This window comes from Amia ocellicauda, chromosome 13, assembly GCF_036373705.1.
Source record: "Amia ocellicauda isolate fAmiCal2 chromosome 13, fAmiCal2.hap1, whole genome shotgun sequence".
NCBI lineage: Eukaryota > Metazoa > Chordata > Actinopteri > Amiiformes > Amiidae > Amia > Amia ocellicauda.
This window is the reverse complement of record NC_089862.1, coordinates 35,068,185-35,140,273: the sequence shown is the minus strand read 5'-3', so window position 1 is coordinate 35,140,273 and position 72,089 is coordinate 35,068,185. Positions and strand designations below refer to the sequence as shown.

Sequence of the window (72,089 nt, the reverse complement as noted above, 5' to 3'; positions counted from 1 at the left end):
AAATAACTTCAATGAAAAAAACACAATCATGACTCTGGGCTTGACAGGGATACGAGACGGGGCAATGCCTGTAATGTGTGAAACTGATTCTAATTAATAGGATGTGAAGTTTTGTAAAGAATTGGAAACTTGAAGGACATCAACAGGGTGACTGTCCAAGCATTTCGCTCCAGAGCAAAACTTGCTTTCCATCTCTTTTAAAACAAAGGATTGAAGATCTAGTCTCTGACCTGACACTAATGGAAGTCTAGGTCTTCTTGTTAATTTAACCCTAACTCAAAGACTGTTTACCTTTTGCATTTGAGTTAGGCAGTACACCTAGACTTCCATGAGTCTGAAGGTTGAATACACTTTGATGTTACCAGCTCAGGGCAGTATGGATTTGACAAGGTATTTAAATCAAGTCTAATTAGAGATTCATGACTGTACAAACAATTTTGCTTTGTGGTTAAGTTGAATACTGACTATCCTTTAAAGCAAATGGCTCTGAATTGGTTCACGTTGACAAAAATAAAAATCTACTAATCTACAATTACTGTGAAGTGGGTAATGCCAAGTTTTTGGTAAACTACTCTTTTCCATCTCAAGCAGAGTGCAGCAATAATTAGTTTTGGATTTCAGATCTCTTTGGTCTGCGGTGCCAACTTAATTGAAATTCAACAGGCTTTTTGCACATTTCTTGTACAGAGCAAGTCTCAAGATCAAGTACCTGCTCAAATACCTGATCACATACTGCGTTTTATCAAGGAAAAATAAATATTGAAGCAGTGAAATCTCACAGTCAGACAGCAGGCTTTTCAAAAGCTGCCTGAACAAAACAACCTGTGCAAGAGTGACAGGTGGGGGACAGATTAGGTACAAAATAACTAGAACAGAAACTAATTGTGTCATAACATCCCTCTTTCTTTTTATAAAGAAAAAATAATTGTAACGGGAATAAGAAGTATAAGAAGAAGTCACTGCTTTCTTTACTAGCCAGTAGGCTTTATCCCAGCATCAGAGCAGTAATGTGTTAAGGCTACATTAGCAGCAGCCTCCTGTGTTAATTTGTGTTTGTTTTCCATTACTTGTCTGTAACGTAGCAAAGATAATGAGTGCAGAAATGCGTGCCATATGCTACTGAAAGTCTAAACGCAACAGGAGCTCTTCTCATGGATAATGTGCAAGGCTGTGTCATATTTGAGAAGGAGCAGCGATTTCCTAGCCACTGTGTAAACGCACATTTGAGAATAGGAGTGCGTCCTTCAACATCTTTGGCTCCTTGTGTCACCTCTCACCGCTGATCAAGACTTGGACCTGCAGATCTCAACATACAGACCCTATCACATGTCTGTGTACAAGTAGTGGAAAGTGGCTTCTGAAGATTAAATAAACCACAACTGGGTAGAAGTTTGTATTTTGTGATTCACCTGTAGATCAGGACTTGATTTGGACTGTGCTCCAATGTGTCTGACAACCATAACATTACCTTCTCTGCACAGCAGCAGAGGAATCACCCTGAAGACTAATCTATATATGTATGCCAAATATATAAAACATACATTCTATCTATTTGACTTTAGGAATGAAGCCATTCTTTTATAGATCCACTGCCAACAAACCAGAAGTACATTCCTTCAGTGTCCAAGCAGCACAATTAAACACTGTTGCCTGGACCTTCCCGAAGTAACAACATTACAGCTACCTTGGCGCCAAGTAATATCTGAGATGCTTAAATCTAATTTAAAGGCACCCAGCGAGACGATACTGTGGATGGATGATAATTAACATGCCATGCAAACAAAATGTTAGCAAGAGGCAATTAACCTTAACTTTAAGGCTTTAGAATCCAGTCTTCCAAAAAGACCAAATCCTGAAACTGTCCAGGCTTCAGGGAAATTAATAAATTCCTTGGAAAAATGCTTCTGTGCACCTGGTGGATGGGAAGTTTCAGAAACTCTTTGTTTTTGACATTTTCTTTTCAAAAACTGCTTACCGACATCTTGTTTGTGACCAACAGCTTCCTGGTGAGTCTTTTATTAGAAAGCCATTAACTAAATACAGACTAACACAACACTCAATATGCAATAATAGTTTAATAGTTTATACATCAAATTGATTGTAATTAATTAACCCTACGTAAATGGTGAGTCAGAATCCAAACCGAAAGGTGAGAAGGCCTGGAGGACCAGGTATTGAAAATTCAACCTCATTAGAGACCTTGACCCACACTTATTGATAAGATAAGCTTTTATATCAGTCATACAAGGTTACAACTATAGTCACCCTGTGGTGATTAGGAGTCAAATTGGTCAGGTGTTGCAAAGCGAATACAAAGTATAAAGCAATCAAGTGAAAAAATAAACCCTTGTGATCACAATAAATCAATACATTATAAATCAGTGAAAATATTATAATGAGAGTGGCTTAAATAAAGATACTATATTCTGGCTGGTTTGTCACCCGTGGCATATATGACACATTTAGTCATTTTTCATGTTGTAAAGTGCTGAATGTACACTTGCATTTTTCTTTTCGAAATCATCTTTCAGAACTGTATCAAATGTATGCATGAATATACCATAGATAGGTTATGGAGGAGTAAACCAGTGTGAAATTATATCGGATTTACATCTAATTCTAATTGAAGGAGTGTGAAGCAGCACAATGCAATCAAAAATTAGATTAGATTAATTCAGTCTTGGACAGTGGTTCCCCATAAATAAAATGCTTTTTCTCAACATTAACAGTTTTATTGGGAATTACTTAATTTATTTGTATTGTACAAACATGACTGAATTCAGAAAATCTAGTCAAATATAATAGTGTCACACTTTATGTTGGTCTAATACAAGTGATTTAAACTGTTCCACAACAATCAAATTTCATCTGAGAATTGTGTACTTTCATTTTGTTTCAGTTACATCTCAGCAAAGATTATGTGTGTGTACACATCAGATGTCTGGGGTACTGGGAGGTAACAGAAGACCGAAAAAGTAATTTGTATACGGAACAACAAAAGTTTTGCATCAATGGGTTTTCAAACAGCAAATTTTAAACAAGCAACACACCTCAACAGTTCTGTTTCTAAGTCACACGTGCGCAGCCCCACATCCCGGATCTGTAAACTGACTTCTTATTACAAACACACCCTCCTCTTCATGATGCATGGTATGCTAAGACTGTTCAAGACATCTGTTGCATTTATAAAATATAATCAGACCAAGACGTTACTCAGTTAACAAATCATTATTTCAGCTTTGCATTTCTCCAAACCCCAGTCTTTTAGCATGCACAACAGTGACACTGGACAGTGCCTTGGAATACGCAAAACAATATAACATGAGCGTGGTCCATTTGTACTATTCTAACACTGCGTTTTTCCCAAACCCAGCTATACAGCAAACATAACATTGTTAAAGACGTTTATTGCCATGGATCAATATTGAGTACTGATTTTTTAATATTTTAAAATGGGGGTCGTACAGATTAATGTAAAACAAAAGCATAGTGAGTTGTGACAACGTGAATCGAAATTAAGTTTGGTAGTCCACAAAAAGTATTTTAAAATGACGCAGGATATACGATGATGGGAAACATGAAAAGGGGGATGACATGGAGATATAGAATAGGTGTGGGAGGATATAAATTACTTTTTTACTTTACTAAAGAAAGTAGTGACAGTTAAGTCTACAAGTACTGTAGACTCAACCAGGGCCTGCAAGAACTGGAATCCAGGAACAGGACCTGATCAAAACTTTTTTTTATCATTACATATTTTATAGGAGGAGATAACAAAAGAATACAATGATCCAAGTCTTCAAAATCATGAAAGGCATCGACCACATCAAACCAGAGGAGCTTTTCCAGATCAGCAGGGACACACGCACCCGGGGACACAAATGGAAATTGGGCTTCAAGGCATTCGAGACAGAAAACAGGAGACACTTCTTCACACAGAGAGGCGTCACAATCTGAACAAACTCCCCAGCGATGTGGCTGAAGAGACAATGTGGGAACATTCAAAAACAGACTGGATAGGATCCTTGATCACTTAGTTATTAATGGACACCAAACGAGCACGATGGGGCAAATGGCCTCCTCTCGATTGGACACTTTCTTATGTTCTCATAAAAATAAAAAAAACGACCACCTTTTATATATTCACCCCCCACCCCCCATCCACCCATCTACCCCCCCAATCCTTGGGGGAAATCCCCCCCACCCCTAAAATGGCCCCCCAAAAAATAATTCCCAACAATTAAAAACAAAAAAATTGCTTGACCTGATCAAAACTTTGACCCGCCATTCACACTTTACAAAACACAATGTTATTGTTTTTTGTTGTTTTTTGTTTCTCTTCAGAAAAACAAAAAGTGATAACATTCCACCTGGTAAAGTGTGAATGGCGGGTCATCAAAGTTTTGATCAGGTCCCGGCCTTTTCAAAGTTTGGTGTTCATAGCTTTAAAGATGTAGGAGGCAATGCCTTTATGAATTTGTTCAAAAAAATTGTTTAAGCAAACTTAACAAAATAACACATTTGCTCCATATGGATGCAAATAAACATTCAAAAGTCATGTGCAGAGCTTGCGTCTCATCAACTATGAGTGAATTGGTACACTGAAAAGCTTGTTCTTGAGAGCCTGTGCTTTGGCAGAAAGCTTGTTAGCCTCTAGTTCCATTATGATTTTCTGCAGTACCTCAAAGCTGTATCCGAGCTCTGCAGGGTAGCTCAGATTCAAATTATACTATTTACTATTTATTAGGTGAAGTATTATACATTTACAAGTTAAAACATTCAAACAGATTCAAATAATAATCTACCCCTTCAAGCATAACTCCCACACCCCCACATCCACCAGCATCACCTTCAACCTTGACGAAGCAGACACCTAGCACTGCCTCCTCCGCCTCTCTGGCTGCTGTCTGTCTCAACATCCTACAGTTACAGCAAAAATGAGTTCTGCAGTCAAACAGCATTCTGACCAGCATTCACTCTGCGTCGATGTCCTTAATCTCACTGTTAAACCTCAGTTTTGTTATATCCGGTTACCATTAATACAATTAAATTACATTGTTTCAACATGAATAAAAACATTACACCTTAACTCTCACACATTTATGTATTTTCCACTTTATACAATCATGTTAGGACACAAAACATGAATTAATTGTGTAACCCTGTCTAAACTGTATCAAATTAAGCAGACAGCTAGGAAAAATCTTTTTTTTTAGTGTACCCCAGAGGTTTGTCTACATTAAAGATTACAACTATTTAAAATTGATATCTTATTTCTTGCCATGTTTTCTAGATACATTCACCTCCTTATTTGAACGATTAATTATTTAATGTTCCCATTTGTTGCCTTAAAATTCGTCAGGATTATGTTTAATGAATTACACAGGAAAAGTAACCTATTTTTATTTATTTATACATGACCAGACAATCTGTGTTTGGAAATTCAACAAAGAATCGAAGCATACAGCTGGTTGCATACTGCACTAAAGAAGGTCACTAAGCTTGTTCACAAATACAGGATTCTATTTCCATGCCAGGAATGCAATAAGTAGCCTATTCTAGATTAGTTTCGAAATTAATCATTTAAATAAAATAATTATGTTACATATGAGAATCCATGAGGCTGTTGTAGGCAAAGTAAACGAAATTGCAGACTTTTGTAAACAAATCCCAACAAATGGCAAGTTGCCACAATCCTGCTGGAACAAGAAATGTTGAAACGAGGAACTACGAAGATACAATTTGATTGTATTTTGGAAACTTCCCTTTCACTAATTAGTTAAATGTAACCAAAGCCTCTCCATAATCTATTGATCTAGTTCAAACGGATTTACAGGCGACTTGATGGAGTGGAGCTCTCAACTGAAGTGGTTCTTCAATTTTACACTTGCACACCATGAGACTTCAATATATTGGATTGCATCAGTCTGTATGTATTACACCCTGGAAAGAGTGCAATTGACTTTCCTGTTTAAAAAGAGAAAAGGCATTGACTCTGAACTTTTTAATTTTTGTACTTTCTTATACGAAATGTGTTTGATGTCCTCAGTTCTCAGACTGAAAATGACCGTGACAATAGATCCGTTTCCCTGCTGATTGTGACCAGTATCCAATCATCACACTCATTAGAGGACGGGACATCCCAGCAGGGAGGTACGCCAAGCAAGAGAACAGCTGCAAATACTGTCATTTAAAAAACACAGTTTGTTTTCTGAAAACAATTGCAACATAATTCTAAGCAGAAAATCATCATTTTCTTGTAAACATCTGCAGAAAGCAAAACATAAAAGATTAATCTGTCAATATGGAAACATTTTAAAGGAGACATTTGGAAATAATATAAATATCAATGTTGAAAGGGAAATTGGTGCGATGCTAACAAGAATTTGAAGTGCTAGTATTGCTATCATAACAGTAAAATATACAGATGTCCTATCTCTGGCCCAATCAAATGCAATTTGCGAGCCACAGTTTTTGTAAATTGGTTTTATCTTTTATGAACTGTATTCCTTACTGATTTAAGGATTAAAAGCATAACACACTAGATTATGGTTATGGTAATAAGTATTAACATTTCCCTATAGTGTATAAGTAAGATGTATAGCACTCTTCCAGATCAATTCAATCTTATAAGTAACTTCTAACTTAACAAATAATGTCTGTGAATATTTATGTGAATAACCATCAAGATTGTTCCAATCTTTCAAAATGTACTTTTTAACCAAAACACCCAGGAAATTCAGCTTTGGTCTGTGAGTAAGAAAGTCTATTTATCCAGATTGTAATACTTTTAATTATATTTCAATACTCATTAACTGCTTTTATAAATATACTTTCTCCTTACTCCAAGCAATGAGAAGTTCGTTAGCTTCTGGGGTGTTACTATACCTTCAGCCGAGTGATGTAAAAGTGCTTAATTTAAAAAGTTGATGAGGATAATTAATAATTCAACCGATACGTTAGATTCAAGGAGAAACACTCATTAAAACTAAAGTAAAAGTTTAGAAAAAAGGCTATCAATTTTCTTTTTAATAACTGAAGGATTCAAAAGAGCACTGTGAGCACAGTTTTTGTATGCATATTTAAGTGCTGCTTTTAATGAGAGCAGATGGTTTATTGAGCTTTATTGATTTCAGATGTAGACAGTTAGGTTTAACTGACGTAGAAGATGGATGACTTAATCTTTGAAATATTAACTCAGTGAGAGGCAAAGGCTTTTGAGAAAATGTATTAAAAATGCCACATTTGGTGTGATGGAGAATTTAGAAGGTGTGGGCCCATATAAAATTTTTCTCTAGAAACTGGATCTGTGTTTTATGGTGTAACATCTGTGTTATGTACTTTATACCTCAAAAAGTATCCTTCCTAATGGGGAATTATACAGAAATTCTGATTCCGCTCACACTTCCAAAAACAGCCCTGCAATAGGATCCGTGTTCTCACAATTATTTAAAAAATGTGACTCTTCAGTTATGTCAGCCCAGCAAATAATTATATATTCAATTATGCCCTAGAATTTGTTTTAAAATAAACGTTGTACTAAGAGACAAGACCCAGGTTGCTGTAACTGTTTAAAACATTTAAAAACAGACATCTTTTTACACCATCAATATTTCATGGTAATAAATGTTAACTTGCCTGCAGACAGATTATGACTAAAAACTGCATTCACTGTTCTCAGTTATTAACTTATTCAATTACACACCCTCAGATGTACGTCTCTAAACGGTTCCTTGACACCATGTCTTATATTCTTCATGCTTTTCTGGGAACTGAGAACGTCCAATCTTCTTCTCGATCTTTTGTCATTAACCATGTTAAATTACTGTCTAAATTACTGTGCCGCCCTGTAGGGGGAGGGGTACTGTCATGCCCACAAGTGTCATCCCCACGTCCACCACTAGATGCTGCCCCAGTCCCAGTTTTCCCTTCAGCTTCCCTTGCCTTTGTCCCAATTATTGAATCATTACTTTCACCTGTCTTACATTTCCCTGCCCATCAACTCTGTCTATTTAAACTTCTTCCAGCCACACCATTATCGGTCTTGTCTGCAGTCTGCAACATTTCCGAGCCAGTTTACTTTTTAGTGTTAACCTTTACTATTTACTGACCCTTGCCTGTTTTTTGAGACCACGCTTTCTGGATTCCCTTTATTATTCTGTCTTCCCGATCAACCAACCTTATGCCTGATACTTTGACCACACTCTCCTGTTTTGCCTACATCACCCAGTTAACCGGTATCCGACCCATGCCTGTTTTCGACCTGCCTTTTGCCCGCACCTGAGTCCTCCAGTCCCCCTCCGCGGCTCCTGTGACCTGAGTGCTTATAGAAGGCTTTGCCATGAAGAGATGGACTCAGCGGGACAATCCGATCTGCATGACGCCTTGGCTAATCAGGGTGCTATGCTGGGGACACAATGTTGAAGGACATTGAAACTGCTCTGAATCAAATAATGTAGAGGCTTCCTCCTACCCCTCCTCCGACTGTACCTCCTCCGTCTCCATCTCCGACCCCAGATCCATCTGCAGCAGAAACAACCCGTCCTGTCCGACTCGCCACTCCAGAAAAATATGATGGATCGCCGGATCGCTATGAAGGATTCCTGTTGCAGTGCTCACTATACTTTGCTCATCAACCCACTTCTTTTCCATCTGACAAAGCCAAGATTGCATTTGTTATCATCCTACTCACAGGGAAAGTGTTACAGTGGGCTTCGCAGAAGGGTGAAATCACTTGGTCCCTTGCTGCTCTTTCTTGATCACTTTCAGGATGTATTTAAATATCCTGCTGAGGGAAAACATGCTGGGGAGCTCCTGCTTATGCTTTGCCGCGGCATGTCATCCACCGCCGACTACGCACTCAGTTCCGCAGGCAGCGGGTGGAATGAGCACGCTCTCCTCACCGTGTTTCATCAGAGACTTCACTCTGATCTACAAACTGAATTAGCATGCAGGGATGAATCTCTCGGGTTGGAACAATTCATTCAGTTGGCTGTTAGACTGGATAATTTAATCAAAGCATGACGGAGGTACCCCACTCCTGACTTGACTCGTCTGACAGCCAGATCCGGCCTGTCTGCCCCCTCTATGTGCGACTAGATCTCACACGGCTATCAACAGAAGAGTGGCAGCGAAGAATACAGAATCATCTCTGCCTCTATTGCGGCCAGTCGGGTCTTTACAGTAACTCCTGCCCGATCCGTCCTACAGTTAACTTGGGAGCCACCAATCTGTCCATGAGTATTGGACAATGTCCTCTTGTTTGCTCTATACAGTGCAGCATCCAAGTGAAGATTCAAGTAGGTAGTAAAAAGGCATTTGTTAAGGTACAAACACTTCGCAGAGAAGTGAACCCTTCAAGTTCCCTGGACTAGGATAACCCAGCGCCGTCAGTGCAGGATGGTGCATCCTCCACAGGATACGAGCTCGGCAAGGAAAGTCACAGACACAAAGCCAGTTCGTTTCACTTCAGTTTATTGTAAGCGTAACACAGCCTTTTATACAGTTTAACAAACAACTTCTGTAAAGGTGTCGGGGCAGTCCGGATACTTAGTTACACAACATTATAGAGATGATTTATTGGCTACTGCTTTTGAACAAAAGATTTGGCAGTGTTCCAACAGGCAGATGCACATGTCATGCCTCGTGAGCATGTCATCAAAAGAGGATGCACAGCACATAGTATAGAAATAGTTCAGCACATAGTGTAAAACATTTCTGGGGGTAGCGTTGGATGTGAAGAGATATCAGCACATATTGCCACTTACAGCATGTTCTGTGGCTACCACTTCCTCAAAGAGTTACTGGCCTTTTAGCATGTACACAGTTGTTTTTCCATCCAACTTCTGACACATACATAGTTTCATTAGCAGTATGCATAGTATACAGATTACAAGCCAAAGAGGTTGGTAATACAAAGATCCAATACGCTATTACGCTCAAGAGTTTCGGTTGACATATCTGCACGGTTTGCGTAGCAGTAGATGACGTGAGACTCGATCTTACTTCTGGTTGGTCTGAAGAGCAGCGTGTATCTTGTTTATGTAGTCAGCTCTGAGTTGTTCCTCAAAATATAGGGAGATTTGGCCAAAGCCCTTGAAATATGTCTATTATCCACTGTGAAAGTCTACCGCTACACTTTCACTCCCCTGTAGCTGCTGCTCCAACACGTTTCCACGGATGTTACAGGTTTCAGTTCCTCCATGTCCAGAGGTGTGCTAACAAAGCAGTATCATAGACAGACATTCAACATTAGAGAGTTGTCTTCTTTTAACGACGTCCGTGATTCCCACTGAATATCTTGATTTAGCAGTGGTCTTCAATAAGTCTCAACCATCCCGTTTACCTCCACATAGACCGTGGGACTGTGCCATTGACCTTCTCCCCAGCGCTTCTCCTCCCAGAGGTCTGATTTATCCTCTATCACTCCCAAATCTCAGGCCATGGAGGACTACATTAAGGAAGCACTGGAATTAGGAATCCCTTCTACATCGCCTGCTGCTGCGAGTTTCTTTTTTGTCGCCAAAAAGGATGGAGCTCCCCGACCATGCATAGATTACAGAAGATTAAATTCAGTAACCATAAAATACTGCTATCCTCTTCCCCTTGTACCCGCTGCATTGGAACAAGTTCCAGGTTTTTTACCAAGCTGGATCTACGCTGCACTTACAACTTAATCAGATACGAGGCGGCGATGAATGGAAGACAGCCTTTATTACAAATAGTGGTCATTATGAATATCTCATCATTCCCTTGGATTGGCCAACATATGTCTTCCAGGCTTTTGTAAATGAGGTACTACGACCCTTCCTGAATAATTTTGTTATTATCTATATTGACGATTTCCTAATCTATTTCTCTGATCATGTTTCCCACATCCATCAGGTTCTCTAATGTCTGCTCCAGAACTAATTGTATTTTACGGCTGAAAAGTGCGAATTTCTTTGCCAGAGCATTAAATTCCTTGGATACATTGATGCCATCAGCGTACATATGGACAAGGTATCAGCTGTGTCGGAATGGCCCCAGCCACGGACTGTGAAGGAACTACAAAGATTTCTGGGCTTCGCTAATTTCTAAAACTTCAGCTCCGCTGCTTCACCTTTGTCCTCCCTGCTCAAGGGATCAGCTCGCACTTAATCCTGGAACACAGCAGCTACTGAAGCCTTTGTCCATCTCAAATCTCTGTTCACCATCGCACCTATATTAAAACACCCCGATCCTTTTCTTCCCTTTGTGGTGGAGGTAGACACCTCAGAATCTGGAGTAGAGGCAGTTCTCTCTCAACGACACGGCTCTCCAGCTAAACTGTATCCCTGCGCTTTCTTTTCCAGGAAACTATCTCCTGATTATGACATTGGAAACTGTGAGCTTTTAGCTACTAATCTGGCATTCGAAGAATGGCGACACTGGCTCAAGAGCACTACACATTCATTTCTGGTCCTCACGGATCATTGGAATTTGGAATACATCTCCTCTGCAATGTGCCAGGCGCGCTGGGCACTGTTCTTCACCAGGTTTAATTTCACATTCACTTACCGTCCCGGATCAAAGAACTCCAAAGCAGATGCCTTATCTCGACAATTCAACTGTCATTCTTGCCAGTCCAGTTCTGACCCCATACTTCCGTGAAATTCAGTGGACTCTTGCTACCGACCCATCTCCTCCCACTCATCCTCGTATTTTCGTTCCAGTGCCGGTTTTACAATGGCGCCATGCTACCCCTGCCATGGGACATCCTGGGATACAACGCTCTCTTGTCCGGAAAAGATTCTGGTGGCCTACTTTGCTTCAGGATGTCACTCATTTTGTCTCTGCCTTCATGTGCACAATCCAAATCACCTCATCAACTCCCTGTTGGTCTCCTGGAACCACTTCCCATTCCCCATCGACCTTGGTCCCACATTGCAATTGATTTCATCACAGATCTCCCCAATTCTTAGGGTTTCACCACTATTCTCGTCGGTATTGACTGTTTTTCGAAATCATGCAAACTAATCCCCCTTAAAGCTCTCCCCACAGCTCTCCACACAGCAGAATTCCTGTTCTACCATGTGTTTCGGGTCTTAGGTTTACCGGATCATATGATCTCTGACAGAGGCCCCCAATTCCTCCCGAGTCTGGTCCGCATTCTGTAAGTCTCAATCAGTCTTTCATCAGACTATCACCCGCAATCTAATGGTCAAATGGAGCAACTAAATCAAGAAATAGCACATTTCTTGCAAACTTATTGCAGACAGAATCAGAAGGATTGGAGCAGGTTTCTTCCTTGGGTAGAATATGCTCAAAATTCACTAACAAGCTCTTCTACAGGAATCACACCATTTCAATGCGTCCTAGGTTACCAGACTCCACTTTTTCCTTGGGCCGAGGAACTGACAGAGATTCCCACTGTAGATGACTGGTTTCGTCGCAGTGCAGCAGTCTGGCAGACAGCCCACACCCACCTTCAATGAGCCATACACCAGCAAGAGATGCAGTTGGACCAGCACCGCCATCCAGTTCCCCAATACCTACCTGGACAAGAGGAATGGCTGTCCACACGGGACATAATGCTTAAACTAAAAACTAAAAATAAATCGCTTAATACTCCCCTCTCATTATCGGATCTCCCCCACCTTTCATGTTTTTTTATTAAAACCTGCTGTAACTGACCCTGGGCAGTCCATTAGTTCTACAGATACCTCTCAGCTGGCCACTCCTCCTCCCTCAGATTTGGATGATCGTCCAGCCTATGCGGTGCGCTCCATGCTCCATTCTCGTCATTGTGGAGGCCGTCTCCAGTACCTTGTGGATTGGGAGGGGTACGGTCCAGAAGAACACTTCTGAGTTCCTGCTGCAGACATTCTGGATCCATCCCTGATAGCCACCTTCCACCGCGTGCACCCTGAAGACCCTGCATCCAGACCTCGAGGTCGTCCCCTTTGTCGGAGGTCTGGGCCGCCCAGAGTCGCCCCGTAGCGGGAGGGGTACTGTCATACCCACAAGTGTCATCCCCACGTCCACCACTAGATGCCGCCCCATTCCAGTTTTCCTTTTAGTTTCCCTTGCCTTTGTCCCCATTATTGAACCATTGCTCTGTCTATTTAAACCTCTTCCAGCCACACCATTATCGCGAAGTCTTGTCTGCTGTTTGCAACATTTCCGAGCCAGTTTACTGTTTAGTGTTAACCTTTAGTGTTTACTGACCCTTGCCTGTTTTTTGAGACCACGCTTTCTGGATTCCCTTGTTATTCTGTCTTCCCAATCGACCGACCTTACGCCTGATACTTCGACCACGCCCTCCTGTTTTGCTTACATTGCCCAGTTAACCGGTATCTGTCCCAAGCCTGTTTTCGACCTGCCTTTTGCCCGCATCTGAGTCCTCCAGTCCCCTCCGTGGCTCCTGTGACTTGAGTGCTTACAATCTGACTTATATCACTGAACTGGTCAAAACTAAACCTATCTTTAAGATAACATGAAAAATTAATTATTTCAGTTCATTGAACTGAGATAAGACAGGGGTATAAAGTTTTGCTTCGAAATGGAGATTTCAACAGATACCCAAATCAACAGACTGACTTGGGTGAACTACATGAATGTGACACCTGACAAATAGAGCACTGCTCACAACATGAACATCTGCGCAGATGTTTTCATCTATCGCACGACACTGATGGATTTGATACACTCAGTACAATGAGAAGAAAAAGGTACAGCAAAATGCCTTTCTACATGGACTGCCCAGGAAGACAGCTGAAAAAGGTGAGGAGTACGACAGCAGAAATTTGTATACTGGTATTTTTTTTTTTTTAGCTGATACCTTACAATTTGTTGATGGCTCAAAACATTGAACCCACAGAACATATTAGAGTCTGGAGAGATGTTAAACATAATAAATCAATCCAATTCATTGGTTAATTAGACCAATTAAAGAGCCAAAAGCTGGGCTGGAATGATACCCAGCAGACACTGCGACACTGCCTGAGTGACAGCGCACAGCAGCCTATAGGCAGCACTGTTGTTAGACAGTGTGTCATCCCACTGCATTGTGATATCCCACCTCCTTTTGGGTAGTATCCTCTTTCTCAGATTTAATGGGCAATCTATCAAGTGAATAATTATTTTGAGCACTAATCTTATTGCTGGTACTTCACTGAAGGCACCAGGCTGCTTGACTTGCTCAATTTTTCCATGCGTGGGTCTCAAACAGGAAGAGGACAGTTAAGAACAAAAATCTGCTTCAGGGTTTTTCTGTGCATGGTCTGGTGAAAAAGCTTAATTTCTACATCTATGATCTACATTCTATATCTCTGAATGTCTTTGCTGTGTATTTATTGGATGGATTTGGAGGTAGATGATTTGAAAAACATATCATGTCAACTGCTCAAACATGATAATATACAGAGTAATGAAAGTACCATTTATTTGTCATTCAAGGACAAACCTGCATCGCAGAATACTTCACTCAGAATTATTGTATTCTTGTTGATCCAGTGGCATTTAGTTTAATAGAAGGGAAATAACAACAGCCTGTAATAGATCTACCAGTTCCTGTGGGATTACCTTTCCCCTGTTCACATTTTGGACAGACAACACAGTAAATATTTTGAATGTAGTGATGGAATATAGATTAGGTATTCAACTTACTGCAGAGCTGGAGACCGTGGAAGGATAATACAAATGAAATGGGGTGTTCTCTTCGATGTGGCATAATTATATCATTGTGGCACAACGAGATTTACTGTTGTGCCTCAGTGAAAAGGACCTGCAGACATACTACAATAATAGTTCTCACAATCTTGCAAGTCAATTCCCATCGCCTTCATTTGCCTTTGCGTATTTTCCCTCTGGGTATTTACTAATCAGAATAAAGCAGTTAGACTAATTAATGAACTACTACTGCAGAACAATTTGTTGTCAAGTCAGGCCGTTATCAAGTTAGGTTACAGCAGAGCACCAATAAACCTGGATCATTATATCACTGGGAGCTGCTCACACACAACTTCAATAAGCTTAAACTCCCAAGAACATAGTGGGGTGGAAATTTGAATCGCTCCTATAAATACAATAAATGCCTTCAGTACTGGTTATTGTCAACACATTATCATGATTTCTTCTCACATCCTCTTCAAAGAACAAGAACTTATTTGTCCCTGTTTGAAGGTGTTTCACACATAATCAGAGTATTAGTTTGGCTATATTGTGTATTTATATGACATAAAACTACATTTAAATGCCCCATGCACAATTTTGTGAACCTCTTTTTCAATGTCTTGCAAAACTGTCCTCAGTCTAATCGGTAAAATGCATGTTCTTCTTTAGCTGACCGTGAGAAACTTAAAATCTTACAAAGTAAAATAAACACATGTGCATGTTATTGTAAATGTATCAACGGTGTGTATGTGTAAGTCATAACTCACACTTAAAACATGAACAGCTTTGGTAAATACATCAATTTTTGTTTGCAGAAGAGTAACTCAAACAGCTCAGAATAGAATACGACTAACAAGGCATACCTCTGACAGCTCCGGTGTGATAATATTACACAGTGCAATGTGAATCCTGGAAGGCCACCAACTGGACAATATCAACACAGGTGTATTCACATGCATACAAGCGGGAAACTCTTGTGAATTGTATGGATGGAGATTTCTCAGAGCTTTGACAGATCTGTGGACGTCTCATGAACATAAGTGTTTAACTATTTATGGACTTTTCAGAGGGGATGTGAGATGGAAGCATTCATTAACATTCAATGCCATGGGATGCTGTATTTCTGTTGGTACCTTCCTTTGGAGGAGGCGTTAAACACACTAATTCATTCAATATTTTTGTGCCGGAAAACCAATTGACATATGACTTTGTTGCACTGAAATGTGATATAAAGTTATTGTTCAATTAAAGACAGTTCAAATAAATCCATAAAGAAACAAGTGTTTCTGAATTGTTTACTGAACATCTTTGAAGAAGCTGACAAGGTGACAGGGTCTGCGAAAAGCACACTGTGCACCTAACAACACAAACTGTAACAAGAAACTGTGGCAACGTTACTAGAGATGCTTTACAGTTTTACAAAAATAAATGTAGTATGCTATTATATTATACATATCTTGCTTTCCAGTGTCAAATATATTATGAATATAAGATCATCTCCTTTGACACAACACTTTGAAACAACACTATGAACAAAAAATGATTTACTGACGTCAGTTTCAAAGACACATTTTAGGACAACTATGAACCTTTACATCATAGCAGTTACATTTATGAGTGGAAGAAAGTAGCTTTAGCTTTAAAAATAAAATGAAGCAGCCACTGACTACAGGCTTGTATTTTTTATGAGCAGATGGGTCAAAGTTTTGATTTAATCCCAGCCAAAAAATAAAATATGGATTTTCTACAGAATACATACGAACAATCTGGCCGTTAATTTGTACTTTTTTTAATACACGTTTAATCAAATCACAGTTGCTTTCTTATGATTGTATAAAACAACATTCAAAATAACGAAGTAACAGGCCACACAAAAACAATATTCACCACACTGCAATATTAAGTACCAATACTAGACATCGAGTAATCCCCCACGCTTTGCTTACATTCACCTTTCCAATGGACTTCCATGATGTTCTGGTGTTTATAGGAACATATTGACGATACACAGCAGCATTTCATATGTAATGAAAAAACAATGACAGCAATATCAAAAGAGCGACATATAAGGCTAGTTTTAGTGGTTTGTATACAGAGCATTTGCTTATACAGGAGAAATCTGTGAACATCCATGTAATACCATCTAGACCTTCTTGATAATGGAAAAACACTAGTGTAATGAAGAATAAATAGTATTTGTATGGCATGTCAAATTAAATGTAGCTTACCAAGAGTGAAATCTACAATTAATTCCATATTTAATCAGGAAACCAACTGAAATGTTGTTGCATGGCCCCACAGAACTTCAGATAAAAGTTAAAAGAAAAAGAAGCAACTCAGCGTTTTCCAGGGACAGACAGACATTCGCACAGACTAGTGATGGACAGCAGACATTTTATCCCTTGAGTTTATGGGTCACCCCTAGGAGATCCCTAGGTAGAAGATTTACTGGAGTGGGTTTTGTTAATCACCTGAACTGTCTTAGCCTGAATTGAAACATATCACGACTAGCATAACAGCTGTTACATTCTGTGCTCTTGCGTACATTTCCAAATTCTGCAGCGTGGCTTTTTAATCATTTACAGAGAAGCAGCTCAAAATGTATTTTCAGGGTCCCAGTTGTGGCCCTGATCCCAGTCTAACCCCCACCTTAACACTCCCACAGGCAATAGGTATTTTTAATACAACCCCTCCTCTGTGTTTAGTCATAACATGGATCGAAGACAGATGTGATAATAATAATAATAATAATAATAATAATAATAATAATAATAATAATAATAATAATGGAAAAGACATAGCACAGAAACCCTGTAATTAAACCTGTGCAGTTTATACTTTCATTAGGAAAACAGTTGACAACTGTGTATATAATTGAATGAAGTTTTAAGGATTCCTTTCTATCTCTGATCTTTTAATAATAATAAAAATAACAACAAACAATAATAATGAGTGACTAAAGCACCATAAATATCAATGTATGTACAAGATAATTATTCACCAATGAGTATACATGAAAGTACATTCTTTTCAGTAATTCTGAAATGCATCCAAAGGCAATAGAAATGATGTGCAGATTGAGGTTATGTTATAATGGAACTAAACAAATATTTTGTACATATTGATGTACTTTTTGTTTAAATCTGATCTTTTGGTACAATTTATGATCTGCAGAGGTTTTGTTTGAAGAGAACAAGAAAAACAAGAACAACGAAATTAAGGTGTTTGCTCTAGAGAAAATATGCTCCATGTGACACTTTTGATAATTACATACAACTAAGCGAAATGTAAACTACAGACATAACTCATGTACCTTTACACCTTGAAGGTTTTCTGTTTCTTAAACAAAGAGAGGAATTTTAGCTCCTCAGCAAATAGTTATTTTAATATCACTTTGTGTTTGCTTTTACATATAGTATCCTTAGTAATAAAAGAAAACACATTCCAATAGATGTGCATCTTGATAAACACTATATTATAGTGGCTCAGTCTCACTGTGCTTTGAAAGAAGGCGAATGTATGGTGAACATATTATTGAAATACCTGGCCCACATCCAACAGCTATAAATAAGAAATTGGTATAAAGTTAAGAACGCTTTCACTCATGTTTTAGTACTGCCTCCTTTCCAAGGAATATAAATAATTTCCTATTATTAATATTCTGATGTAGAGCTCTGTTTGTAACTGTCCCATATTTAATAACATATTCCATTTATTTCACTCAGAATATTGTGTAACTGTAGTGCAAAGGATTATAACTCACGCATAGCTCTGGATTTGCGCGACAGGGCAGACTCTATATGGCCTTTGTTTTTATTACATAGATTGTAACACAGAAACATGACACGCTCCTTGTATCATAACTCACGCTTTGTATACTACGTATGTGACTTTAACTGGCCGGTGCCTGTTCTCCAGTTCACCCAAAGATAAGCAAGCTGGAAATATGCTGCACAGGAAACACAACAATCCCAATCCCACTGTCTACTGGACGGGTTAGAAACAGCGCTGGGAGTTGTGGTGTTGTTTTGCATTCACGACCTGCAGGGAGCAGCTGTCACAGCGAGACGCATGTACAGTGATCAGTCACAGGCCTCACATCTTGAGGTGGGGGCTTTACCTGCTGGCCAACTGTGTAACACCATGTGGTTGATTTATAATTGATATCAATCTGCACCGGTAGCTGATAGGACTCCCAAAATCGAATCACACACACACACACACGCACTTTATATACACAGTAGTTATAACTGAATTCAGAGCTTTTGTCCAGGAGCAAAAGCCAGTCCCTGCGCTCCTCCTTTCAGACATAGTCCCGTCCCCTGTAGCTCAGAGAGAGTTCTGATACAACATTAATAATCTCCCCTCCAAGGGAAGAATGATTGTGCTCAATAACACAAAATAATAAGCAAAAAAAAATTACAATGAACACCAATATAAGTCATTTATATTTTAACATTGGTTTGAAAGAACAATAAGCAAAAGTCACACATGGCAAACGAAATATGCCCAAGATGCTTTCAATGCCAAGGAGAGAACAGTTTTCTGTTTAATTAATCGATGATTTGACACCTGTATTGAGTGGAAGACCAGTGATTGCAGTGTTATAAACAGACTAGAAAATGGATGCAGCTTTCCAGACCACATGAATCTATTGTAAACACAAAACCATGACCATGTGGAAAGTTAAAGTGGGGTTAAATGATTTATAAGGTTGGGAATGTCCTGGCTTCTGTATAAACAAGATTGTTGCAATTGCAGAATCAAAATGAGAAGCTAAACAGATCAATACAGTCGTGGCACTTCTATAGAGCCAGAATTGCATGGTAACATCGTCAGCACTGTGGAGAAGAACTGAAAGCACAAGAAAAAGCAAGGAGGGTCCTGGGACTCACAAGCTTTGATGCAACACGTAGTTAATTCAAATACACACTTAATATAAAAAGCTTCACTTACTTACATTGCTATGCTGTAATACTGATTGTAGAAACCCTGTTATATATGTCTTTGAAGCATATCTCTAATATTTTAGCCTTGATTACATGACACCTAAAGCTTGTAGCTGCAGTTGAGACATTTTAAACATTCAATTCGTACTGTTGTCACTGACAAAATAATTCGTAATATATTGCACAACAACAACAGAAAAATCTTTGAAAAATACTCCTAAAGGGACGTAGTAGGGAAGTAAAAACGATTCTGACATGCTTTCTGTATAAAAAACAAAAACTGGTCACTTTTACGCAGGTGATAATGGCATGTTTGAATGTCTGCTCATTTTCAATGGTTATAAGATCTAAGATGATGCTGCCCAAATTAAACGTATTATAATTTTCATTTCATGTCCTAATTTTGTTTTTTAGTTCTTGTTTTTTTCCATCTCTTAATTAATGATAAATCAAGATACCCAGAGTATTAAAAGAGGGCTGGAGAGGATCCTGGGAGTCGAGGAGAGGACACGGTTCAAGCAGTAACACAAGGAGCAGAAAATTACAGAAGCTAATTACGTGCGCCAGATAAGACTGAATTAAATTTCTAGTTTTAGCTGCCACATGGAGCATTACATCTCTCCACATACAACTTCACAGCTTTTTAATCACTTACACAGGTTTTGTTGATTAAGCCCTCCATTTCCCTGGAAACAAATAACTGATAAATAATGATAATTAGAATAATTTTTCATTCAAATTCTCATATATATATAAAAAATATTAGTGGATATGCCCCTCATTCATATATTATTATTTCTCCTTAATGTTAGGTTGAAATAACATTTTCAAAATAAGAGAACGATTTCCCCCTAAATTAACTGCTGTTAAACAATAATTCCACCTTCATCAGACTTCTAACCATTCCTGTCTTCAATCAAACATGTATATTAACGTCCACTAGAGGTCACATGACATGCTGTACTGGTCACTGGCTTGTCCACACCCCGGTGTGTCTCTCAGCTCAGGAGTTGTCCTCCACCGAGGTGTTTGTGGTGCTGTAGAAACTGGAGCTCCGGGAGGTTTTGGTGCTGTTGCTAGAGCAGCCGTTGATTGTGTGTCGGGACGGAGATCTCTTCTTCCTCACCGAGTCCCGGTTGTCCCCCTCATTGGGCTCAAAGACCACAGTCGTGCTGGATTCGATCCTGGACACGGTGTACATGCTGCTCTGGCGGGTCGGATTGAAGCGCGTGGTCCTGAGCTGCAGCTCGTCGAAGCTGGAGACTTCGATGAAGGGGCACCAACGAAATGCCCGCTTGAATCCGGCCCTGAACCTACGGCAAACATGGGAAGATCACCAATCAGTATTCCCACATCCACCACCACACTATCGAGGTACTGTTCTGAAAACAATATTGTGTGAAACCGATATCTATCTATCTAGTTATGAAATCTAGATACAGTATAAAAACTAGTGCTTCTAATAACTGCAGTTTCACTCATACTGTGGTCAGTTATGCATATTTTACTCTTCATAATCACAGCTGAAGTTGAGCTTGAAAACAAGTTCCTTTTCCCTTAAAGAAACACCACATTATGGGGCTTTTGTAAATAACTTTACCTAGTCACACCGAGTGTGCAGCCAGTGAACCAACTACTACCTACCTTTAGCTGCTTATGTGACTAGCATGCAAACCTGGAACACTTTAGATATTCATTATGCCTCAAGGTTGTGCACAGTAGCCCATGTAAAGGATTGGCTGATCAAAGCTTCAACCACAGCGCATGAATATTGCAGTAATAACTACAATAATATACGGTAAGTATAAATGTATTATGAGGCAACGTGGAAATATCATCTGTTCTTTTGCATAACCCCCGAAGCCTGGACGCTTTACATATAAATTAGACAGAAAAACGTCTTATTATTTATGTTTTTACAGATTGGAAAAGTCCTCTCTCTCTTTGCTGGATGAAGACTGGAAGACAAGCCCAGTTCCACACGTCCATATCACAAGGAAAAGGATACACGAGTCATGGCCAGACCATGACCTGCACACCCGATTGTTCTTCTCCGTCAGAGAATATTGTGCTGGCATGGGCCGCTCGCACTGTTTTTTATCTGTCATGGATAAAACAAGAACATGCATCGGAATGTGCTCCCGCTCTTTATTTGGTCTCTGTAACCAAAGTGCCTGGCAACAGCTCAAAGAATACGAACACCGCAAGGGATGGGTATGGACACCGCTCTCCTGCTTTGATGTCGCACAAGGAGGAAAAACAGACCACAGAGGAATGGGGCGCACACAGTCTTTGGTCAGGCTGGTCTATATGGATTGTAGTCCCACCCCACCCCATCCAATAACCAAGAACATGAACAAGACAATGACTGACCAGAAAAAACGGTCTTCAGATTCTCAAATGCTTCCCTAGCTGAAAGTATAAACCAGATTGAGTAAAGTACAGATGATGCCTGCTTGTTAGACCACATCCTTAGGTGTGGGAACTTGTTATATTTACTTACATTTAGCTCCATTCTATCTGTTGTCATAAAACCATTGTCTTGTCTTTTTTTCCACGATCTGTGCCCAAGCAGAAACCTTATTCTGCTTTTCTGGAAGTTTCTTTCTGTTTCCAGTCTGCCTGAAAAACTGACTGCTTGTTTCTGTGGAGCCAAAGACATGCTGTGCAGCCAACTTTTCCCTCTTAGCAATTAGATGTCACTTTGATGCATTGATTGCCCCTGTTCAGAAGTGCACTGGACCTACCTGCTATTAAGGCAGCAGTAAATCATGGGGTTGTACATGGTGGAGCTCATAGCCAGCCACAGGACCGAGAGATACACCTGTTGGATGTATTTCCAACGGACCAGTTGTTGGTTGACTCCGGTCACGATGAAGTAAATGTGGTAGGGAAGCCAGCAGATTGCAAACGTCACAACCACAATGATCATCATTTTAACAATCTGAAGCGGGAGAAAAAAAACACACACACACAAAAGGAGAATATAATTTGTTTAGCCATGGCAAAAAGATTATTGTCTACATAATGGACCATTATCAATAACAGCTCCTTCAATTCCCTCTTGTGTAGAACAGAGAGCAAGAGAATTAAGGGAACGGGGCCGGTTCTAGGACGGGCTGGAAAGGGGTCTTGCCCCCTCAAATAAAAACCAAGAAAACATTATTGACCAAATTACATTTTCAAAATGATTTATTTTCTGATTGGCTGGTTTGACGATAGAAAACTCTGAGACACAGCGCCTGGGCTAGTCTGTCTGTCTGAGCAGTTGTCAGTGTCACTGGTTTTGAATTCACCCTCATCGTCAGCTCCCACCACCCTGCTAGCACCGTGGCCCCCACAAGTGAAATGGTCTAGAACTGCCACTGCCCCCATACATTTCCCAAAGCCGCCTCATTCATAGCAGTCTAGAACTGGGCCTGACAGGGAAGTTTTTACTGCAAGTGCTGCAAGTTACGGGTTGATTTTACTTGAATCCCAGATTTGATACTGTAGATCCATCCTAATCTGGTTTACTGCTACTGTGTGTGTTCTGTAAACATGAGGAACTTGTGTATGCTTTTGTATATGCAGGAAAACACTTGTCAGACCTTTGTGAACAGCTGATGACTATATGTCAGCGATATCATGGTTCCATAACAGGGTCATTTGCAGATTTACATCTCTTTGATTCAATTAAAAACATCTGCACTGGTGGCACATTGGTGGGCAGCATATTTTGCTGGCCTATGGAGCTGCGGGGCAAAATGACAAGAGTTGAACTTGGGGCTCTGAGGGCAGCCTCCTGCTGGGAGAGCTGATGTCTGGAGAAATTAATACTACAGTCTTTCAGAAATACAAGACTGCAGAGAAACTCTCGGCTCAATACGTGGACACAAAAATACTCAGCTCAGCCAGAGAGCCAGAGAGGCTGGTTGGTGGAAGGTGTGACTATTTCTGCGAGAGTTATGACAAAAACACAGCGATACTCTCCCATAAGTCTCATTTGGTCTTCATTTCATAATGAACCCCCTGCTTAGGCTAAGGCTCAGACGAGACCAATCACAGCTTTCATCAACCGACAGACGACAGGGCTGCTGGTGACTCATGTAATCTGTCATCTTTATGTCTTTGCAGTTTACACACAATGCAATACAGAAAGTAATGGTCGGCATGTATGGATTTTATTTTATTTGGACCGGTGCTTCGAGAATTACAGTAAAAAGCAGCCTTCGGACAGAATTTAATACCAAATGAATCCACTTAATTAAGGGTGTACAACAGCCAATAGCTCAAGCAGAACTGCACCACTCCTGAAGTTGCCTTGTTTATCTGGTTTCTCTCGGGGGAGAGGAAATTACGATTCACTCTTTGTCACCTCTCAACGACAGGCTGTTATGCTACCATTATCAAGGCTGACAGCCCACAAATCATGAAAACAGACTGACACTTTGCCTTTGTCTTGGTTTATGTGCAGTATCATTTAGAGAAAGTGGAATGAAACTCTTAAGCTTATCGGCACTCAGTCTTCCTTTGAGCCCTTAGAAACGCTCCTTCTAAGTCTTTTCTTCTCTTTTTGTCTGCGTACAGCAACAAAGCCAGCAGTAACATTCAAGTTAGAAACACCAGGAGTAAAGTCTCTCAATGACAGACTTTTATGTAGAGAAATTGTTGATTAAAATATGGTTTTAATTTCAATGGCAATGGCTCATCAACAGTTGAAGATATATATTTGTATAGATGCTAACTGACGCTACATCAATTTACTTTTAAATGGAGTGACATATTTTTGTTTAATTTTGCTTTGAACGTCATATTTGTATTATTCTAGAATGAATCCATGAGAACACAACCCTTGCCTGAATGAATTAATTTGTTTTCAGGGAGATATTAGCAGATCAAACATTTCTATCAACTTGAAGCTCATCTGATCTTCTCATTTTCTCAGCCCTGCGTTTATTTATTTATTGACCCAAATGAATTTCACAGGATCCTAAGTATGTGTGGGCTAGCTATTCATGTCTTCTGATCTTCTGCTAATGAAATCCCGATACAGCTTCTAGATTTAAATATCCAGGCATGGCAAATAAATTGAACCATTTTCTGGTCCAGTAGTTCTAACTTTACCCTTTGATACATAACATCACATAAATAATGCATCCTGTTGTGTTGCTATATGACCCAAAACAAGATATTACCACCTCCCCATTTACTGCTTAGTAAATCCAGTGAGTATTTTCAGGTTTTAGAATTAATAAGAAAATAAATAAAAACATAACACAACAGAACGTCTATTATTCCTGGATCACCAAACCAGCACGAATGGCCTCCTCTGGTTTGTACATTTTCTTATGTTCCTATGCTCTTATTAGCCATATATTATTATCATTATTATTATTATTATTATTATTATTATTATTATTATTATATCATTATTATAAACAAAGTTTAAAACATGTTCATTTGGCTTCATTCCATAGAATAAATTAATGACTGTATTTCAAGTTCTCGATAAATGTTAAAATAATCTGGTTTCGATCACTATAAAGTAGTGTTAGTCTGGCACAAATGTTAGGCATCAGTGAATCCATTATCTACTTGCTGGTGAAAATGATGAAAACAAAGATCTAGACCAAATAATGTATTATATATAAATATATATCATCATCATCATCATCATCATCATCATCAATAGCCTATATCGATCCACTGCTGGACGAAGGCCTCCCCATTTTTATATGTGGTCCCCACAATTTTAGGGGCTCAAAAGTATTTGGACAGAGTAACATAATCATGAATTAAATTGTGAGTTTCAATACTTGGTTGCAAATCCTTTGACTGCCTGAAGTCTGAACCCATAGACATCACCAGATGCTGGGTTTCTTCCCTGGTGATGCTCTGCCAGGCCTGCACTGCAGTGTCTTTAGTTCCTGCTTGTTCTTGGGGCGTTTTGTCTTAGAAATCAAAACAAACCTATCAGAGAGAGAGCATAAACATTCGGTGTGGCCAAATCAACTACTTGTTACATTCTTTAAAAGAAAGAACGCACTGGTGAGCTCAGGAAGTTTCGTGAGTTTGTCCAAATTATTTTGAGCCCCTAAAATTGGGGGACCACATATAAAAATGGGTGTAATTCCTACACCGTTCACCCAATTTGGATGTAACTACCCTCAAATTAACGATGAACGTCTACACTTAAAGCACATCTTGTTTCCTTTCAAATCCATTGTGGTGGCATACAAAGCCAAAATGATGACAATTGTGTCACTGTCCTAATAATTATGGACCTAACTGTACGTCTTCCCTATTAATAACATGAAGGAGAAGAACATCTCTCTGTGCTGTTTAACTTGCTGTTCAGGGATGTTTGAGACATAACCATTTAAACCTCATGCGCATTTCGTGCAGTTTCCTGCTTAGAAGAGACTAATAAAGGCATATTACTGAATGTATTGTTGTTTAAGTACTTCTGTGCATATTAATGGTATTGGAAACATTTCCTCAGGAGTATCAACAAAACATGTTTTCATTATGTGATCTATTAGTATGTACTGCATTGGCCAATTTTGTTATCGGGGTTTGTTGTTGGTGATGTAAATGGATACAATCAGTGGCACAACTGGAAGTTTCATTCAAATATAAGTGCACAGCAATGCTGATCAAATGTTTAACACAGGTGACCGGTATAAACAGTACCTCAAAGTCAATGGAATCGCAGAAAAACTAAAAACATTCATACGTACGAAGACTACATCACTAACTGGAGCACTGATGTGTTTAGTCATAATACAATTGGACAATTCTCTATTTCACAACCAGCCACTCTTTTATCCAGGACAAATAGTTGATCCCTCAACATGCTCCAGAAAAGACACTGAGTTTTGTTAAATGGCATCCCAAGGGCTGTATAATCCCTGCTCGTATATACTAAGTATCATGTAATTACAGTGAGGGCTTATGGGAATATGTTGTTTCTATTATGAAAGGCCCATTTGCTATTATTTGAAAGCTGTGTTTGGGGTTTGTGAAGATATGCACAAGAATAACACAAATGCCCTGAAAGAGCTTTAGTCCTATAAAGCTCTTTCAAGGCCACGACTAAAAGATCAACAGATCTGATTTATATTTTCTGTCAATGCCGGTTTCAGTGATAGTGTAAACAACAGAACAACAGTTGGCATGCACATCATTAGTGTCAACTGAATTTCTGGCCTAATGAAAGATAAAGCATATTTTTTATTTGTTTAATGTTTATTTCAGAGAACATCTGATCTTTCAGCTGGGCTCTTTTTTCAGCAGACCAGAAGTGCACAACAGTACAAGAGAATAAATCTGGGCTTCACAGTTAGACTTTTATTGTATGTGATTTAATTTGATTAATAATTAATTAGTATTATAATCATTATACAAATTATACTTTGTTGTATAGGTGGGGCTATTCTTACAGTTTTTAATAAGTATTTATGCATTCATGTATTTTCTGTGCATTGTCAATCTGTTCAGCTCAATGCAGACATTTCGGATTCTGCACTCCAGCCCCACAGCAAATGAGAGAAGAAAAAAAGTAGATGGGAATACATAAATAACAGACCATTATTCTTTACCACCCATTTACAGTGCAAATGTCTGTACAGATGTCTTTAGAAGATTTATGTCCACATGAGAACATAAATTACTAGCTGTTGTTGGGAGTTTCACTGATTGTGCACACAAATTAAACACAGTCCCTATTTTCACTCATATATTACTATATTTATTGTGGCAACATTACATTATATACATTCATATTTTATTCTTTAATTCATTTATTATACTGCCATAATTTGAATTGTAGAAATGTTTATGCTTTCAAGCTTAGCTGTAGCAAACTATAACTGGTATTCAAATCGCAGTCCTGGCAAACTTCAGCACCACTGGACGGCTATAAAATAACACTGTAAACTCAAGACAGATAACATGGTTAGCTATGTATAGCGGTGCTTAAATTATGGCACAGAGTATTAAATACATACATTTTAAATGCCAAGGGTTCTGGATAGAGCAAGCACTAGGTTTTTTTGTGTCCTGGGGTTGTGTGTGTGTGTAAATATGTATTATAGTTCCAACAACTAATGTCTTTGTGATATTTTTCTTGGACTGGACCACAGCAATCCCTCATAATCTTAATCCCTTATTTCAGGTATTAAACAGATTAAGAACTGTAAAAATGCTTTATCACTTCTTCAGCATCACTCCTCTCCCAAGAGTGCTTGCCAGTGACATCTGCAGAAGACTGAACACACACTACAGAAAATGTGTTGCCCACGAGAGCCTGCTTTCCACAGCAAGAATAGCAAGAATAATAATAAGAATAGTCACATGGTTTCGCCTTTACAACTGAAGCCAGGAGATGTTTTCAACTTCTCAATTGCACCGCGTCTTTGAGCAGCCTGTGATGACGGGTATCAGTGGCGGCGCAGCCCTGTGTGACACAAACCAGACAGGTCTCTGTGGCCGTGAGTCACACACTCCAAGCTATTGTGGATGACATTGATCTTACTGAATTGCTCCAGAAATACACATTTGGAAGAACCTACTTGGAAAATACTAACGCGAGTGAGTTTATTACTTTTTAAATGAAGATGTATAGAGGAATATTGTTGCGTTTTGCCAGTTATCACTCTTTTGTCACTTCAATTTGACAAAAGGTCACATGCAATTAGCTTTCTGATGGTAGGAATTATGGGTCAGTAATTTCTGCCTCCAATGGACACTGTGTATCGCCTCACAACAAAATAAGCACATAAACCTGGATCGATAATACATTCACTTTTTCAGTATGCGCCGTATTGTTCTGCACTATAATTATATGAATTTGTATCTCTGTCGAGATAAAGTGATTTCATGCAGTATTTTTCTAAAGTGGTCTAGTTTGTTGGTCCCTTATATAGGAGAGATAAATGCCCAAATATTCATCTACCAACACATCCAGCAAGTCCTGTTTCTGACAAGCTGGTCTTTGGTATAACATTTAAAAAATATTGTCCTGGGACTCTAATGCACAATAAATATATATAACAAGTGGAGCAGAGTAAAAAGTTATATGTCAATCTTCTTGCACTCAAATAACATACAACAAAATGAACAGTATTCACCAGTCGCGCCAAGGAAGAGGACAGTATGTGGACCAGGGAGCTTAATGCCAGCCATATTGGCTCATTTTTTCCACTTGCATGGGATGAGGGCATTCTGAGCACTTCTTCTTTTTATAGTAGTAAAGATGTGGCAGCTCATCATCATTAATGTTTCCATAGAAAACATCTCTCTCTCTGTCTCTCTCTCTCTCTCTCTCTCTCTCTCTCTCTCTCTCTCTCTCTCTCTCTCTGGGAAGGCCCAGATCCCTTTCTCTTAAGAGTAGTTGCTCTTACTAGGAGTGCGTGGAGCAAAAACTGTGTCAATAAATGCTGTGAGAAATGTACTGTGATCTCAACTCAAGAGTTTAGCAACTGAAGCGAGGCACCAACAGCAAAGTCTGTATACTCCAGCAGCCACAGTTCCTATACACACTTTCCAAGGTGCACTTCTCAAAATGTGCTTCTTTTGACTGCCACGAATGACAAGCGGCTTCTGAAATGCTATTCAGTCAAATCTATGTTGCATCTGTTCTGCAGTAATGAGACTCGCAACAGTGTCAAGACTCTTGACCTATGCCACAACACATGGAGATAATTTTGGCAAAGATTCCAGGTGAGCTTTGACAGATGTCAAGGTAAAACTGGTCAGACAATCCAGCTGTTCGGTCCAGCTGTTCCCATGCTCCAGCATGGACTGGGTCTCATGATGTTGTGCTGAACATTATTTAAATCAAATTGAACTTAATAATTAAATATTTTTCACCACACTGAGCACTTGTTTAATTGGGGAAAAAACAAAAACGTCCTTATTTCATATTTTTTCTCAATCTGCCTTAAATTAGATTAAATACATATGTGATACCCAACAGATTGAATTATAGTCCTTTCCCGTTATGGAGAAATCGATTTTAACTTATAACTCTTTCATGAATGTGATACTAAATATGTACAAAAGCTTGTAAAACAAACAATCCGTCTCCTAGCACAGCACTTGGCAAGGCGGTAAGCACAGTCACAGATGTCAATACAGCAGGGATAACGGCATGCTTGCTAACTTTTAAAACCCACATTGTTATGGTCATTTATTTCACCATGTCCAGCTTCTGCACGTGGTTATACTTTTGTATCAAGGAGGAGTCTGTTTCTGCCGGCTGCATGTTAAACCCGCTCGGCAGTCTGTCTCTGCTGAAGTTAAACTCTTGATAATAAAACACCCTGTCAGAGCATTGCTGGGCTGGACGTGTTGTCTCTGCTGATAAGAGTTATTGAGGATTTCTTTCATCCCGTGTCCTTTTAATCTTATTCGATGTTTATCACTGGAATGAAACTCCAGTGCGTGACTTCTTTTTTAACTTTGTACTCTCTTTTTTTCCTGTTTTCTTAACATTTAAAGATATCTGTATCATTTACTGTATTGTTTTTCAGAACTGAAGAAACTACTGTGAAAATGTTGCAAAATGGAAACATGTTGACAAATCTGCCTACATTTAACTTTTAAGAGCTGTAAGGCAGAAGTGTCATTCATGAGCTATGATAATAATATATTAAAATAAGCCATGAATAAATTACATTTTTTATGATCGGTCTGAGATGGTAACACTGTGGGGTATTTAATAACTACTATAATGACTAGATTTTATATTTTAAAAAAAACAAGCACTTCAGAGAAATGAGATCCACTGATAGAGCAGAATCTACATTTGAAATAATTACATTTGTTTTATATTGGTTTGATTTTTGGTGAGGTGAGGATAATGTACTTTTATGTAACTTGGTTAATAATTCTGCCAACAGAGACAGGACTATTTGGTGAGTGGAAAATGTCAGGTTCAATCCAATCAGATCTTGGCATCACTATAATAAATTAATCATACTTTTCAGTCGGGAAGCATGTTTTGTTGGCTCACAATATGTGTACAAGAAAAACTGGAAATTGCCAAATTATGAAAAAAGCCTCAAGAAACAGCAGCTAGTGGTCTGAATATGAATTAATAATTCAACTCTAGTTTCTGTGGATGCTTCAGGTTATTTTCATCTTCTTTCAATCTTTATATGAATATTGTTCCACAAACTTAAATGACAACATACCGGTAGAAAATATCACCAATTAGTCCAATAAGAATTATATATATAAATATTGTTGCTAACGTTAGAAGTAGGTTCAGTAATAATGTTATAATTGACCTTATCACATCAGATATAATTTGACATAATTTGAATATATTTGATCAAGTAAACAAACCAGAAAAATACAGTAGTTGTCCTAATTGTACGTGCCCACATTAATCAAGAAGCCAAAGCATAATTTCTCTAGTACTCCTTTCAATGATTAACACTAAAAAGTAATTAAACATGTATTTTGCTTCACGCTGCCGAATTCCTTCATTGTCTGTAGGTTTATCTAAAGCTACTTTACTCCCGCTTTGAAACCTGCCAAAGCTCACTATATGGAAGAAAGAGCATGTGCCAATACACTTTAAGGTCCATGTTTGGATGGGATATTAAGCCTTTAATTCTGTATTCTGGAGATGAAACACCCCTCAGCTAGATACACTGTGTGATAGATAGCCGATTATAATGCTACGGGGGGAATGATTTAAACCATGTCTCCTCTCGGGAAAAGAAACTGACTTTTTCTAAGTCTATGCCCATGTTTTTGACCCTACTAACTTGGAGCTAAAAGCCCTGTTTTCTTGATCAATTTCCTAAAATGAATGACATATGAAATAACACTTATCAACATATGTACCAGTGAGCATAGCTTGTGTTGGTTTTTGGAGATGCATTGAACCTACTGAACTCCTTTGAACTGAATTTTACTTTATGGATATGTTTCCTTGCAAATCTGCATCCACCCAGAAAATAAACTGAGAAACTGATACACAGTGAATGCTACTGAGTAGAGATCACTTAACAAAGCCAGTGGGAAACCACACAGACTGAGCTCCGACTGAGGTAAATAACTGTAAAAACAGTGAAACGAAAACGGTGTAAGGAAATCAACTTCAAGTGAGTAAACAACTAATTATTATTACCTTACTGATATTGCACTGGCTTCTGCAGATAAGCAAGAACTCTTATAATGATTTCCATTTGTCTTACAGCTTTAAATCAGAGATTTAATTCTGGATATTAAAATTGTATTTGAAACCAGAAAACGTCAGGCTAGCTCCTCTTCCTTGTTAAAGATGGCAATTGCACATGAGCGACTTTCGTTTTGTAAAAATCATCTTTCATCTCTTCCACGAAACAGCAGGACACTTTATCTTCAAAGGCGCTGCATGGGTAGATTACTGGCAACATGGTGTGCACTAAGTCACTGAGTCTGATCTGTCTCTGAAACACCAGCCAGTTTAAATTACTTTCTACATATGGACCATTTTGTTCCCAATCCTGACTTTTTAGTTTATTTTTAACATACTTGCAACATACATAAGTGCTATATATACACACCACAACAACTACTTCTATGCCTACTAATTATAGCAATAATCGTTGATGGAATTTGTATTTCTTGTGAGTGTAGCCTGTTAAGGAAATTGTGTTTCTGCAACTTAAATAATACATTGTTATAATAAGGTCTACACTTGAAATGCCAATATTGAAAGTTGACTTGACCTCTGAAAATACACCTTTTTGCAGAAAATAGATGTGAAATAAACAGTGGCAGATGTACAGCCCCCATGACCATATGGGGTACAGTACAGTTCTCTGCAGTTGCTCCATCCTTCCTGTACAACATTTAGTTCCACTAGGAAAAGTTTTAAAACCTTGGAGCATTTCCATATTTATAGGACTCAGACTGTCACCAGGGCAGGAGGAGGAAGGCAACTGCAAGCCGGTGTGCTGCAGTACACCTCTGACCCGGCTTGTTGAGCTCTGCATAATTTAGTTGTACATAACGGATGTGATTTTCACCTTCCTGGGAAAGATTACAGGCTTTCAGAGACGCAGATGGTACGCCCAAGGATCCAGCTAGTGCAAGTGATAGACAGGTCTGGGACAGCACTGTAAATTCAGCATTTCTTTCATTTTCTTTCTTGATCAGATTTCTTTTTAAGCTCTCCTTAAGCGGCTGCTCTTAAAAGTACCACTGTTTATGGGATACAAAATCTAGTCTGCCTTTTCTCCCCTCACAGTGTGCTGATTGGTTAAATGCATGCCTGCTCTATGCGATGTGCATTTTTGATTTGCATAATCATCGTCTTCATACTATTTTGCAACACTGCATGAAACACAAACACTTGTGTTGTGTATTTGAGCTGGTATGCGACTGGGTGTGCACACAGTGCTCGTCAATAGGGCCTGTGTGGGGTGTTCAATCACTGTTGCTGTCACTGATCAGAAAGGTTAATCAGGTCCTTTGAATGCAAATCCTCGCTTCTGTGCTCAGTCTTGCTTTAGACAGGATTTCAGATCTCAGGTGAAGTCAAGGCATCCAGAAAGACCTAGCGTTTAATACAGAACACACTAATGAATCTTGGCCACATGTCTGCATCAATATATGGATTTTAACATTAGTAGCTGAATTGCTATGAGCATTCGAACCCATGACCTCTTTGTGACACAATTCCTATGAATCATGGAAGTTGTAATCACTGCTGTACATGTTCTGTACTAATCTTCATATCTATGCAACTTCACATCCTTATTTTTTTTTCTAAAGCCACCAATATTAATTAAAACAAACCCTACTCCTGATGTCAGTTACATATAACAACAAACACATTTTGATGGCCACTGGATGAGAAGACAACACCACACAGCACTCTCAACAGGAAGGACACAGAGAGCGGCTGATTTATATATCAATGCCTGTATAAGGATACTTTCTCCCTTAAAGCCAAAAGTACCAGCCGAAGGAGAGAAATGCAAGCTTTCTAACCTCGTGTTATTGAACAAGAACAATAGGAAATGTTGTCCTCATTTGAGCACAAACCCAACAGTAAACCTGTTGTTCACCGAGCACTGAAAACCGTAACCATAAAAACAACTTGTCTGGACGTACGAAGGCACAGAGAGTCAGTATTTATTGGACTTCCCGAGAAATTCATAGCAACATGAAGTTTGATACAGGCATTAAAGTGGAACAGATCTCATTCCTACCACTCCAACCGCAAATAACCATCGCAAAACCGACGGAAACTTTCACTGTCAAAGTATTTCGTCAATCCCAAACGCTCTGTGCTCTCAATCTTCATTCTCCTATGAAGAGAAATACACAACATTTACATCGTGCCAGACTATGCACAAATTATGCCAGAAAAAAATACAAAAATGTCCTTGTCTTGTCTTTTTAATTCTTCTGAAGCAGCTTGAAAGACTTGATAGGCATTAACACTCATAGCGCTCACATATGACAGTTTGTCAAAATACTCTATTTTAGGTAATTTATTCTCTGACAAAATAAAAATGTCAGTTTCCTTATGGTGTATTATGGTCATTGATAAAAGTGATGTGCTAACGTGGGCACAAGCAATTCATTAGCTTGCTTAATTATTAGCTTCATTAACTTTTTAAACACAATTTTTTATAGGAATTATAGGAAACACATATTTTTTTAGGATTTATAGGAATTATTCAGAGGAATTTTTCATGTTGTGTTGTGTTACAATGTAAAATTTCAATTAATTTTTTCCATGTTCATTTACACAACCTATGTAACACTTTGAAGAGGTGCTTTATTATTGTGGAATAGCAGTTAATGAAAAATAAAAAATGTAAATGCCTTGGTTAGAGAAGTATTCACCCCCCTGAGTCAATACTTTGTAGAACCAGCTTTGGGTCTTTGAGTCTTTGGAGGTAAATGTCTACCAGGTTTACACAACTGGATTGGGCAATATTAACCCATTCTTCTGGGCAATATTGATCAAGCTCTGTCGAGTTGGATTGTTGCTCGACAGCAATCTACAAGTCTTGCCACAGCTTTTCAATCAGATCTGACTGGGCCTCTCCAGGACATTCACTTTCTTGTTTTTAAGCCACTCCAGTATCACTTTGGCTGTGTGCTTGGGGTCATTGTCTTGCTAAAAGGTTAATCTCCATTCCAGATTTAGGGTTTTTGCAGACTAAAGCAAAAGCATGACTGAAACATAACTTCCACTTCTTAATGGTTGATTGACTGTGCTCCAAGGGATATTCAATTCCTTTGAAATCTTTGTATACCCCTCCCCTTATCTGTGCCTTTATCACAGAGTTGTTTTGAAAGGTCCTATGCTTATTTAGAAGTATCATAGCAAAGGGGGTGAATACTTCTCTAATGAAGACTTTTCAGGTGTTTATTTTTAATTGTTTCATTCTCGTCCCCATTTTTTCAACATAAATTAAAGGGGAACCAATCCCATTTCAGTGCATCAAGATTTCAACAAAATGTGAAAAAGTCCAAGGGGCGTGAATACTTCCCATAGGCACTGTATATTTGCTGAAACATTGTGTTCTGTTTGCCTGACACACTCAGGAATCACTGATGTTTGCAGCTGCTTTAATTTCGAAACACAATGACTTTCATTTCTGACACCATAGAAAAAGAAAGCTGATTGCATAATTTTAAAATGCAATATGGGAATTAAAAACTTATTTTTACTGATCATTTAAGAGACTGACGTTAATGGAAATATGCATAGTGTGGTACATAGTTGAAAGATGTTCATAACATAACATTAAAAGTAGTATAAGTGTACTTACCACCACAGATATATATGCTCACTTGTTAAAATATGCAATAAAATCTACCACCTGACGTCCTCAAATACACATTCGAAATCACATTTTCTGATGTCAATTACTATTATTTTCAAAGTTCTCTGTTTGCTCGATGTACATTTTGTAAACTGTTACACCAAATCAAGAAAGCTGGAGAGAAAACAAACACAACTCTAAATGACATTTCCCCTTCCACGCAGCAGACACATTTACAGTGACATTTTTCCTAAATAAAAGTAACCATGGATAGATTTGTCAGTAAGATGGACCCTCTTAACTGATAACTAATAATATAACTCTGAACCTCAAATATATGTGCCTCAACTTGCCCTGCAGCATTTGACAAATCAAGTTATTTTAGAGAAATTACATCACAAAAAAACAAAAACAATCAGGAAACAACTAATTTATTTGGAAAACTTTCTTGAGTGGGAAATGGAAACCTAATTAATTTCTGTCTAATCCATTTTGTGCTTTAAATCAATTCCCCCCCCCCTTAATTTGCAATCTGTGCACAAACACAATATGTGTCAGTCTGCAGAACAGTTCATGGCAAGACAATTGAGTCTAAGGGTAAACAAGTCTCGAGCACACCAGGCAAGCTGTTCTCTTATTTTTCAGCAATCTATTGTCAAGTGGAGGTAATTTATTATTTTATTTTCTCTAATCTACAGAGCGGCTATGGGCTGGACATTTGTCTCTGTACGTAGACGAGACCTTGCCAGAGGTCATTAGACGCGTGGAAGTGGCATTTTGAAAATGGCATGACATTTGTAGCCGAGTGAAGTTAAGACTAAAACAAAATATATGAAAAAATTCACTACTTGACAGACAATCTGTCATTTAATTTTTATATGAGTCAAAATGTAATTGTATCACTGAACTCAAATCACACAATTTCAGAACATAAGACTATAATACAAGAGTGAAACCTCCAAGCTAGTGTAGATTGTAACACACTTAACTTTGATTTAATCACCAGGAGACAAAATGCTTACACAGTTGTCCAAACATATACAATGAATAATGCAGTCTGTATATATTCACAGTATATATAGGTTTAAATCCTAGGTTTGTTTTCATCTGAGGTTATCCCAAGCTTCTAAGACCAATAAATACCAAATTAATTCCAAATTCAGCTCTAGAGCTCAGAGGAAATAAATAAGATACTCAGGAGATTTCCCCTGAAATTAAGTTGGAATTCATTATGACGAAGAATCAATATGAATCTGCACCTGTGATGTTTCAGACAATGTTTTATACAAGCTTTGCAGAAGTTCTATAAATGTTAAATATCACATATATAGATTTATAAAGAAGATAAACAGACACACACATATCAATCTCTCATGATGTTTATAGGTTTTGACATCTGATATCATTTATATTAATTTCCCTCTACAACAAATACACCTTGCCAGCAATAGCCGAGTGATAAGTTCAAGGAAATGTTATCAACTTGACAGCAGTACATTGTAAGGTAGAAAGGAAATCTTAGCATCAGGGGAGCCTTCATGCAATTCTACATCAAGTGATAACTGACTTATCTCAATCCACAGCACCCCAAATGTATTTATTTCTGTGATATAGTTAGTAAAAATCGGAATTGGCAAATCGGAACTTGTAAGCTTTTTATCTTTAAAAAGAAACGATAAAAGAATCAGTCTTAACGTTACACCAAATCACATTTTCTTTATTCTGGGGTTGTGGGTTTTTACTCTTCTAGATTGATCATTGTGTATTCTTATCTTTTGAGTGGTCTGTTTCTTAATTAAACTCATCTCATATCCTGTACAAGCGGTCCCAATGTTGGGCTTTCTTGTGGATGATAAACCACAGAAATTAAGTGGCCTCTTGGTGTAAATATATATATATATATACAGTGAGGGAAAAAGGTATTTGATCCCCTGCTGATTTTGTACGTTTGCCCACTGAAAAAGAAATGATCAATCTATAATTTTAATGGTAGGTGTATTTTAACAGTGAGAGACAGAATAACAACAAAAAAATCCAGAAAAACGCATTTCAAAAAAGTTATAAATTGATTTGCATGTTAATGAGGGAAATAAGTATTTGATCCCCTATCAATCAGCAAGATTTCGGGCTCCCAGGTGTCTTTTATACAGGTAACGAGCTGAGATTAGGAGCACTCTCTTAAAGGCAGTGCTCCTAATCTCAGCTCGTTACCTGTATAAAAGACACCTGTCCACAGAAGCAATCAATCAATCAGATTCCAAATTCTCCACCATGGCCAAGACCAAAGAGCTGTCCAAGGATGTCAGGGACAAGATTGTAGACCTACACAAGGCTGGAATGGGCTACAAGACCATCGCCAAGCAGCTTGGTGAGAAGGTGACAACAGTTGGTGCGATTATTCGCAAATGGAAGAAACACAAAATAACTGTCAGTCTCCCTTGGTCTGGGGCTCCATGCAAGATCTCACCTCGTGGAGTTTCAATGATCATGAGAACGGTGAGGAATCAGCCCAGAACTACACGGCAGGATCTTGTTAATGATCTCAAGGCAGCTGGGACCATAGTCACCAAGAAAACAATTGGTAACACACTATGCCGTGAAGGACTGAAATCCTGCAGCGCCCGCAAGGTCCCCCTGCTCAAGAAAGCACATGTACAGGCCCGTCTGAAGTTTGCCAATGAACATCTAAATGATTCAGAGGAGAACTGGGTGAAAGTGTTGTGGTCAGATGAGACCAAAATCGAGCTCTTTGGCATCAACTCAACTCGCCGTGTTTGGAGGAGGAGGAATGACCCCAAGAACACCATCCCCACCGTCAAACATGGAGGTGGAAACATGATACTTTGGGGGTGTTTTTCTGCTAAGGGGACAGGACAACTGCACCGCATCAAAGGGACGATAGACGGGGACCATGTACCATCAAATCTTGGGTGAGAACCTCCTTCCCTCAGCCAGGGCATTTAAAATGGGTCATGGATGGGTATTCCAGCATGACAATGACCCAAAACACACAGCCAAGGCAACAAAGGAGTGACTCAAGAAGAAGCACATTAAGGTCCTGGAGTGGCCTAGCCAGTCTCCAGACCTTAATCCCATAGAAAATCTGTGGATGGAGCTGAAGGTTTGAGTTGCCAAACGTCAGCCTCGAAACCTTAATGACTTGGAGAGGATCTGCAAAGAGGAGTGGGACAAAATCCCTCCTGAGATGTGTGCAAACCTGGTGGCCAACTACAAGAAACGTCTGACCTCTGTGATTGCCAACAAGGGTTTTGCCACCAAGTAGTCGAAGTAGTAGTCGAAGGGGTCAAATACTTATTTCCCTCATTAACATGTAAATCAATTTATAACTTTTTTGAAATGCGTTTTTCTGGATTTTTTTGTTGTTATTCTGTCTCTCACTGTTAAAATACACCTACCATTAAAATTATAGACTGATCATTTCTTTGTCAGTGAGCAAACATACAAAATCAGCAGGGGATCAAATACCTTTTTCCCTCACTGTACATATATATATATATATTTTTTTTATTTTTTTTTGGCAGTCTATTATCATATAGCAGCTTTCATGAAATGGGTTAATATCTTGAGTCCACACTATTTGTTTATTTTAACAGTTGCTGTCTCCCGAAATAACACAGTACATTTCTTATCTTCCGCAACTCAAGACAGAAGACAGTGATGATCTACAGTAGGTTATGGCTTTACAAACGGGTACACTCTTTACCAATAAAACAAAAACATAAACCATGGCCTCAGATATTTGTGATCTGTCTGCCATCTTTGTGGACAAAGTGAAAGTTATTAACAGAAAAACAGCAAAGCATAGACAGATAGATAGATTAAAAAAGGGCATCTTTCTTCCAGTCTTTATATGAGTATAACTTACTTCTTAATGATTTGTTTTTTTTTACCAGTCCATCTCTGATTCACTGGAAGTGAGAAAACGTGCATATTTGTTTGTTTACAATCATTTTAATTGATTGCTTTTGCCCCGTTACGACTCTAACAGCACTTACAGCCTACCGCCATTTTTTGGGGAGTATGGCCAGTGGTGAGAACTTTTCTGAAACATCTAAACAGGACCAGCACTTATCCTGCCATAAACAAAAATCGTCCACTCAGATTCAGCCACCACCTGCCACTCACAGGACAGCTGTCAAATAGCTGCAGTTGAAATATAGGAGAGGTAGGAAGAGGGGAGTTGAGACACGACCGGGGGGGCAGAGTCGAGCCTCTGACTTGGGACCCTGCTGACTGTGCCCTGTTCCCGCTGTCATGCATCAGAATTCGAGAGTATAAAATCTGTGCATGCTGGTTCAAAGTACTCGGCACACCACTTGGAGAAACTGTCCGCTGGTCTTCATTCGTGCAGAGGAAGTTAACAATACAAAGGAAAGCATAGGCTGTCTAAACCTGGTTTAAATGAGCGCCCATAACTCAAATAAACGAACAAACAACTCACAACCAACTTAATATTCATCAACTAAGATGATGATTTACATTACAATTGATAGCATGCGCTGAACTGAATAACTGCGCTCTTCCTCTGGGTGATCAGTGACTGCTTTGTGTGCTCTTGATAATTGGACACATGCACGTCTCTCGATCAGCTATTGATGCTGTGCTAATTAAAGAACACGTGTTTTATTGAGAAGCTGGCAGCTAAAACGGTTTTGTTGTTCCTTCTGTAGGAGTGAGGGGATATCAAAGGCACATCTCCTGGTGAAAATAAGGTTTTTGGATACTACTTCATTCTAATACCAATTCTGCAATGCAACAAACTCTGCAGATGCTTTGATCAAATTATAAGTTGCCTTTGAGGTAAATAAAACTCCAGATGCACAATGAACAGATTTTAATCTCTCTTGTGTAGAGAGAAAGGGAAACAAAAGGGAAGACTTAACAAAACTGAAATTGAAGAAATAAGACCTTGCCAAAGTACTATTACATCATAACCAGTGTCTTAAAGTGCTTTACAAAACAGAGCTACAAGCACTGTTATACAATAAATACAATAACCAAAGAATTGCAAAAAGGGAAAAAGCATTAGGGGATTCAGTTAAATGTATTTCAAGGGTATAGATTATTAATTGGTCTCCTCATCTCACTCCTTCACAACACGCTTTGAAAATCCTTTTTTAGATTTGCTTTATCTTCTGCAGAGGCAAGACTTCCTGGCAAACAACAATTATGGAGAGACACTTTGGACACAGTGTGCAGAACAGGACACACAATTTCAGAAGCACTCTGCTCAGCATTCAGTCCTGAACTTTGCAAAACAACTCCTACATTTCCTGTGTACCGGCACCAGATCTGACTACCTGCATGGATTCTCAGTTGTAATTCTGAAACACACTGTTTCGTGTGGCACTTTCTTTGTATATTTCATCACATTGACAATATCGCCATGGAAAACTGGACTCCTTACCTTCCTCTTGGCTCTGAGCTGCTCGTGGTAATTCTCCGAGGTGTCTCCCGGTATCTCTCCTCCCCACAGAGTGATGCCCACTATTGTGTAGGTAATGCCCATCACCACGAGGGGCAGAAGATACACCAAGATGGTAACAATGATATGATAGCTGGACAAAATGAAAATAACATCAAAACGGCATCCATCGTCATCACTGAATTACACCTATAAATGCATAAAACTGGACAGCACCCTTCAATCAGTTTAGATAAAGAAATGGCTCAACTCAACTCTCAACTCAAGTTATTCTGTTTAAAACCCTGTATTTACACAGTAAAAAACTTAAAAGTTTATATAAATGTGTACAATTGTTATAGTTAACAATGTAGATCTTTTAGATACAGAGTAATACATTTAATTAAAAATTGCCTTACGTGAAGGAATCAGTAGTTTTTGGCCAGTGAACAAAGCACAGAATTCTTCCCGGGATCTGTCTTGTCGTGGAGAAGAAGCACACCGGGAAGGCGAGTATGAACGCCAGGATCCAGATGCTCAGTATCACCACTTTAGTCGCTGTTGCAGACAGTCTTGGCTTTAGTGGGTGTATGATGGCCATGTACCTTAACAACAGACACACAGACACAGCTTAGAGTCCACGGCACACTGCGGCAAAGTGGGGACGCTTACAGGGAGTATGCAGTCACCAGTCTTTCCCCCAAGGAGTCAGACAATATTGAGATACACACGTCTTAATTTAAAGTTTAATCTTGCTAGGAACATTTAAACCCAGGACTTCCCTACAGTTTAGCGACTGCATGTCTCTGTACTGTATTCTCATCGGATCGTGGTTGTGTAGGTCTCTGATTCCTGCAGAAACAAGATCTTCTGTGATCTACAAGTGGTTATGTTGACATGTGTATAACGTTATCAAGAGTATAACATAACTCCCCGGTCACCACAGAGCATTTTCATTACGTTTAAATCTAGAAATCGAGAATATCATTCCTTCACATTTGTCTCGTTTGATTTAATAACTTGACTTTTGTCTATCTGTTTCATCATTTTATGCACTAGAGAAGGTCTGAATGACAAGTATCTCCTGGTAATACATATCCTTCCAGCATATTTTAAACAATAAGTGATATATAAATAATCTTTCCCAATGAAAGACACTCCAGTTTTATTGTATAAACCGAGATACATGAGATACATCAGTGTGTTTGTGTATTTGAACTGAGCAGTCTTGGGAGAGTAGAAGTCTTGTGAAAACATTTTAATTGGCATCCAGAACGTTCTGAAGCCGACTTTGGAAATCTTCCATTACTGCAGCCAGGGTTTCTTCAATGATGCTGTTTACAGCTGTTCAAATCCTGGTTCGGGCAACTGTGTGGATTGTTTCTGTAAACAGTGTATTAAAGAAAACCCACTAAGAAGACACACAGGTTCAGATCTGGAGAGTACAGTGGCCAGGAGCACCCATAACCGAAACATGCGGGAAACTGATTATAGAGAAGTCGGTTGCGAAATTGGAAAATCCAGTCTCTGTGGCGAGAACATAAATAAATAACTTACACTTTAACAGTCCTGAAACGTCAATCACACATCGGTAAGCATTTTGGTTTACACATGTGTTAAACACAAGAAAAAGATAGGTAAGACAGCAAAAGGAATCAGTTATGCATTGAAAAGGGAAATGGATTAAAAAGCAACAAGCGCTTAAATTCATATTCATATATTCCCTGTGCATGTTGAGTTGAAGTAACAAGCTTATCTCAACGAATTTGTACACTTCATTTTTTCCCCCAATGACATGCACCTTGGAGTAGGATACATAATTGATTTGGCAATTCATTTAAAAAAAACCTTGAAACGAACCCTTTTAAGTGCATTATTATTCTCCTCACTGCCCCCATGCACTGCCCCGCCTCCCCCAAGCACTTCAAACCTAATTTGTTATTTCATACAACCATACATTGTGCTGAAGACAATAGTATGGAAATATGTTTAATCTGCAGTCTTAATGAAACACTCAAGAAATCCATATAGTGCTGTCTACCTTTAATTCTCTGGAATTGATAATGCATGAGGAATAAACAACCCCAAGTCCACACATCCACTTCCACTTGATAAACTATAAATATCTCCTTGCTAACACCAAGTACTGAATACTGAATTGTTCTTGAACAAGATGTATTATTACTTCACAGCGTTTGTGTAGGATGTATCAAATGTATCCTGTTTTAAATGTGACAAATACTCTTTGCTTTCTACCAGGTCTGTGTAATATTTCAACATCTGTTATAGGTTTACTCAAATAAAATAACACACCCTTTCCTGGTGATTGGTCCTACACAAAAGTTACCATTTTATAAACCAATAGTGAGTGAGAGTTAGTAATTTTTTGGACAAATGCAGGACGACGGTCAATAATCATTTATACGTTTCCACTAAATATCAGGGTTCATGTTTAATGCTCATCTCTTACGAGTGAATAACATAGTGGACTTGATCTACAAGACAAGACACCAGTTTGGGAGGGTGGGAACAAGCACGACAGAACCACAAAAATAGTGTTAAAGATAAAAGTCAAAAATGTATAGTTACTTACACTTAAAAAGAAATCTCTGGCTTTCAAAGCGTTGGATCAGAGGAGAATGCTGAGCACCCCCTCACAACAAATGAAAGGAAAGCTGTGATGTCTCATAATAATCGGTCCAAGTTTCCTTTGAGAAGACTGAAAGAACAAAACTTCAAGGTGTCTGTCCCTGTATTGAATAGAGGAAGCCCTGCGGATGGATGTGGTAAACAGAGGCACTAACTACCATCTCTCTAATGGGAAGCTTGCTTTTTACAGAAAGCTAGCATGTCTTCCTGCAGATTGTTACTAATCCAGTTTGGGATGTAGGTAATGGACGACATGGATTATTTACACCGGTAGCCTTCTAGGGAAGTTCTCACCTCTGTGGTAGAGTCACTGCTCAGTTCAGAGGTGTGTTTAGCTGCATGATGGATCTTTTCTGATCCCCCCATTCACTGTGTGCCCAAGGGACATATTCGATAAGATCTGCCAAGCTGAATTCATTATTTATAGTACGTTCTCTGTCAGGTTAATATTCATGCACGGTCCATTCTGTAACCTGCAGTGTCAGGAGTCTTGTGTTGAGAACAGCCTCAATTCGTCTTGAGACCACATGAAACATATCATTAAGTGCATAACACCCTCGCTTGCCACGCTGCACTGCTGTACTTTATTTTCCGGACGCCTCCATTTTGAAAGGGTTTATTCAATAGTTGTTTTCTAAATCAATGCTTCATGTCCAGTGTTTTAATATTATCTTTTTAAATTTAAAAATCAAGTGCTTTGTTGCTGTCACTTCCTTTTGTTTTTTACCTTTAGCACCGGTCTTCATTGAACTTAATCAGATTATTACAATGGGCAGCATTGATCCAAATGACAGGATGATTAATATACACTTCAATGCTTGTTAGCTGGGAGAACTGGCAAAATGTCAGTTTAATAGATCTGTCCTGTCAGTTCTACAAAATATATGGATTAAATAGAACACAATATGTTTCAGGGACCATTTTTATCTATTAAGAAAGAATTTCAGATTCCTGCAGTGCAGTTTTGTGCCTTCCTCTTGATAAGGCAAGGTATCTCTGCAATTTGCTCTAGACACAGACAAGGCCTAGTTCGTTATTGAAGATGAAGGTCGTGAAGACGCATTGCCCCTTGTGTTTTTTTGACAGTTTTTCAAAGACACTCTAATTGAAAATTCCCAAGAGACATTTCAAACTTCACAGAGCACTAATAGGTCAGCATTAGCAAAGTTTCACTGGAAAGCCAACTAAACTAATATAGAATATGGCAAATTAATAAAACTATGTCATATACATTTAATATATACACCGATCAGCCATAACATTATGACCACTGACAGGTGACGTGAATAACACTGATAATCTCGTTATCATGGCACCTGTCAGTGGGTGGGATATATTAGGCAGCAAGTGAACATTTTGTCCTCAATGCTGATGTGTTAGAAGCAGGAAAAATGGGCAGCGTAAGGATCTGAGTGACTTTGACAAGGACCAAATTGTGATGGCTAGACGACTGGGTCACAGCATCTCCAAAACTGCAGCTCTTGTGGGGTGTTCCCGGTCTGCAGTGGTCAGTACCTATCAAAAGTGGTCCAAGGAAGGAAAAGCGGTGAACCGGCAACAGGGTCATGGGCGGCCATGGCTCACTGATGCACGTGGGGAGTGAAGGCTGGCCCGTGTGGTCCGATCCAACAGTCAGGGTGCCCATGCTGACCCCTGTCCACTGCCGAAAGCACCTACAATGGGCACGTGAGCATCAGAACTGGACCACGGAGCAATGGAAGAAGGTGGCCTGGTCTGATGAATCATGAGTTCAAGGTGTTGACTTGGTCTCCAAATTCCCCAGATCTCAATCCAATCGAGCATCTGTGGGATGTGCTGGACAAACAAGTCCGATCCATGGAGGCCCCACCTCGCAACTTACAGGACTTAAAGGATCTGCTGCTAACGTCTTGGTGCCAGTTTCCACAGCACACCTTCAGAGGTCTAGTGGAGTCCATGCCTCGACGGGTCAGGGCTGTTTTGGTGGCAAAAGGGGGACCTACACAATATTAGGCAGGTGGTCATAATGTTATGGCTGATCGGTGTGTATATATATATATATATATATATATATATATATATATATATATATATATGTGTGTATATATATTTAAAGTTATTCTTTAAGGAAAATTGTATATGATATGATATGCTAATGCTATAAAAAGCTGTTGGATCTCCAAACGAAACTCACTACTTATCCTGCTGTTCAATTTTGTCTTTAAATCATATTCTAAAATCACGGGAGTGAATTAATTAAATGGACGAGATAAATAGTCCAGCTGCTTTTACACTCAGTGCAGTGAAATAGATGCTTTTTTTCAACTTGGATTTTAATTTAACTGACTCGGTGGACTGCAAGATGCATTTGGAATGAATCAATGAAAACATAGGTATTTTGTCTCCTGCCAAACGTGTCTGTTATTTGAACTGCTACAGGCTTTCTATTGCCAAATGAAAATGACTAAAAATGTCTGATGCTCAATAGTAAAGGAATAATTCACACAAAATGCCTTTCAGACCAGTCTTTCAACAGACTAATGCTTTATTATTATTTTACTTATAATTCTGGCTGTTTACATTATTTATACTGTACATTGCTATACATTGTATTGTATTGTACTGTATTTCAAGAACTAGTTTTAGTTTTTACTAACAATCTGTTTAGAGAATTAGTCTGAATCAAACTTTATCTATGATGAATTATTTTTTGAGGTTTTATGGTATTGGTACATATATTCAGAGGCCAGACAGACATACAATTAAAATACATTGTAATTAAAAAATGAAAATGCTAATACTTAAAAATCATACAATCACAAATAGATAACATTGTGACACCTACTAAAGAGTTTCAGATTTTAATAAAATGATTAGTCTGAAACAAAAAGCAGGATTCTGCCAACAGTTCCACCTACTGGATAATCTGTCAAATGTTGTGGCCGTCCATAGAGCTTAATGAACTGTCCTGTCTCTGACAATGTGTTATTTATTGCTTTATTTATTGTAAAAAAAAAACACTCTGCCAGGCTCTGGAACCTTCATTAATATTCGCTAGAAATTCAATTTAAATTCTGATGGGATTGAAAACACAATTTTAATTTAATACATATAAAATCAACAGGCAGAAATTATTGTGTTTATATAATACATATATTTTATTTAATATTTGCATTTAATTATTCATGCTGATTAAACCATGCTTAAAAAATCAATTACATTGAATTATAAACTTTTTACACTGTTTCAGTAGGCAAACTACAACAAACAGTAAACATTTGTTGTATATACACTGAGTGCACAAAACATTAGGATCACCTTCCTAATATAGAGCTGCACCCCCTTTTGCCCTCAGAACAACCTCAATTCGTCTGGGCACAGAGTCGAGGGGTCGAAAGTGTTCCTCAGAGATGCCGCCCCACGCTGACTAACAGTTGTGTCAAGTTGGCTTGTGGTGGATCCCTACTCCGAATAGCTCATCCCATCTCATCCCACAGATGCTCAATTGGATTGAGATCTGGTGACTGGGCAGGCCACTGCAATAAGCTGAATTCACTGCCATGCTTGTGGAACCATTCCTGGACAATCCTAGCCTTGTGGCATGGGTATTATCCTGCTGAAAACATCCATTAGCAGATGGATAGCAGGAACTGGGATGCATCAGACCAGGCAGTATTTTTCCAGTCCTCCAGTGTCTAGTGTTTTCATTCCTTATCCCACTGCAACTGCAGTTTCTTGTGTTTTTGTGAAAGAAGTGGAATTAGGTAAGGTTGCCGGAAGCCCCTTTCGTGTCAAGGTACGGCGAGTTGTGAATTATTTTATGGGTCTTTTGGTATTGTACTGGACTGTCTGTTGCTCTGCACAATTCATGTCAGCCTCCTTTGGTCTTTCATCAATGAGCCATTTTCAACCACTGCCCTGCCGTTGGCTGGATGTCTTTTGGGTGGTGGACCATCCTTCATACATGGGAAACTGTTGAGCATGATAAACCCAGCAGCATTGCAGTTTTTGACACACTCAAATCGGCACCTACTACCATACCCTGTTCAAAAGCACTTAAATCTTTTGTCTTGCCCATTTACCCTCTGAATGGCACACATACACAATCCTTGTTTCAACTGTGTGAAGGCTTAAAAACTCTTATTTGATCTGTCTCCTCCACTTCATCTACACTGATTGAAGTGGATTGAACAGGTTACATCAACAAGGGATCACAGCCTTCACCTGGATTCACCTCATCAGTGTTTCATGGACAGAGCAAAACAGCAGGTGTTCCTAGTGGGCTGTACACTCAGTGTATAATATAAGGAAGAAGCATAAATCTAAAGTGAAAAATCCTGCTTACATCAGGCACTAAAGACTGCATTTGTATTGTATCCCTGCTGGGCTCCCTTGTTTTATGGTTTTGACTTGCAAGTGCTAAAACTATGTGTGCGCTCCAACTAACAACTTTAAATACATTCATATTTCAAATTAGTCACAAGAGCGCTGGAACAATGCCAGCTCAGCACTGACTTACAAAAAGCATGCTTCATACTTGCCAAACTTGCCTGCTTAATATCAAAATTAAATTTGATGACGTTTCCCTAAAGAAGGGTTTACTCTGAAGAGGTTTCAATGACATTTTCAGAAGATACCAAACATAAATTTCAAGAATCTCTCAGGACAATAGCCAAGCAGGGGGGATGGGGGGGTGAGTGTGTGTGCTGGAAATGAAACAGAGAGAGAGAGAGAGAGAGAGAGAGAGAGAGAGGCTGGGGGGGAGCTGAAGGAGGTATAATGCATATTACTGACCTATGTAAATAAGCTGAGATAAGGTTATTTCAGCAAAATCCCTGTCAGATCGTGCAGTGCATAAGAGCCAGTAGTTACTGCCAGAGAATATAAAATACATCAACTAAACAGAGCTAAGGTGAAGTATTGTGACTTTCTTCCAGACAAACTTCAGGACATTTTCTAGTAAGCATATAGAGACAGTTGGCAGGTATGCTAATATGCTAACAAAACAAAAGAGTCTTGTTTTGAATTCTCTTCCACTCCTGAGATCTCCAGGTCCGCCTGGAGATTCAGTCATTTTCGTCAATGCCGGCCAGATCAATGCATGGAATGTGGGTCTCAGTTTACATTGTTTCACTTGTCGGTTTGGTAAACATAGGAACAGTGTCGTTTCCAGACAATATGACACAGGGTGGCCAGGGGGGTCCAGTACTTATTTTTGGGGTGGCACAGCATTTGGAGTGAGGGGTGGGGCATGATGATGAAGTATCTATGATGATGAGTGAATCTACACTCCAGCTTAATCAGCTGATTGAAGCGAGTCTGGGGTGTCATCATTTTATTTATTGTTTTACCCTAATGGGTGTACCTATACTTTCTAAATATGTCCTGAAAGTTTCACATCCGCTGCTTATAAGATGGTAAAACAAATAATTTGTTGCTAGACCGTTTAAAAAATTTAAAAAATTGGATTCCTCACATCAGGACATTCACTAGTGTAAACGGTCGATCAATGGCAGATGACAGTGAAAGCGATGCTACTGGTTCGGATGTTCTGTGTGAAAGTGTTGATGTGTTCTTTCTAGTTCTCTACCGTCCTCCCGGTCCACTCACCTCCTTCCTGGTTGAACTCGACTTCCTTCTCTCCTCCCTCCCCTCACTGTCTTCACCTACCATCCTGCTGGGAGACTTCAACATCCACCTCTCCAACCCCTCCCACTCTGCCGGATTTCTTCCCCTCCTCCACTCTTTTTACTTCTCTATCTTCCCGTCTCCCCCCACTCACAGGGCAGGCCGCCAGCTAGACTTCATCTTCTTTAGAGGCTGCTCCCATTCAACACTCTCCGTGACACCCCTGGACATCACAGACCACCACTTCATCTCCTTCTCCCTTTCTCTCCCCTCCCTCCCCACCCCATCCTCTGTCACCCTCCGCTCTGTCTCCCCCTCCAACCTTGCCTCCACTGCTCTCACTCTCTTACCTCCAATTGATTGATTGATTGTCTGTTAACTGTGCAACCTCCTCTTTGTTCTCCTTCCTCCCCTCCTCAGCCTTGGATCTCTTCCATTCTCCGCTCAACCCGATCCAGTCTGCGCGCCGCTGAACAGAAATGGAAGAGGTCCAAACTCCCAGCTGCCCTCGAACTCTACCGCTCTCTACTGTCCACATTATCCTCCTCACTCACCTCAGCCAAGCAGTCTTACTTCCAATCACTCTTTGAATCCTCTGTCAACAACCCCCGCAAACTCTACTCCTTCTCCTCCCTCTTTAATATCCCTCCCCCTCCTCTTCCCTCGTCTCTCACTGCAGATGATTTTTCCTCCTTCTTCTCCTCCAAGATCACAGACATCCACAAGCTCTTCAACAGCCCCCCCTCCTCTCCAATCCTGCCCAAGTTTCCCACCGACCAAGCTTCCTTTTCTTCATTCTCACCTCTTTTGGACTCTGAACTTTCCTCTCTCCTCTCTCCTCCTAGTGTGCCCTGGACCCTCTCCCCACTAGCCTCCTCCAAGCGACCACTGATCTACTCCCCTTCATCTCCTCCTTCCTCAACTCCTCACTCTTCTCTGGCTGTTTCCCCTCTGCATTTTAACAAGCTGCTGTCATCCCACTCCTCAAGAAACCAACCCTTGACTCCATCTCTACTCAGAACTACCGCCCTGTCTCCCTACTCCCCTTCCTCTCAAAGACCCTTAAGCGTGCAGTCCACCATCAGCTCTCTGCATTTCTTTCCCATCACTCAATCCTGGATCCTCTGCAATCCGGCTTCCGCACAGCTCACTCCACTGAGACGGCTCTCCTGGCAGTCACTGACTCCCTCAGCTGTGCTCGGGCGCCTCCCTCTCCTCAGTCCTCATCCTCCTTGATCTCTCCACAGCATTTGACACTGTCAATCACTCCATCCTCCTCTGCTGCCTCGCTGACCTTGGACTCTCTGGGACTGCTCTCACCTGGTTCTCCTCCTACTTCAGCGACTGGTCATACCAAGTGACATGGAGAGGCTCCTCATCCACCCCCCACCCTCTCCTCACAGGGGTTCCCCAAGCCTCCGTCCTGGGCCCGACCCTGTTCTCTCTCTACACTCGCTCCCTGGGCCACCTCATCACATCCCATGGTTTCTCCTACCACTTCCTACGCAGATGATGCCCAGATCTTCCTGTCTTTTCCCTCTTCCGACCCTCTCATCCCCTCTCCCATCTCTTCCTGCTTGTCTGCTATCTCCACCTGGATGCACTCGCACCACCTCAATCTCAACCTCTCCAAATCTGATCTCCTCTTTTCTTCCCCCCTCTTCCTCACCTTCTGCTGATCTCTCCATCTCAATCCCCTTGGAATCCACGACACTCTCTCTCTCTTCTTCCGCAAAAAATCTAGGAGTCACCCTCGATCCTGCGCTCTCCTACACCCAGCACATCACCACACTGACAAGCACCTGCAGATTCTTCCTGAGAAACATACGCCGAATCTGTCCCTTCCTCACCGACTACTCGACTCAGCTGCTCGTCCAGTCCCTGGTCCTCTCCCGCCTGGATACTGCAACTCCCTCCTGGCCGGCCTGCCTGCATCCACTACCCGCCGCTCCAGCTCATCCAGAACTCTGCGGCTCGTCTGGTGTCTCTCTGCCCCGATTCACACGCTACTCCACTGCTCTGCTCCCTCCACTGGCTCCCGATAGCGGCACGCATTCAGTTCAAGACACTGACCCTCACCTACCGCTGTCTCGACCACACTGCACCAAGCTACCTTCAGTCACTCGTCTCTCCATACATCCCCTTCAGACCACTGCGCTCCTCCAGCGCCAGAAGACTAACTCTGCCTCCTCTCCACTCTCCTTCCTCCAGAGCCGCTCCTTCTGATCCCTGGCCCCTAAGTGGTGGAACGACCTTCCCACTGAAGTCAAAACAGCAGAGTCCTTGACCTCCTTCCGGCGCTTACTCAAGACACATCTTTTCAGACAGTACTTGCAATTTAGTCATTTAATCTCCTGTAAGATTGCACTTTACAACGTTGTGTGTACTACTTGCCTTGCTTTACTAGAACTCGTATTGTTATTTTGATTTCCCCTATGCTCCCTTTCCCTCGGGCCTTGACTGTGACTTAACATCTGCACTCATCAGCTTTTACAATCCAGGATGTAAGACCCCATATATTGTTTACTGTATGTCTCCTATACACTTGTGTAAATTGTGAATTAGTAAAATGTATTATGCCTTGAACTGCATTGTATTATTGCACTTTGTATTGCACTTATATTTTGTAAGTAGCCCTGGACCAGGGCGTCTGCTAATAAATAAATAAAGACATACATACATACATACATACATACATACATACATACATACATACATACACACAATATGCGGTGGGGCGCTGTTGTAATGCCAAGACACTTTGAGACAGACTCCTTAACTGAGGGAAATTAATAATAATGGATACAATATATTACTTTGCAGGTATTTCAATATTATTAATCACAATCATATTTCCTTTGTTCATATGCAAACACCAATACCTTAAATTAATGTACTTTTTGTTTGTAAATACTATATTAAATTGCCATAACGTGCAATTAATCTCCCAGTCAGCAATATTGCTTAGCGGTTCAGAGGCGGCCTGTTGAACTGATCAGAATGACTTTTCATTCAGCAACAGGATTAATTTTAGCAAAGGTGTAGAGATAATTAACACTTTTATTTATTTCAATTTAGCAGCTAATTTTTGGATGCTGCAGGGACATCTAGGGTATAGCAGTTGAATTACAACAGAAAAAATGGCGTAGGGCCCTACGCTTGAGCAATTAAAAGGTGTGCACATATTTCTAAATTGGTTTATATTTTTATTAAATGTAAGGATCAAATCAACCTATATTTAAACATTTATGTAGAAATGAAAAATGTTAGCACTTGTATTACAAGATATTAATCATTTTTACTTCAATACTTCTCGTAAAAAATAAATCAATTGTTGTCTACGTTACAGTATCACTTTCATCAAACACACTATCTGTGCCTTTAATGTAAGTCGTATAGAAAAGGTATTGTAAATCGATATTTCATATTTACAGGCAAGTATGTGTACATTACTAAGATCGATTTAATCAGTGCCAGATGTTTTATGCCAAGTTAAAAACTATAAGTCCTGTAAAATGACACACACACGCACAGAAATAAGCCTGGTTGCACATGTGATGAACAGCAGAACTCAGATGCATCAGGTATGCATGTGTGATTCCTGTAAAATGTGTAAATCAATTCAGAATTGGTGCCCATTTTTGTAAAGTGTGAACGTTATAATAATCAAGTAGAGTGTGAAAACTTACAGCAAGATATATAGCTGAAAATGTTCACAATGTGAATATTATAATGTTCACACTTTACAAAAATGGGCACCAATTCTCAACTGATTTACACATCTGTACAGGAATCACACATGCATACCTGAAGCTTCTGAGTTCTGCTGGTGCAACAAGGCTAGGGTCGGGTCAGGGTGGACAGGGTCACTAGGTTTTGATTAGGGCTTAGTATGCATGTGAACAGTATCAGTGGAAGTGAATTATATTATTATTCATATTATTCCTGTGGGTTTCATCCATTCATTAATTAAGAATTGGTGCCCGTTAATGTAAAGTGTTACCATAATAATATTATTGGGTAATTAAATTAGTTAAATACTGTTTCTTGCGGGCTACTTACTATACTTTAATGAACCCCGATTCAGCCTAGAGTAAATGAGAAAAATGTGTAAAATGTTAGTCAATGTTTGTCAATATTTAATGTACAAGCTCTGACAATATTTACTCGGATTTAATCAGAATTTGTATTTTTTAAATGTAGGAACCTGCTCATATTGAATGTGAGTCAATAAAGTCACATTGCACATTATTTTCTCGCATCAGTCTTCAACTTAACCGTGCAAAGAGCATCTGATAACGGTCTGGAAACCTTACTGGAAACAAAAAGACAAGAAATAAAACAAATTGCTTCCTTACCGGTCGACAGCGATTGCGGTCATGGAGTAGATGCTGGCAAACACCGCGGTGATGGGGAAGAAGTTGTGAAACTTGCAGTAGGCTTGTCCAAAGTACCACTCGTTGTGGGCGCTATAAATGAAGTTAATGAGGGTGTTGAAGGCGGCCATGGACGCGTCGGAGAAAGCCAGGTTGACCAAGAAGTAGTTCGTGACTGTCCTCATTCTCTTGTGGGCCAGTATGATCCAAATAACGACCGAGTTGCCGAAAACTGCGATGGCGACCACCGAGCCATAGGCGATGGACCAGAGCGCGATTTGCCAAGAGGGCTGGATGAACTGGTTGGTAAAGTTCCCCGTCGTATTAAAGGAGCCATTGACTGATGCTGCCATTATAAAACATGCATATATATCTTTTTAACTTTTAACTTCGATGGCAGCAGAGAGGAGAGGGTTCACTGCTGTCTGAAGTGGAGAGCAGGAGTGGAGATACGGGAGCTGCTGCGCCACTGTATCCACTGGCGCCTACTGGAGAAGTCAGCAGTGTCTTGGCTGATCCCTGGGAAGGTGCAACATTGTGGCACAGACTTCTGAATTGCAATTTCTAAAGGGTGAGTTAGACTCATCCCTCCAGCAAACGTCACGCAATGCAAATAACAGAGAGAGAGAGAGAGAGAGAGAGAGAGAGAGAGAGAGAGAGAGAGAGAGCGCACGGGTTGCAGCAAGAGACAGCTTTTAGTTGGAAATGCAAATGCAAGTTATTGTGGGTCATTCCTGTGTGTTCTTGATTATCTGGTGGGAAGAAATGCATTTTGCTCGTTTTAATTTGTTAATTTCGTGAGTATATACGTTTTCTCAAATAATGTCCTTTATTTGTTGAAAGGCTTCAAGATCCTGAACGGTTCTTTCGTGCAGATTGTGTTGCTTTTTTGTGAAAAGTGTGATTCAAATGCATGCCTATGTGTTTACTGCTAAAGTTAGGTTCATAGAAAGATGTTAATCGATTTAGTGCTGGGCAAATACATGAATAACCCCTGATGCTAAACCAGTGAGGCCATGGCCGTGGCTGAGCTCTGCTGTGTTGAACACCTACTGCCGACGCGCAACTGCGCACAGATCAGAGCCCACATTTAAACACTATCCCCAGTCTGAAAGCTTATATTTATAGAGAAGACATTTACAAATAAAACATATATATATATATATATATATATATATATATATATATATATATATATATATATATAAAACTAATAATGAACTTTGCGCGGAGTTTCATTTAATTAACAACCATTTACATTATCAATTTCACTCGTATTTGAATCAATGAATGATCAAAGTATGCAATACAGCCCGGACAGTGCAGCAACTCGTTAAATATCGCAGCAGTCAGTAGTGTCTGGACAAGAATTACACGGGGCTTGCAGCATATCTTGAAAGCATAGCAGAGATAGATTAAACCTCTTATAAAAAAACATAACATAACAGTGACACCCTGCTGCTGGGCAGTATAATAGTTTTACACAGTGGCTGCTAGCTTCTCTCCCAGAGAAAGGTTCCCTTCGGTGTATAAATGGTGCCAGTGGATGGGCTTCTGAGCTCATACAGCTGTAATCCTTAGGTAGCAGAATGAAGAAATGATAGCTATTTGTCTCCATCTTTAACATTACATTTACTAATGCAGCCCATTGTGCACAACCAGACATGAATAACGAAATGAATGCCCTTTCCCCAGCAGTCTTATTGCATTTGTGCCACTACAGGTATCTACTCTGAGACCACTATTATAATTTATTTATTTATTTATAAGCAGATGGCTTTACCCAGGGTGACTTACAGTTTTCACAAGAACATTTACAAAGGTTTACAACATGCAGTAAAATTCTATCAGTACAAAATACAATACACAACAAGCATACATCCTAGTATTAATGAGCTATCAAATGCAAACAAATTACACTTGTGTGCTCTGAGGTTGGTCATTAGTGTGGCCTACATTCAGATTTGCATATTACAGGTTGTGGTTTAGGTGCATGAAGACCAAAATAATTGATTAAACACTAAAAAATAAAAATCATAATGGTCTCCCTGCGCTCACCTGTGATGGCACAAGTGTAATAAGACCTACATACATTTGTTTCATTGTAATGATTTCTGGTTGTGCAAAATACACGTTACAAAACAAACATTGAAATGAAAGTCTTTTCCATGACTATAAAACAATCACATGCAAATATATTTCCCTATTACAAATACACGTACAATAAAAATAATGTGAGGATACACTTTGTTTTCATACTTTTGGGTTGTTACAGTTTTCCTCCTTCTTTATCATACTGAGGGTAAACTCATTTTCTGAGGTACATAAATAGAATGCATGGGTTGCAACAAACAGATTTGAAGTCATGGTGCATTAAACTGAAGATTTACAAACAGAGCATACCTTTGTGATGTGAGTATGGTGAACAATACAAATTGCAGAACTGTTCAATACGTTTGTCAATAAGTTGTTCCACATCCTTCATGAGCTTCTCACGATTAATTCAAATGAACATAGGCTTATTTTCTCTACTGAGCTGTCTGCAGATCCATGCACTATTCAAAGAGGACGTCAACTGTAATTAGCTACTTTTAATAACAAATGACATAATTCCAGGGTATTTTGTGTATAATTCATTTTTAATTTTGGCACTTTATCATGCCTCACATTTACATCTGTTGCAGAGTTGTTTATAGCTAGACATATTTTTCTTGTCTGAATTAATGTATAGTCTGTTTCAGTGGTGCAAGTGTGCCAAGATGTGGTCAATATGGATTCTTGAAGCAAAGGACAGATTGTACATGATTGTATTGTGTGTAGCTTTCCGAAAGCCTGATGTGTGTGAATTGTAAGCCACATCAAAGGCTATCCTGGCCGCAGTGAGGTGAAATCTGGTGTTTTCATGTCGGCAACATTGAGGCTTTCATCTCATCCCTCTGAACACATTTTACTGTGAGTATCCCCTTATCACTTTTACTGCAAAAAGACAACCTGCTGAACCTAACCAATTCTGCCCAACAGTCAATTTGATTCCCTTGAGGCCTAATGCTGTGAACAACATTTTCATTTTGAGTGAAACACATCATTTTCAGCACCTAGGGGGAAAAAGAATACCTCCAGAGAACATAATCAATGAACATGGCGAAGGTGTGCTATCTGAGACTTGAAAGTACTGAGCTGGCTTAAGCTTCATTCTCAGTGGCATAATGGCTTCACAGGAGAGCAGCGAAACACATTTTCTGTTTTCTAAATGGCCTAGATGTTGTTGATTCACGGAGTAATGTCCAATGTCATCAGCTGTTCCCAACTGGGGTTTAGTTTTTGTTGTTTTTCCTTGACTTCTTCATATCAGAGTGTATCATGGGGCTTCTTCCTCTACTGTTATGAATGCGTGTGGTGGTCGCTGTCTTCAGGTTGACATCTGCTTTGGGAATTTCAACAGGGCCTCCTGGCCAGAACAAACATGGATTTCACATTTCCATCTTAGTCATTGAAATGCATTTTGTGATTACTTTATGAATGGAAAAGTAACGTTTCCACTGGTAAGATAGATAGCAAAAACAATCAGTGGATCACAGATAAAACCTTTGATCTCTAAAGTGATGATTTCAGAAGAACATTGAGACATTTCTGTCAAGCTTGATACCAGAGACTCATATTTTCAAGCCCTCATTTGTTTCTCCAAAGAATACATCTATAAAAATCAGTCACTTTTAAGAAGCATTTAATCATAAAAACAAATAAAGCAATTACATTTTCTTTCATTCTTCTTTTTATTTGATTTTATACACACACAGAAAAGAAAAACATTTCCAATTACTCACTGTACAACTCAACTACTGGATGCACTGCTTTTATCTTTGCAGGTTACAACACTTGAATAGAAAATAAATTCTGAGCCATGGGTGACAACCCTGCAGCCAATCAGGCCTTAGAAGCTTCTCAAGTCATCTCTCAGACTAGTGTTGATTGCCTTCGACTCTGCTTCTTAGAAGTGAACACCTGCTGCCGTGATATTAACCCTTCACGGTCATAGAATCGGATCCAGCGAGACAAGATTCGAGATTGCACAAACACGATCTGTATACCAATGCCCCATACACAAGAATCTTTTTACAGGCTTGATGCCGAAGTGTCCTTGTTCGTGTCTTGTATTCTACCAACCTAAAGGAACCTTTAATGCATTTTTATTTCATTATAAAGTTATCATTGAAATAAATGAGTGTTCAGAAGTGTCAAACAGTCACAGATGTAGAGGAAATGAACCGTAATGCTAAGACCTGGCAGAGCAGGCAGCTATGAAGTTAAACTTCAAGTACCATTGTTTTGTTTTCTTATTCGCATCAAACCAACAGAATTACATTTTCCCCTAGAGACCTGTTCTTACCATCTTATGGCATTATTCATCTCAGTGGAATATACCTGACTCAAGTATCTGTGGCTTGAAAAATAATAAAGGATGATTATACATAGTTAAGAGGGTGTAGTAACACAGTATATAACTCTGAAATGTACATTAGTTTTCAGTTTTTGGTAACCTAAACTTTTTTTAACCTCTGGCAGTTTACCGCTTACCTTTGCACCATTTCAGGTTATTCACTGGACTTGAACTGCTTACATTTCAATACAAACTGGTTAAATGGGGGTGTGCTAAAAGTGTAGTGTACAGTGACTATACAAAATCTACACCCCCGTTCACCCTCTGTTGCATTATAGCCTGGAATTAGATACAATAAATAGTTTTTGTTTTCATGTATCTACACATCCTACCCTACAACTTCCAAGTGAAAAAAACTTTCTAGGAATCTGTAGAAAATGTATTAACAATTAGATCTGGTTGGATAACTGTCCACCCCCATTGTTAAGCAATCCTAAATTAGCTCAGGTGTAAACATCTGCCTTCAAAATCACACACCGAGTCAAGTGGCCTCCACCTGTGTTAAATTGTAGTGATTCACATGATTTCAGGGTCAATTTAGCAGTTCCTGTAGGTTCCCTCTGCTAGACAATTAATGTCAAAGCAAAGATTCAACCATGGGCACCAAGGAGCTTTCAAAAGAACACCAGGACAAAGTCCCAGAGCACTCCACAAATCTGGTCTGTATGGTACTCAAGAAATCCCACCTTCAATTTGAATTATCAAAAAATAAAACACTCAGGAGATTCTGTAGCCATGTGTCAAAAAGTATTGTTGTCTGACAAAACTAAAATGCAACTTTATGGCCTAAATGGAAAAGTTAATTATGTTTAGCACAAACATAACACAGCACATCACCCAAAGATCACCATCCCTACTGTGAAGCATGGTGGTGACAGATGATTTTTCTCATGGGCAGGGTCAGGAGCTGGGGTATAGGAGAAAGGAAATTAAAAGTATAGAAAAGTCCTTGAGGAAAACCTGCTGCCCTCTGCAAGAGATCTGAAACTGAAACAAAAGTTCACCTTTCAGCCTGACAATGACCCAAAGCACACAGCCAGAACTACACTGATGCGGCTTAGGAAAAAAATGTATAATTGTCCTTGAGTGGCTGAGTCAGAGCTCCGACCTAAATCCAATGAGAAAGATCTGGAATAACTTGAAGATTGCTGTCCATCAACGCTCCCCAAGGAACTTGACAGAGTTTTAACAGTTTTGTAAAGATTAATGATAAAATGTTGCCAAATCTAGGTGTGCAAAGTTGGTAGAGACTGATCCCAACAGAGTCACAGCTGTAATTGCTTCTGATTTTTCAGATTTAAAAAAAAATATATATATATATTTCACAATAATAGTGTGGAGTCTGGCGTGTAGATAAGTGGAAAAAAGGCTAATTTAAATGCATGAAATTCTGAGGCACTGACACAACAAAATGTTAAAAAGTTCAAGGGTGTGTAGTGTAGACTTTCTATAGATACTGTTAAATAATTTGTTTCCACTTTAAAACTAAGGTACATATTCCCCCAATACCTATAGCAGGTGTGTTCTTGTCAAATATGAATTGTTGTAATAAACTAAAAGAAGACATTATAATACCTTTTGATCCTGTACCTGAAGAAGCTATAAGACAAATATAATGTTATATGTATATCAACCACATTTGTTTTTCTTGAAAACAATAAATAACAAAACAATTCTCCACTTCCTTCTTAGTACTACGATTACATAGTATTTTCTTTTGTTTGTTTTGTGGTTTGGCATTCTCTAATTTGATTGATTATTGATTAGATGAGAATGATCAGATCCTGCTGAAATGTCACTACTTGGCACGCAGTTTAAACCCACCCCCTGAACAACTCTCTCCCTATCCTATATAAACTATAGATAGATACATTACATTTGATATTTCTGTCATCTGTTTTCCCAGACTGAAAAAGCTGCTGCCCCAAAAGAGTTTTTTATTTAGATTTACTTTGTAATGATCAGACTGTATTTAAGGTAAGGTTTGCTTATTCATAAAGTGTTTGGATATCACTCTCTCTTCCACTTGGTGTTTCCTGTACATTGTTCACTTCTCAAACATCTCCTTGAGTCTCTCTTAGGGAAATTGGTTTTCATGTTCTTTTTTGTTTTTGTCTTCTATTGTTTCTTTCTTAATGACTCAAACTTCATACTGTGGGAGTATAAATGGATTCTTCACCAAAAAAGAAAGCTTGGAAGGAGACTTGATATTAGTATGCAGTGATACCTTAAGTTTTGTTGATTATTTAGTAGTCATGCTGCTGTTCAAACATTATTCTTCATCCGCTTTCTGTAATCTGGTGCTCATACATTGCAAATTGTTCGAGACGCAGTCTAATCTTTATGCACAAAACTGAAATGGGATGTTTCACTCGCCGGAAAAACAATCTGTCTTGTGCCATCTGATCAGTGCGCTGCAAGTGAAAGTGGTGTGTCGGGTTATTTAAAGCAATTATGCATGCCGTGGCACAATGCAGAAGGACTGCAATTTAAAATAATGTTTGTTTGCATGGTGCAGCCATTACTTTTTAAAAACAGGCCAAGGAGATATGGCAAAATTATTTTAAAAAATAGAGTCTCTAAAATCAAACCTAGGAATAACTATGTTTATGGAAATTATATAATTTATTTTTTAATGACTAAAAGTTAGAGCATACATCCGCCTAATATGATAAGTGGGGGAAATTCTGTTATCTCTCAATTTGTTCTTTCCATACTCAATTAGAATAGAGGTAGGGATATGTTTCAGACATGTACAGTACTTGCATCAACCAATAAAATATTTATCTTTACGGTTCCTGGGACTCCAGGTCAGTCGTGGCCTGGGGTGTCTGCCTGTGAGGAGTTCGCCGGTTCATGTGTTCGCATGGGTTTTTGCAAGGTGCTCTGCTTTCCCCTTACATCCCAAAGACAGCCTGCTTGGGTTGGTTGGCTCCTATAGATGTCCCTGTAGTCGTGTTAGTGTGTTTCCTTCCCCGTGATGGACTCCCGTCCTGTCCAGGGTGTACCGTACCTGCTGTGTTAGAATCACCATGACCCAGTGCTGGATGAAGCAGTTATTGATTGAGAAAATAAAACAATTGGTAAATATGATTGATTAATAATCAAATCTAGATATAATAACGTCATACTGAGAGTTCTAAAATGTGTTTTGTTTTGTTGTTATTTTAAATTCTACTGGGCAACTGAGAAATGTATTCTCAAAATACGTGCAAGGATTGGTGGTTAGGGATAAATATCCACAGACAGCTCTGGCTATGTTTCTATTATCATTCTAATGGTTTCAACAAAGGTGGGAGTTAAATTCTTCAGATTTTCTGGTCTGCACATATATTGTATCTTCATGAAACGACTGCCCCGAGTGCTTTTTCACATGATTTGTATTTAGATTTGCTAAAGTCTGGGATAGATGTAGAGTTAGGGTATCATGTTTAACTTTGATTTCTCATAAGGTGTGGGTTGCGTTTCTGCAGGGTTTCCTGAGTGATGGATGAGTTGTAAATATATGTGTGCCCATGACTGGAGTAAAGTTGCCATATTTTATGTTAACATTTTGCTGGAATTGGTGCCAGGTCTAGGGTTTGCTTTTCATATTGTGGGAGTTGTGCGTCTGCAGGGTTTGTGAAACAGAAGAATTCGTTTTTGTCTGTGGTTAATGCTTGAAACATTGAATACTCTTTTTGATTTGTTGGGGATAAATGAGGCTTCAATCTTTCTTGTGTTTTGTTTTGTATATACTAAGTTTGATTTTCTCTCTTTTTACATTTGGTCTTATTTTAATTGAGGTTCATTGTGAAGAAAAGTTTAATTAGCATTATTTGTATCTCCCTAAGGCTCCAGTGGAAGCATTTGTTTGGACTGATTTTGGCATTCAAATGCTTTTAAAATGTCTAGTTATGTGAAACAGAAGCTGCTATATCTACCCAGTGCAGGTTAGCTATCCTCAGTAACCTTTAATTCATTTTGACCAAAAAGTCAATGTTTGCCTATGGGGCACAATTGAATGATGGTTTTAAACAAGGTCAGTATAGTGCTGCATTGTAATGTTCTTTCACTTCTAATCTAATCTAATAAGTAGATTTCCAGAGTGACGAAATCTCACACAAATCATTAGTGTAGCTGTTGATGGAACTTCAAACTCAGGCTTAATGCTTTTTCATTAACTTCCCGTCAGTAACTGTGACTAAAGGCTTCACTCTCAGTACTGAGTGTGCTGTCCTTATTAGTGTGGAGCTCAGGCTACTTGGTTTGCTTTTGCTCCATTTCTAAAACTCTCTCTCTGACTGGACCTGCATCTCTCCAGCTGTGCACTAAATTTAAACTTGGACTGTACTCCTCGTCAGTGCCGACTGCGAGCTCATTCTTGTCAAAACTCCAGCATGATTTACGATAATTGGTAAGGAACGCATATTGGCTTTTTGTAAATTGTGTCTCAAGTGCAGGTTGACTCACTCTCTGAATGCAATCGTCAACAAGCGGATATTTAAAAAACACAAACTTGTCTTCATCTGTGACTGACACATATTTGGTGAAGTGCAGTCTGCCAAAGTGCATACTGGTAAAAAGTGCAAGTGTTTCAGTCACATTTTATCTTTCTTTAATTTCCAATACGTGACAATTTATGTATTTCAGCAATACTTACCACACATACAACCCCCAATGCAGGTAAATATCTTATGCCTGTGACCAGACTAGATAGTACGTGTATCATTAGTACGAACAGATGAATCAGGTTTACAAGCAATTGCTGAGTGGAGTACTATTCATAAGAAAGTGAATAATTGTGAAAGGCAAAAAAGCAGGCAACCAGACCACATGGAATAGCACTTCATTTTTAATTAAGTACAGAAGCAGCCCTGCTCTTTTTTAATTGAACTTTAATAAACTCCTCAGAGAACACCATATAAAGGTAAGATTGGAACCTTATAGACAATGCACATATAAACATCTATTCAACTCCCTGTTTGAATTGAATCTGAAGTTCTATTGAGGTGGGACATTTAACAAAAAGCACGCATTGGTGATCAGGGTTCACAGTTACACCAAATGCCTGCTTGATGTTTTTACATTTTGATATAAAAGAAAGATAGATCTTCTGATGAGAAAGTGTTGCAGGAGTGTAGCTACATTACATGAGGCTTCATTTTGAGCCAGGTAATGCAGTTGGATATCATAAATGAAGTCCACTACCACGATACTATGGCTGAGCTTCCATGAAGGGCACTATGTTAGCTTTGCTGCTAAAAACATCACATGAAACATGTGAAGCATAACAGCTGATTTCAGAGCATTGTCGAGGCCACTTCAGGAAGTAAAGCAGCTGTTGGTATTGAAGTGACATGGGGTCACATCCTAGTTCTAATAGGTAACAAGTGCCGACATGATGCGGTGAAGTCCTAGGTATGAGCTCAAGGCAGGGAGGCATTCGGGGAAATCACAAATAAACAACGGGAGTTCTAGCAACATGAGTAACCAACATAATGAAACAGTTATATAATGTGTAAAATTACAGGAGTGCAGAACGGCTCAGGAGAATAAGCTGCTAAATTACAAGTACAGTCTGAACAGATGTGTCTTGAGTAATCGCCGGAAGGTGGTCAGGGACTATGCAATCCTGAACTCAGTGGGAATGTCGTTCCACCACTCAGGGGCCAGGGATGACAATTAGACTTCCTGTCTAATGTCAGGAAGCTGAATGTCTTGTGAAGAAACCCTCTTAAAAGGACGAAACAGCAGCACAGGAGTTATGGTGCAGATGGAAATTAAGTCTTTATTACAGACTGGCCCGGAAGAACAACAGAGCGAACGCGAGGCGGTCTTGTGTTCAAACAGCTTTCTTACAGATCTCTGCCGGGTTTGCATTTCATACAGTTCTAAACAAAAGGTGCATAATGTCCAATCAGCAGAGGGCAGTGTCCCGCATGTGCCTGTGGATTGTATCATCCCTCGCTTCTCTACTTCCTCTTCCTCCTTTGGAGGGTAGGGTTGCCAAGCAGCAGGGGCAATGTCACCATTTCCTCCGCAAAGCATTCTGGGATGCGCAAAGGACTGTGGGGGGAGAGACGTGGAACCAAACAAAGAGAGAAAACAGGCTGTGCAGGGGGAGGGGAGAGAGAAAGAGACAAAACTGTACAACACAATATTTTACATATTACATTCAAATAAATATATACATTGATATATTTGTGCAGAGTCTTTTATTGTATTAACATTTCTGACAAGACCTCAGGTCTTTCATCTTGACTCCTCTTGCACAAGGTCACAAATGGTGTTTGGCTTGTTTTGTTTTTTTAGATATGATTAAAAGTAGATGTTATGTAGTTGTAGAATAGTGATGCCCTGGTTATCTGATCAGAGATTTGTATTTACCTATTTGCATTCCTTCTTAGATGAGATGAGATGAGATTATATTTTTTTAATCCCCAAGGGGAAATTTGAATGCCGGCAGCAGCAGCATACACACATACACACAGATGTCAGAACAAGGACAACACAAACCAACACCAAAAACGAACAAGCACCAAGGTCAACAATCCGAAAATCAATCAATGCAATCCAGTGCTAAGGAAGCCCAGAAGCAACCAGAGACCAAGAACAGGTGCAGACTCAAGACTTTGTACTCAGCGGTTTACCTCACTTTCCCACTGCTACAGTGTTTGCACTGTGTGTTATAAATGTTTGAAATGTCTTAAAAATAATTAAAAGAGAAGTTAAAAAGGGCAGCTCAACAGTTGCACTTCTTGAGTCCGCATCTGAGATTTGTTTCTGAGATATTTATAGTATGAATAATGTAGCTTTCTGTCTTTCATGGGAAGGTGACATTGCCCGAACTTTGAAGTGTATTATTCTGCTTGTGTCTCTGAAGTTTGACCTCATACTGTTTCTCGGGCTGAAACACCCCAGTGTCGCAGTGATAAGGAATTTGTCACAATGTCTAACTCTTTCAAACTCTTTCTGCCATGTCAAACTGCAGTACATACTATTATTTCCTGTACTGCACTTGACCTAGGGTTAATGACGTTGAGATCTGGAGTTCATTAGCTCTTCTCCTCCACCAAGTGTGACTTCCTCACAGGGACTGTACATGACACCACCAAGTCAAGGGTTTTGCATATCCCCTGAGCAATCTATATGAATATATTCCTGTCAAATATATCCTATGGATGTATCAATGTAAATATGATTTGTTTTTATGCAAAAGTACAGATAAATCTTGATTGTGTATGTTCCTCACAAGGAACGCAAACTGGGATCCCCCAAAAACAGAAACCTTCCAAAATTATACAGCCAAAATAAAAAATATATTGAGTCGGAAAAGGTGCAGTCTGACTATTTCAAGAAACAAATAAGTATATGCTGCAAAAATATCACAATAAATTCCAACCAGAGCGCAAAATAGTGCCCAGTCCAGAGAATGTATACAATTATATAGAACAAAATAAAATGTATTTATTTTATTATTGTCTCAAGTAAACCTCTTCAGACAAGTGCCCAAAAAATTAAAAAGGTTACAATGAAAATTAACTGTAACTGAAAATTACATTGTTAAATAGTCAAGCAGTACCATGGGCCTAATAATTTGACAAACTGCACCATTTATATAGCCCCAGTTTATCTGCTGTCCATGGTGCTAAAACAGTGTGCTCTGTCTGCTGTCTGATGACAAACTACAGTATTGTATGAAGCAAAAGCCTCAAAGTAGACTGAAGTGTTTTTGTATGACAGTTTTGAGATCACGGGTGATTCAATGCACAATGCTATGTCAATTATAAATAATTTCAGAATTTCCTCTCCATAAGGAAAATATCAAACTAAACACAGATCCTGAGCTGTTGATTTCAAATCAATTCAGATGCAAACGAAGCCGGTATTCAGAATCTGCTTTATTTATTTTTTTAAAACACACAAATCATAAAAGATGATAATTATAAGCTTGTGTTGATTGTTGTTAAGTTGAAGCACAGTCTTTGTGTCTGTCTATACTTTGTAATGACTGTGAACACTTAGAAGGATAGGATGAAAAAAAAATTGCCTCCAGCTCAGAAACGCATCCCCCATTTTAATTCAAAAAAGGCATAAGCAATTACTGTCGCCCAGAAATTTCAATAGATTTTGGCATTCAACTTTTTAGAGAGTGTTGTGCAGCAGACAGTAAAAGGCATGTTTAGAATTTAAGAGCTTTCATTTGTTCGTGTACAGATGTTCACTGACAGAACTGAAGAGCTCCCTTTACATTGCTAACAGGGTGTTTTACAGCCGACGGACTCAAAAAATGTAGTCTATAAATTAAACATCTAAACATACCTCAACCTCAAGGTGTTGTTTTTGAGATATTTTCCATGTTTTAACAGTAAGCTCAACCAAAAAGTGGTAATCTAATTTCAAGAAGGTGACCAATTTTATGCAAGGTAAAATAATTGAATAAGTTTATACTTAACAACAACAAAAAAGCTTCAACTAACACTGGTGACGAGATAGGTTGGCAATTCCTGTAATTCTCAAATTGCTACCCTTTCGCTTGTCTTGAAGACATGTTTGTCTTGAAGGCTTGCCGTCCAACTCAAGTCTAAACACTGAGTAAACAGACCTGAACCAAAGTTGGCCACCATTGGATCAGAATGTTTAATGCACACCAGAAGGCAAGATGTCTTTTTGATTTAAGATCCAATCTTGGATGATGTGTTCCTGTCCACCATGCTTCTCTGACCATGGCAAGGATTCAATCGAAGCTCCAGCCTACCTGCCAAATTACAGATTACAGAGCCAGTTCTTAATGGTGACATTTTCTTTGCCAGATGCTTTATACCCAATTGAAACCTGCCATCTAATCCTTAGATTGTAATTTTATTATTGGCAGATGGTTTGAATGTTTGCTTTAATCCAGTCCTGCTATGCGATGACTCCTTGTTTTCTCCTCGTGTCTTCTACAAAACATTTTTTTGATCACACTTAGTCTTAATTTCATGTCTAAAAACTGCAAATATGTTAATCCTGTTGTTCTTGGTGTGTGCATATTTCCAGTTTTTTCTTTGTTATACTACTACTACTGCCACCACTACTACTACTAATAATAATAAAAATACAAATAATACAAATAACTAGAATTTAAGGTACCTAAAAAAACAATATCCATTCCAGGAATTAATTTTACAGAAGAACACACTTTAAATTAAATCTGACCCAATATTTTTAAATGTTCAGAAACTGTAGCTGCATTGAATTTCTTGAGATATTAAATAAATTATATTAAAAGATACAACTAGAATTAAGATCCCTTTTTTGAAAGGCAACCAAATCTAGCTTTTCAACTTGGAGTGACTCAGTTTTCCTGGAATGTGGTCTCACATACATCAAGGTTTCTAAAATAAATGTGTTTGAAAAGGGTCACGGGGAGCCAATGGCCAAAATGCAGCATACTGAGAGTGACAGGGAGTAGGACAAATGTGCCTCCCAACCTAGAAAAATGCTTTTTTTCTTTTAGATGGAAAGGAAATGTCACTTTTTGGAGCATTTATTCTCAGGTACAAATAACCCTTCAGCCTTTAATACTTAAAACAAAGAAAACATTGATTACTGTCCAGTTACCCTTTGAGGCAATATTTGATTATGATAGTTTATAGGTCACACCTCACAAGTGACACAGAGTGAAAATGGAGTCCCCTGTGGTCCTTCTACACACTCACACACAGTTACACACATACGCCCCCAATATCAATAAATAGATTAAAAACAGACACCATGGAGGGACAGAGTGACAGCTTTTCTGACTTTTCTGACTATGTGGCCATCGGTGCCAATTACTTCATTTTAGTAAACCAGGTTAGACTCTGATCTTGCCGTCTTGTCTGGTGCTGTAAAAGGGAATATCAATGAGACAAGACAAAGAGCGACTGTCTTCTCAGGTCCCCATCTGTATTGTCTTGGCAGCGGATCACGGCAGTGCCATGCAACTGAACAACACGGTCAGTTCAAAGAAAGGTCTGTAATTTATAAACATGTAAGGGGACCCGGAATCACAGTGACTTCATTCCAAAGATGCGGCGATGATGAGTTGTAATTTGTCAATAAACATTCAACACTAATGACTTAGTAATGGGGCAGAGTATTGTATTGCAGGTGCTGGCTTCATCTCAACCCCTGCTATCCATACATAGATCAGTGGAGTGGTATATTATGTATTGTTCCTTTATTCCCGAAGCTTGGTAAGTGCTGATGGAAGGAATGGGATAAACACATTGTGTCGGCATGTCGATTGCTTGGTTATTGCTCTTTTGAAGTGTCGCTATTAAGCACAGCAGTTGTCTGCAGCGAGTGCTTACATTCCAGTCATGGCCTCCGAAAAGATCTCAACTTCCCTCTGCTGAGATTTCATTATTCGGTTTTGAGGAGATGCAATTAGGTTTTCCTACATTTTGGATGAGCTGTTTGTGAGGATTATGATTTGCGTCAGTGCCTTTGAGGAGTTTTATTTACCTCTGCGCCGCGGCAGCGAGCTGCTGGGGAATACCGAGCATTGCGCCACTGCTTATCTGCCCGCTGAAGACCAAATGAGATGGTTCCCCTCTAACTCATTCACACAGCCTTTTTTCATTAAAAGTTTGCAGTGCACATTATTGAGGTTTTTCAGCTATGTGTGAAGGGGAATCTCTTTCAAAAGCCAAGCAGAGTTGAAGAGTGAAGGCTTTGCCTCAAGCTACACAACGCCCAAAGGCACCTTCATAATGCAAGTATACAGACACTCATTTCACATTAGTTTCAAGTGCTTTTGGACCTCATTAAAGAGTATGACAATTAAGAAAAACAATTCAGAAAAACAAAAACCCTCTCACTTAGAAGCCACACCAAATTAAACTTATTGTTGGGCCACAGCCATTATAAACTAATCTCCACAATACTGCAGGGTTGCCTCACAGCCTCATTATACATGCTTCTGCATCTGTCCATGAATTACAAACTGCTGTCTGAAGTCACCAGCAGAAGGTTTACCCACCATCTCCAGTATGAACACAAGACCATGAGAAAGGTTACAAGGAGGCAGTTGTTCCATCTTTCTAATTTGTTTTGCTAATAGTGTATTGATCATATACTATTTGTCTTCAATAGCATTGTACTCCTATACCTGAATATTTATTTGTGTGTTTCTGTGAAGGATCCTTGGATCATTTAGTTATTAATGGACACCAAACAAGCATGATGGGGTGAATGGCCTCCTCTCCTTTGTAAACTTTCTTATGTTCTTATGTTCTTATGTTTGTTATAGTTTTAACATCCAGATTAAGGTAATTTCTGCAATGCAATGGTACATTTATTAAAGCTCCAGGGGATGTCAGAGATTTTTCCCCACCTCCATTTCATGATTGTTCTGAATCATGAACCTAACAGAGCTTGTGAAGTTGGACCTGTTTTTAGTTTTGCTAGTTCGCCTCTGTGGTATACTCCCTCACAAGCCTTTTTGAAGTTCTTAGAAAAAAAAGAAACTGGAGATCTAACTGAAGCATATAGTTAAAATGTCCTAGTCCTGGCAATGGACATCCAAAAGCAGATTCGGTTTAATTGCCTTCAAAACGAAGACCTTTCTTAAAGCCTTTCCTTTCCAGTCAGTGGCATGCAAGAATTAACTCATTGAGCACAATCAACATAATTACAAGTACATTATCTAGGGAGCTGTGCACAGATAAATGCCAGAGAACAACCATGCATGAGAACAAATATCCAAAAATAAAAGTGCATTCTTAATGATAGGGTTTGATTTACATAATGTACTTCACATACTGCTATGGAATTCCACCTATTGTGAAGGAAAAAAATGGACAATAGACATAAAAGGGATCTCAAGACCATGAAACGATACAGCACCATAGAACAGGCTACCAAGTGGAAAACATCCATGAATATGGAGAGTGCCAGAGAAAGCACAGATGCGTAATGGGGAAAGAACTATCCATCTGATTAGCCACCAATGGTAGTTTAATTAAACATGAGCTGAGTAATGAATGATATGATTAATACTGTTTTTCTTAATTGTCTAAGATTGCTTCAATTAAGAACCACTTCAAGCTGTGATACTTAAGAATAATAAAAGATACATTACATATACATATATTCTTCTTTCTAAATTTGTTTATTCCTATTTGAAATAACCAATAACTAAGTCATGGGTGTTCAACAATCTACCTGTCCAGCTACACAACTCCTTCCTTCAGGAAAGATTAAGTATTTGATATTGACTTGTATCAGCCATCTTGAATTGATTAGTTTTAACCCGATCTCAAAAAGGTTGTCTGGTCAGTGGGAAACACTGGGGCATTGAGGACCAGTGCCAAATTATATTGTATTCCTTTCCCATGGGGACCCAAAACCAAGTAGGCTTAAATTGAGCAATGCGAAGAAGAGAATGTATCACTGTCTTGACTTTGTAACTCTTTGGGGGTATTACTGTAAAAATAACACATCACCCTCATCATCAGCCTATATCAACCTACTGCTGGATGAAGGCTCCCCAAGATGTTTCTACAAGCTTCGATCTACAGCTTCTCTGTCTCATGTCATGCCTGCAACGTTTATGATTTATTTTTCTTGTCTTTTATGTGGTCTTCTTCTAGGTCTGTTTTCATCTTTTGAAATGCATTTGATACCTTCCTTTGTCTGTCTTTGATCTGTTCTACTTGTAATGTCTCTGACGCATTTCCATTTTAGCATTTTCACTTTCAATTATGTTGCATATTCTGGTTTGTTCTCAGATCCATTTATTTATTTATTTATTTATTTATTTATTTATCTCTTCTTGTTATTTCAAGCATACATCTTTCCACGTTCCTTCGTGTCATCCACAGTTTCTGTATCATTCTTGCAATAAGTGACCAGTTTTCACAGCCTGGTAGTATGCATTGATCTCTTCAGGCAAATTGGTAGATTTCCTTTATATTTTATATATATATATATATATATATATATATATATATATATATATATATATATATATATAAAATTATAATATTATAATATAATGATAACTATTTTTAAGGTTTCCCAAGGCATTTCCTATACCTTAAGATTAGGCATTAAATAAACATGTGTGATGGATGCTTGGGCTTTTGAATGCTAGGCTGGAATTCATTAAGTCGGGGGCAGTGTAAGAAATAGGCTCTTCCTTTATTATACATGCTGTTTATATTTGCTAATCACTAGGGTCATCCAGAATCTGTGGGAAATTCTGCAGAAAATTTGCATGAATTAATATATTGGATTTATTGATCTTCTATAAAGAAATACGGATTGCAAGTGAGATGTCAAGTGTTCTAACAGCGTCTGCTTCCAACAGTGGTCAATGGTGTGGTGACAGAAGGTACAGACATGTCTGTGGATATGTATGTTTTGGTATCATCACCTCCACCATGTTTTCCAATCGTTTTGACATTGTAGTTTTGTGCCACAAGATTATTTTATTTGAGGGCCCAGACTTTGAATGTCTGAGTGCTGTACTTCAATCAAAACATGGAATTAAATTCTCATGGCAACGAAATGCAACTGCCGAACCCACAACCTCTATGAACCCAGAAGTATTAAGCCTACACTAAACAAAATTGGAAACAATGCAGAATCTGTACTGTTTTATGGATTCATTTTATTTTGCTTAATATTGCTCTGTTATTTTATTGTGCGATTATGATATTAAATTTTTCGTTTTTGTTGTTACATGAGAGATGGTAATACTTTAATTTTGTGCATCATTTGAATTAACTGAACTCTACTTCTTATGCGGGTTTTCATCAAAAAAACGATTGCGTCTGGACCTGCTAATCACCCGGCTCTATTAATGCAGCGGTGGCTTGCTTAGACTGGGAATTGGGTCAGCTTCTCTTCTACACCATCTATTCAAAAGAACAACAGTACAGACACAAATTAAAAAGTCATTAGGGCCTCTATTGACTATGAGAGACCTCCGGGTGCAGCTTTTCAAATGGAATGACATCTGGATTTCATGCATGATGCATTTTTCAGAAATGTAAGGGCAAGCAGCTCAGAGTGAGAAGAAATTGCTTTGCCTGCATTAACGTGAGCTCATTGTGAAGGAGTGGTGAAGATTTACAGCAGAGGAGAGATAGATTGAGAGGAGAGGAGAGGAGAGGATGCGAGGTGCTGTATTACACAAGCATGCACACTGGATTCTTGGAAACCCATGATAATTTGAATAAGGCAATGTGTGATACGAAGATGATTGTAAGTGAGTAAAATGTCAAG

The 72,089-nt window shown here is 39.1% G+C and overlaps 1 protein-coding gene across 1 annotated transcript; it reads right to left on the bottom strand.

Annotated features, from left to right (window-relative positions):
* Positions 1-15,940: 15,940 nt before the first annotated feature.
* On the bottom strand, positions 15,941-53,938 carry LOC136766875 (neuromedin-K receptor-like). The gene is made up of 5 exons (XM_066720732.1): positions 53,393-53,938; positions 41,198-41,383; positions 40,782-40,932; positions 22,331-22,527; positions 15,941-20,896 (listed from the first exon to the last, which is right to left on the bottom strand). The coding sequence occupies exons 1-5, from the start codon at positions 53,761-53,763 to the stop codon at positions 20,587-20,589; spliced, it is 1,215 nt and encodes a 404-aa protein (XP_066576829.1). The 5' UTR covers positions 53,764-53,938; the 3' UTR covers positions 15,941-20,586.
* Between the last annotated feature and the right edge of the window lie 18,151 nt (positions 53,939-72,089).

Bases quoted from the DNA above. Each gene is read 5' to 3' on its own strand.
- LOC136766875 (XM_066720732.1), bottom strand. From the start codon at position 53,763: ATGGCAGCATCAGTCAATGGCTCCTTTAATACGACGGGGAACTTTACC. The intron at 40,933-41,197 runs GTAAGGCAATTT...CATTTTGTCCAG, and splicing joins AAAACTACTGATTCCTTCAC to CTATCATATCATTGTTACCA. The intron at 22,528-40,781 runs GTAAGGAGTCCA...CTCCCGCTTCAG, and splicing joins AGCTCAGAGCCAAGAGGAAG to ATTGTTAAAATGATGATCAT.